The sequence below is a fragment of the Nyctereutes procyonoides genome, unplaced genomic scaffold (genome assembly GCF_905146905.1).
Source record: "Nyctereutes procyonoides isolate TBG_1078 unplaced genomic scaffold, NYPRO_anot_genome, whole genome shotgun sequence".
Classification (NCBI taxonomy): domain Eukaryota; kingdom Metazoa; phylum Chordata; class Mammalia; order Carnivora; family Canidae; genus Nyctereutes; species Nyctereutes procyonoides.
This window is the reverse complement of record NW_026575048.1, coordinates 8,625,647-8,697,735: the sequence shown is the minus strand read 5'-3', so window position 1 is coordinate 8,697,735 and position 72,089 is coordinate 8,625,647.

The following is a 72,089-nucleotide window of genomic DNA, read 5'->3' as shown; positions in this document are numbered from 1 at the left end:
AACATCTCATTCTCTCTCTCTCTCTCTCTCTCTCTCTCTCTATATATATATATATATATATATATATAATATTATTATTCTAATATTATTAATATATTCTAATATCATTAATAATTATTAAAAACATTATTCTCACACACATATATATACACACACACATATATATATATTTACATCACATGAACATAACTGGCTTATTACACCAAGCAACAGATTGAAAAAATGTACAAAGTTAATAATCAGTTCCCCATTCACTTTTATTTCATGCCTCTGTTTGACTGCTGTTAAACTCCCAAAACTGGGATTCCTGGGGAGAAGAATTTCTGTATTTTTAGATTCAGTAGACAGTTCAAGATTAATTTTCAAAAACTTAGCCATATACCCTCTCACCAGTCCAGAGTGTTCAGCCCTATGCATCCTTTCTGTATTTTTGTTAGTCTGAAGGTTGAAGGATATCATATGATTTCTTTAATTGTATTTTTCTGACTGCAAGAGAGAAGGAATACCACATTTTATGTTTATTGGCTGCTTTTATTTTCTCTTCTAAAGATTATTTATATGTATAAATATTTTGCCCAATTTTTTGTTTGTCTCTTTTATGAGCTTGCAGGAACCTTGGGTATATTAAAACATTTTTTTTCTGTCACCTATGCTGTATCATCTTTTCACTTTTTTAATAATTTGTCATAAAATTTATACAATGTTTCCCTTTTATTTTTTAAAGATTTATTTATTTATTTGAGAGAGAGCAAGCAGGAGTTGGAAGAGGGGCAGAGGGAAAGAATCTCAAGCAGACTCCCCACTAAGCACAGAGCCCAACATGGAGTTCCATCCCAGGACCCTGAAATCACCACCTGAGCTGAAATCACAAGTCACATGCTTAACAGACTGAGCCACCCAGACACACACCCCAACCCTGTCATTTTTTTTTCCTTTTTAAAATATAGGCTTTTTTTCCCTAATCTTTAACAAGCATTTCAGTGAATACAAATTTGGATACTTCCATAAGAATTCAGGGGTACCATTTCCAAAGTTTCCAAGGGTATCTGTGAAGCCAACACAAGGAGCAAGTTCTCAAGGACAATAAAGACTTTGCATAAGTATCTTATTCAAACATAGAGTTAAAAAAAAAAGAAAGAAAGAAAAAGAAACATTGAGTCAACCTAATCCTCTGGTTCACTGATTTCTATAACTTGGGAGCTCTGGGGAGCTGGGCCTGCAGAGCGCTAGTTCAAGAGCATTGAGTAGCTCATGGTCAAAGTTAGGGTCACCCAACTCTGTCATTCCACAAACTGCATCCTCTTTGCACCAACAAACATAACAGACAGAAATGAACCTGCCTTTCCTTTAAAATGTCACGTGGGATGCCTGGCTCAGCTGTTGAGTATCTGTCTTTGGCTCAGGGCATGATCCCGGGGTTCTAGGATCGAGTCCCACATCAGACTCCTTGCAGGGAGCCTGCTTTTCCCTCTGCCTATTTCTCTCTCTCTCTCTCTCTCTCTCTCTCTCTCTCTCTCTCTCTCTCTCTCTCTTTGTCTCTCATGAATAAATAAATAAAATCTTAAAAAATTAATGTCACCTTACAAATCACAATAATAAGTTATTTTATGGTATGTTGTAGGAAACCAATCTGAATGATGACATACTTTTGTATTGCATTTGTAAATTGCTTTTGTAAAAGATTCATTTAACCGATATTCCAGAATATAGTAGTGCATGTCATCATCTCCAGTTCTGAAAATTAGATGCTGAGATTCAGAGGTATGGAAGTGACATCCTCCAAATAGAAAAATGGCAGTTGGATTAGGAACCAGTCACAGGCTGCTTTTCAGATACTTAAAATTCTATAAATTAAAAGAAAAGGAATAACTAAATATATTCTACTTAAAATATAAATATTTTTAAAATACACAATTCTGAAAGCAGTGTCTGGTTGACGGTTCAGGTTGGGGCACTTCCTTTGGAATGCTTTCTTTCTCCCAAGTAGATTTTACTTCTGCATTTATGACTCACTCCAGTAAGAGTCTTCTGAGTGTCTGATTGCAGACGTCAAAGGTATCAACAGATTTGGTTAACAGATACTTTAACTGGAGTGAAATTAGTTTCCACAATGAATGTGGTAACATTTTCTCCTTAGATTTTCTGTTTTACCTGAAGTGTCGTTCCTCTCCTTACCTGACAAATGTTCATTGAAGATAGAGCCCCAGGCTCTTAAAATAATAAGTTATTAAGGGAGAGAAGAAAATATTCAAAGTGTAATAGTTTATTGTTGAGCTCTTAGTTGGAATTTGTTTCCAAGAGACCACAAATGAATGAAACATGAAGTCAAGGAAAGCATGCCTTTAGGGTGCATGTAAGCAGAGGACATATGGAACTTGGACTCTGCAGTTGAGCGGCTGCATATGCACTTTGAACTCGGATGAATATGGCAGAGATGACAACAGAACTGCCACCCTTTATAAGTGTGTTACTGTGTTCCAGACTCTATGCTTTATGTGGACCATCTCATTGAATATTCAATGTGGCTTCATGGGGCCATTGGAGAGCCCTTGTGAGGATCAAGAGCAGTGCAACTCAAAGTGACCATTACAGGGCCATCTATACAATGCCGGACCTGTGAACCAGAGATGGACCTCGATGGACATCATAGTAGTGCAGACATGAGGGCAGGATGGGAGAGGTGCTAACTGAGGAGGCTGTTAGAGCAAAAGTCATAGGGAATTGGAATCTACCATGGAAATGTGATCTGTACCTAACCATAGCGAAAACTTGTTAGTTTCAGCTGAAGATAATTTTTTTTTAAAAAATGAAGTTGTGGTAAGAAACTCATTATACAAGATACAATCATTTTGGAAAGAAAAGTATTATTTAACACATTCCCCATGTGATATGGCTCCAGATTGTAAAATGACTTTTCTGTATTGGAGTTCACTCAAATCTCATCTTGGGTACAATGTGCTTACAGATCTAATTCTAAAAATATCCTTTTGTATTTTGGAACTTATAACTAGTCTGCTAAGTGGGAGGAAAAAGGAGTTTCAAGTTTCTCATTCTTTTATCACTCCTAAGTGAATTGCTACAAGGTACATCATTTATTATCTCTATTATGCCAACCATATAACATTTTTGAAGGGCTCGGGGAAATTACTTGAGTGTAGAATTGCTCAGGGTCACACTCAATGAAACAGTCTTTCCATGCATCTGTTGAAAGAGTGGACGTTTCACTTCTGAACAGATATTCCTACATTTTTGAAGACTTTTTTTGATTGATATGTTTCATATAAGATCCTGGATCTATTGCAAGATTATGGAAAACCTCACCAGAATCAAAGCCATAGCACAATTAAATGGTCTTTTATGAAACCAAACCATATGGAGCTTTTGGTGAACTCTGGGTGCTGCTTTTTTTTTTTTTCAGGATATTCTTTGTGCATTTCATACTGGTTTGAGGGGAAGTACAAATCCAGAGTGTGGCATAAAGGTGCTATTCAATTAAAGCAAAAAAAAAAAAAGTCCTCTTGTCTTTCAAAATGCTTTATTTTGGAGAAAAGATGAAACAAATCCAATCCAACCACTTGGAAAACAAGTATGTACCAGAACATGCAGTTAGAGGAAGGTTGGTATCAACTGGTTGTCTTTAGTGGAACTATTTTATGTAGTGAAGTATTTTCTAACAAGAGAGTGATTTTTTTTTCAAGTCTGGGATTGACAGCAGGAAAGAGGCGATTCTTGTCATCTGATCTCCAACTTTTCCTCTATCCAAGTTTTAAGAAAAGTTTTCAAAGAGAACTGTCTCCCTAATCTCTGAAGAGATTGGATTGCTATTCTGTGCTCTCCAACACATGTGGCTGCTTAAATTTAAATTCAAATTAATGTAAGTCAAATAAAATTTAAATATTCAATTCCTCAGTCATACGAGGCAGATTTGAAGTGCTAGCCAGTCACATGTATCTAGGGGCTACCACGTTGCACAGTATAGATATACAAAACGCCCTTTGATATGGAAAATTTCATTAGACAATGTTGGTGATTAAGCATCTTGTAAGCACCAACTGTTCTAATGGGGCTCACTTGACTCTATTTTTATGACACTGAAACAAAAATTAAAAGACAAATGATTTAAATTAGTTAGATTTAATTCTTCAATGATCCTCTAATAACCTAAATTTCTATTAATAATTATTCAGTAGAATTTCTCAATCAGGACAACCACATTATACAGCAGCTTATAAAGACAAAGTTTTCTTGTGTAAAGTCATAAATATTAAGGCGTGTTTATTACAGAAATTAGCCTATCCTAAAGAATAAAGAAATTGGAATCGCAACAAAAACTAAAGTATGTGGCATCGACTTAGCAATCAAGTAGTAAGTAGCAAAAAAAACAAATATCAGAAAACTAAAGAGCCTTATTTGTTAGAAAGATCACTTTATTAAATTGTTTACATCGATCATTTGGAAGGCAGAATAATAGTCTCTTGGACTTACAGTGCCAGGAAAGAAACACAAAAACAGGTCAGTTGCTGTAGATTGGATGTCACTGACGGCACATAGACATGAGAAGAAAAACTTGAGATTGGGTGAAAATTGTCTGGTTTGAAAGAGAATGAAAGGAGATAAAATTTGGGAACTTGAATGTCAGTAAAAAGTGTCCTTCTAGACTCAAAACAGTAAAAGTTTGATGGATATTTTGCACATCAAACATCTATTAGAACTCAGCCCCATGTTAAAAATCAGATTGTGTGGTTTCCACTCAAGCTCCTTGTCCCAGATAGACTCCAGACAGGTACATTCTGGTAAGAGAAAGACATTTGTGGGTCAGAAGCAAAGAAATGTTATGTATTTGAAAACGATATCTACAAACTAACTTTATCTGTGGCTATCGCCCTCGTGAGACAACTGTAAAGATGATGTGTCACCTACCAAGTCTCTAGACAAACTGCCAAAACCTTGAGTGTGAACAATCCATCAGCCAGTCAATCAGTCAACACTGAATAAAAGCCTTTGACTATTTGAGAGTTCGAATAACCTCAGGCCTATTACACCAGCAGAAGGAGAGCTATGAAACTTGGCCAGACTCCAAAGACATGACCACAGAGAAGAAAACAGTCAAGGGAGAAGCACCCATGGGCGGAACAAAATGCCATGGTGATAAAAGGACAAGATGGTTGTCCCAGAGAACAGAATCAGAATCTGCTGAAGGAACTTCCTGTTTCCATGATAGCACACCCTCATAAGGCCTGTCTAGTAGAATTTCATACTGGCTGTGGATCAGGAACGGGTGTGCTCACATTTTTCCTCTTTATAAGTACCAGCTGTTGTAGCTCAGCCTTGATCAACTATTGTATTTTGGTTTGGGTTGGGCAGATATCTCTTCCTTAGTTCAGAGGTTGCCAGGCCAGAAGATGCCATGGTGGGACCTGTACGGAGAAGATAACTGTGTACCACCCAGAAATCTTCGACTTTGCATTGGATACAGTGACAGGATGGGACTTCATGTCTCAGTTCAGAAGGGCTGAGTGTGAAGAAAAATGAAAGGGGGATTTATTGAACAAGGGGTGAACAGTGGCCCAGACTTCTAGCACTCGCAGTATCCATGTGCTGTCGTCTCTGACCATCCAGCAGGGCTATAGAGCCCACTTTCCCTTGCACTTAGGCATGACAATATGGACGAGTCCTGGCAGTGGCATATGGGATGTGATGCATGGGGGGCCCATGAAATACCTTCCCTTCTCTCTTTCTTTACCAGCTAGCTGAATAAAGCAAACACTCTAGAAAAGGCTCAAGCTAAAACCTCCTGGGTCTCAGGGCCTTCTGCCCTTCAGTATGATGTAAGGGAGATATAAACTTTTACTACATTAAACTGTTAAAACTTGGGGGTTGTTTTTACAGCAGTTAGCCTACTCTGATCAATGTGCCAAGAAATGCTGCTTCTAGTCCACTAAAAATAGGATTCTTCTGTTACACAAGGAGCCGCATGGATCATTTGGTGATATGGGTAGAAAACAGAGGACATTTTCCCATAGTTTCTAGGGCCAGTCTTCAGCAAAAGGGGAAGTGGGTAGGGATGTTCTTACCCCTTTTATTCATTCACTCAGGGTAGAAACTGTAGATCCACAACCAACATATTGGGTTTTTAAATTTAATTTGGGGGGGCAATGAAAAATAAACTTAATTCCAATTTTATAAGAAGACTGAAGTCAAGCAAGCATGATTTCCAAATGAAAAGGCTTTAAGTAATATCAATGAAGATACTATGTGCTCACCAACCCATGTTAGAACGTAACTCTTTAACTGACATTGGCTTTTATTGAGAACATGGTCAGTCTATTAACCCTCACTCTTCTTGGAGGAAGAAAAAAAAGTGTCACATGGCAGTGTCATGGGTCTCAGGCCCTACCTATTAAGGGGATTGTCCCAAGGGATTCTTGGATATAATGATCTGTGAATGTCCCATGGCAGCTGAGTCAAGCATTTTGTTAGGAAACTGGAGAAATGGCTCAGGTAATCACAACAGCACACTCTCTGCCTCTCTTTGACCCCATTCCATCACTGGTATTGACTAGACATGTTAACAGCACAGCTGCACTCCAGGTCACGTGGGACATTGGTGAAAAGTATGTGATTTGAAAGTAGCCATTTGTTCCCCTGGGAAGTCATAGCTTTTCATCCTGGAAAAGAAACTCTTTTTAAATGATTCTCAAAAAACAGGTAAGGGAAGGCAAGAAAAGTATGACAGGGCACCTTGACAGAATGTGGCAAGCTGTACTGTGTCGCTGTCATCACTGCAGTTGACAGGGCACTATATGGACAGAAGGTGCTCACGGTGACACCACACATGGCACATGGTGGGCTGAGACTGACATTAAGGAAGGGGGTTATTCTCCCCTCCCCCAAACACCAGTAGTAGCTACAATGGGAATCTGGATAGCACAACAACAGACAAAGATATATTATTGGACAACACAACAAAACAGTTTTATACAGTGAAGCAGTGGCCGAAACAGAAATTGTGGCTGCCCAAGTACTGAGGAGTGTTCTCTGCGTTCAGTCCTCTCTTTGTGTGGCTGGTGGAGACAAGAGTGAAAACCCTCTTTTGGCTGAATAAGTCCATAAGTTTCTTGGCAAATTTAGGAAAGAAATTTCTCAAGTAAGAAGCATTCGACTCCCTCATTTGGCACATGAGACCATGAACAGGATTTATTTAAAAAAAAAAATTAACCATCTTACTTAAATCCCACATGAGTGAACTTGGTCATACCTGGCATACAGACATAACTGGCGATATACAGATTACGAGGTATTATATTGATGAGTTTTACATATATGATCTGAATCTTCTCTGTTAACAAGACAACTGAGGCTCAGAAGAGTTAAGAATTTTGAGCCAAACTCACACACAGCAGGCAGCTAGGTGGAAATCTAGCCTTCCCACTTTGGAGGCCTTCCCATGATCCTCTGCTCATGAATCTACTGCCTCTCCCTGAGCCTCTGACCTGCAAAGCTGCTCAGCACGTGTGTCATCTCATCATCAGGGCACTTAGTAACACCACCATCTTACCTTGGGATCATATATTGCTCTGCGTTGCGTTCATACCTTCTGTTGCATGGCACAGAGATATGCCCTTTTCCCCGAATATCCCAGGACCCAGAGCAATGGGGTGGCCATAGCTCCCATTAGACAAAGGATATTTAATGTAACACTACTATTTACAAACTAAAAGTTCTTCATGTGATGGCAGGACTCAAGATACTCGAAAAAAAATTCAGACTTCTTGTATTTCTAGGTAATATGATGGATTAGACACCATGGATGCTCCCCATGCAAAAGCAAAAGCAAATTAAGCTGATGAAAAACAATATCTAGGGGATCCCTGTGTGGCTCAACAGTTTAGCACCTCCCTTTGGCCCAGGGAAGGGATCCTGGAGGCCCAGGATCGAGTCCCGCATTGGGCTCCTTGCATGGAGCCTGCTTCTCCCTCTGCCTGTGTCTCTGCCTCTCTCTTTCTGTGTGTCTCTCATGAATAAATAAATTAATTAATTAATTAATTAATTAATTAATCTTTAAAAAAAGAAAAGAAAAACAATATCTAAAACAAAGTTTTCAAAGGACTCATGAAATTGGCAAGAAAGTAAAGACCCTACAGAGGTGAAAAGCATAATGAAAGAAGCAGTCTGGGTAAGTCAGCAAGCGCTAAAATTTTCTCTTGCATAAAAGCATCATTTTGTATTCTTTTATGAGATGGTCAGCCAGTGCAGCCATAAAAGGGACAGAAGAAAGTTTATTATTGGACTCACAGGTCCTGGAGACAGGAGGCTCAGCATACCTCTCAGGGCCATATGGGGAAGACACCAGGGTGGTCAGGAGGCAGAAGACAGGAGTGAGGAGAAGGTTTAGGAGAGAGCCTATAGCACAATTTCCATAGGAAGGGCAAGGCAGGACAGGGTGAACAGTTAGATTGGTGAGAGAGAAAAATCCTGAAAATCTGCAACACAACACACTCCTTCAAAAGTACTGCTTATCTACTGCTTTCCTTATGGAGCATTGTTTTTTTTTTTTTTTATTTCAAGTATTGTATTTTTAAGTTTTAGAAGTTCTCTATTTTTTGTCTTCCATTTCTCAACTTGCAATATGTACTTTTTTCCTTTAAATCTTTGAGCATATTAAAAAAAAACTGCTTTAAAGCTCCTGTCTGCCAATTCCATCATTTCTATCATTGTTGAATATTTTTATGGTTGAAAATTTCTCATATTAACATTTGACATATTACATATTAACATTTTTCTCCTCTTTTTACATCGAGTATATTTTATACGACCATAGTAGTTTGGGGTTGGACACTGATCCTTGTAAATATGACATTATTGATGATTAAAATTCATTTTTTAAAAACAGTCTTGGATAGTGTTCTGATGATACTTGTGTTTGTCTTGACACTTTCAGAGCTCTGGAAAGCTTTACTGGGCAGTCTGGATCACCCTCTGCTCCAGGACTAGTCTAGATTCAGTACAAAGCCAAGGCTCTTCAGGGTCTTTACTGAATCAGGCGTGTTCACTAAGGTTGTCCCACTGGAGTCAGAGCGCTGTGCTTCCAGGTCCAAGTGGGCTCACATGGATATCTGAATATTCACCAACAAACTCAAGAAGAATCTTTATAGATTTCTGGAGCTCCTTCTTTATTTACCTTCCTCTCCTCTGATTCTCTGTCCTGGAAATTATGGCTGCCTCAAACTCCCTGCTTCTCAATCTCACAGGGAGTCACAGGGTCACGCAGAAGGACCAACAGATCCAAGCAACACTTTCAAGACTCACCTCCTCTAGAAGACATTTCCCAATAAACCCAACCCTGTGCCAATCCCTCCCAAAGGAAAAAAATAATCTTCTTGGTTCAGAGATTGCTCTGATCTGCTCAGCTTCACCATTACTGCACCATGCTTCCATATCTCCAAAAGAACTTCTAGGCAGAAAGCCAGAGTAATCCTATGCATGACCCATGTGTTTCTCTCCTCTCAGGGTAAGAGTCCCAAGCTGCTTGTTGCCCATGTCTAAAACACGTTTCATAAATGTTACAGTGGTTATTGTCCAGGTATAGATAGACTCACAAGTTATTGGACTACCTACTTAAAATGAGTGAATTCTACTGTATGCAGGTTATATCTCCATAAAATTGATTCTTAAACAACTGTGAAGATGATGATGTAATACTCTGACACCTGTCACTCCAAGTGCTGAGAATTATTGTAAAGGTATAGTTACTAAGACATGGTGGATAAGTGGAACAAGATAGAAAAACCCTGAAACACACCCACTATATGTTGAAATTTCAATCATAACACTATGACAATTAAGTTAGGAATGAATATGACAGTGAATAGTGGTGGGACAACTGGGTATCCACCTCAGAAAAGCAAATCACATTCCTACTTCACATCATGTTCAATATATGTTGACTAAAGATTTGAATATGAAATGCAAAAAAAAAGACATAAAACTCTTAGAAGATAACACAGATGAGTATCTTTGTGGTTTGAAGTTAGGGAAGAATTTCAAATATAGAAAAAAAATACAAACAGGAAACATATTGGTCTGTTTGGCTACATTAAGATTGTAAATCTTATATTCTTTGAAAAACACCATATAGAAAGTAAATGACAGGTTAAAAACTGTGAAATTACAACACAGGTTAAACACTGTAGAAGCACCTGGGTGGCTCAGTAGGTTAAGCATCAGTCTTTGGCTCCCATCATGATCCCAGAGTCTTGGAATTGAGCCTTGCATTGGGCTCCCTGCTCAGCAGAGAGTCAGCTTCTCCCTCTGCTCCTCACCCTGCTTATGATCTCTCTCTCAAATAAATAAAATGTCAAAAGAAATTAAATTTAAAAATAATGTAAAAACTGTAACACAAAACCAAAACCATTAGTATCAAGACTAGCTAAGGGCAGCCCCAGTGGCTCAGTGGTTTAGCGCCGCCTTCAGCCTGGGGCGTGATCCTGGAGACCCGAGATCGAGTCCCACGTTGGGCTCCCTGTATGGAGCCTGCTTCTCCCTCTGCCTGTGTCTCTCTGCCTCTCTCTCATGAATAAATAAACAAAATCTTAAAAAAAATAGATATAAATTCCACAAATTGATAAGAAAAGATAAGAATTGATAACAAGAAGAATAAAACTACTCCAGCAGAATAATAAGAACTTGAATAAGAACTTCGAAGGTGAGACTATGGGGGGGTGGGGAATAAGCATATGAAAATATTCAGTCGTAGGTAATTGGGGAAACACTTAAAACCCAATGAAAAACCACTTTCCCCTTACAAATTTGTCAAAAATTTAAAGTACTGTGAATGTCAAGTGCCGGCAGTGATGTGGACAACAGGAACTCTCTTATGTCACTGGCAGGAGCATGAATTGTTACATCCATTTTGAAAAACAATGACATCTTCAAGCAAAACTCAAGACCCACAGCTCCAAGAACCTCTCTACGCCCAGACACACTTACCTAAAGGAGCTCTCACACCTGGGCACCCAGAAACATAGAAAGCATAATTGTAGTTTTCATGTTAGCAAATAACTAGATAATTACCAGGATAAGTAGAGCCTGATATAGTCATGTAATGGGATAATACACTCATAAGAGTTAAAATGACCATTTAAAAACAACTAAATAACAAAGAAGCCATAAAAAAAAAACAGAGCAATGTAGTAGTTGAAATGCCATAAACATCTAGCAACTGGTACTCTAATAACAATATTTGAGAAGAGTCCTGGGGACACTCTGATGTGCCAAGCAGTAACCTTCTCTTGTCTGGGTCATGGGAAAGCCTAGAAGTTTCCTGATCTTCCAGAGTAGTTGGGACCAAAAGCAGCTTAGGATAGTGACTATTTACTAAGTGGCTGGAAAATATGTGAATATTTTACAAACAGGCACACAAGTGCTTAACAACTGCATATTGGCCATAGATACATCCATCAGTGAATAAGCTTCAAGGGAAGGTCATCCCATGATGATAGACATGGATATCACGGTGGGGGTTATCTGAGGTCTGGGGTGCAGAGCTGGCATGCATAGGGCAGGGCTCTCAGAGACCTTCATTTTTTTTAAGATTTTATTTATTCATGAGAGACACATAGAGCCAGAGACACAGGCAGAGAGAGAAGCAGGTTCCCTGATGTGGGACTTGGTCCCAGGACCCCAGGATCACAACCTGAGCTGAAGGCAGATGCTCAACCACTGAGCCACCCAGGCACCCTCTTGGGGACCTTTCCAAGGACTGAGGATGTTCCCACATGTGAAACATGCATACAAGGTTTGTATTACTGTGGATCTTCTGTCATAAAACCATGTACTTATAATAATCCATTACTTAATGCAATCAATAAAAATTGGTGAAAAAAAGCTTGAAAGTGATAAAAGTCATTTCAGATCAAGGAAAATGTTCTTTTGGCTGTAGGGACAGAGGTCACCTCCAGATGAGACAGCATAATTGTTGAAAGGAGAACATATTAAAAAAAGATGGTTTCTGATCATGGCCATGCAACTTTGTGACAGTCCCTTAATCATTGAACTTCCAAGCAGGAATACTAATACGTAACAAATAGCTTCTGTGGCAGTGGTTCCTCAAAGATTGAAAACCTTTGACCAAAGCTATAAATGTCCGTATATCTATGTGCAGGGTAGCGGTCTTATTGGTTTTGGATTTCTCTCTCTCTCTCTCTTTTTTTTTTTTAAGATTTTATGTATTTATTCAAGAGAGACACAGAGAGGCGGACACAGGCAGAGGGAGAAGCAGGCTCCCTGCTGGAAGCCCAATGTGGGACTCGATCCGGGGACTCTGGGATCATGACCTGAGCCAAAGGCAGATGCTCAACGACTGAGCCACCCTGATGTCCCTGTTCTGAATTTTTCTACTACAAATCTGAGATTTGTTTGAAGATTAAAAGGTAGAAGCACCACCGTGTTTTCCAAGCCTGCACAGCAGCCCCACGCTAACATCTCATTTGAGAAACGTGAAAGAATATAAAATGTATTCCAGAAATGCAGACTGGCTTCCTGGCAGGTATCCTCCCTGCCCCACTCCAGTGGCGAAGCCCTGTATCACATGGCGGCGAATGTCTCTTATGCACACTGTTTTTCTCTTTCTTCTCTAATTTCTATACCACATGGAAGAAGTTGGCACATCTTTGAAATCGACTGAGTCAAGAAATACACTCCTCAGTCAGAAAGATAACTCCATTCTAGGCAATTTTTCTTATTTTCAGAAGACAGAGACTGAAAATAATATGTCCGCAATTATTAACAGTAAATTGCCAGAATATGGGACTCATTTGACAAAGTCTAAAGTGGTAAGACATGTAAAGCTCTGCTCAATGGTTTGGCTACTTTTTTTTTTTTCTTTTTTCTTTTATTTTATTTTCTTTTCTTTTTTTTTTTTTTTGGCCAGCTGATCCATTTTTTTTGCAAGATATCTCATCTAGAATGCTATCCTATCTTTACAATGTCAAAGATAAGAACTTATTTTTACTTTCTTTCTTAAGTACTTCTTAAAATCTAGCAATAGTTTCTGAGTGAAGCAGGATGTTTCAACCCCACCAATTCTAAATCTGAGTTCATTCTGACCTGAGTCAGCAGTCAACATGCCGGGTGGCTTTGGCTAATCTTACATTGTTCTGAATACGCCTATTTTTGACTCCCAGGCAATCTTGCAACCTAGAACTTTGCTTGTTTTCCTCTTAGGAGAAGTCAGCATATGAAAAAATCAACCAACAGTAATAACTGAGTGAAAAGTTTATCCAAGTTGCATGTTACCCATGCAAGTGGAATCCGGAGCAGATAAGCTACAATCTGGAAACTGCTATCTGGAATCTCAAGACTACTCCAGAAGGGAATGAGCATCTGTGCAGCACCACTTCAGGCAAGAACCATTCCAGGATGAATTAAATGCCTGAAAGTTGAAAAATTCATTTCAGTGAAGGGAAAGAGTTTTGACAATGCAGCAATCTTAAGAATGGCTCTTGATATTTTCATGGATTAGCTAGGACACAAATATAAATTGTCAGTGTTTTTATCCGGTAGATTACATCAGGAGTAAGAAGAATAATGTCAAAATAAAAGAGACAAAAACTCTATATGGTAAACTTCATTGGTTATTTAAACTGATAGAACATTCCTAGTGGAATTTGAACTTATATAATTTACATAGGAAAATTGAAATTGACAGCCATAACCCCCATATAAAAATGCATATAGCAACAGTGGTAATCTCTAATATTTTCTAGAGGTCAAAACCATCAGTAAGTTAATATTTAGGGTAAAATATACATGGGCCATGATGGACTACAAGTGAAATATTTTCAAGAAAAGAAAAATTAAAATGGAAAATATTGGAAATAGTTCAACTCTTGATCTGCATGGAACACTGATCGAGAATTCAACAGGCTTAATGGAACTTGTTCTAGAATATACCATCTTTTTTTTTAAGATTTTATTTATTTGACAAAGAGAGAGAGCACAAACAGAGGGATTAGAAGAGGAAGAAGCAGGAAGGATGAGATACAGGGCTCAATCCCAGGATCCTGAGAACATGACCTGAGCTGTCAGGTCATGTCAGAACATGACCTGAGCATCAGGCAGATGCTTAACTGATGAAGCCACCCAAGTGCCTCTAGGATCTACTGTCTTAATCAAAATTCAATGATGTTTCAAACAATCCCTGCATATTACAAAAGACATTGGATAGTTTTGTTTAAAATGTTTTGTTCAAACATCCTAGACAGTCAAAGCACAGATTCTAACAAGCTCCACATCAAAGTGGCAGCATCAGAAAAGTGGTAGAAAGACATTCTGTACCAATTTCTGAGATTTCTTCCAATCCAAAGTTAACCCCTCCACTAAATTAACTTGCTCTCCTTTCTGAGTTTCCTGCATTTTGTATATATAATTTTCTGGCTAAAATATTATTGCCTTTCTGAGTTCCTCCCATTCTGTACCCTCAATTCAGTTTGTCAACATAGTCAGAAAATCTCAGTCACCACTCTCCTCTCTGTTTCTCTTTGGTTACTTTTTAAAACACAATCTCCTCAAAAATTTTTTAAAACACAGTCTCAACAATTTTTGACTTCTGGGTTTGGTTGTTAAGAGGGTTACAGATACTAGACCAGACTTCCCACCATAAAAATACAGCACAGTTTTGAAATGACCGTTTTCAGGCATTGGATAACAAGCAGTGTAAGACCATGATCCCTTAGAGAACAGACACCTGAGGGGAGCCCCACCTCGCCCAGCCCTCTGTTCAGGGACAATTTCCTGATTTCAGCCTAAGCAGATAGAGATCAAGTGAGCATTAATGGTCCTGGAGAGCTCAGGAGTTGCACAGCATTGTTCAAAGCTACTGAAATGGCTGGATGAAATCTCTAGGTAGGGTATCAGGTAGGGGGCAATGGTCAGAAGGGATACCCCAGGAGAGATAAGTCCTTTGGTGGGTGCTTTGCAGGCCCAGGGCTGAAGGAGGGAGGAGTATGCTCAGGCTGAGGCTGGATGAGGGCCAGCAGAGGGCAGTTGCTAAGAGGCCAGGAGAGGGTAAGGTATTACATGGCACACGGTGCTGGCACATGTTGAAATTCAGGTCCAGCCACAGTGGTCAAGATCTTTTTAACATCCGGCAGTCAATGAAATATCAGAAAGTCAAGCCTTATGAGTAAGGAGCACAGACTAAAAGAGTAGGGAATGGCCATTTTTGGAGAGCGTATGATAACACAATATTTTTATAATAATATTGCAATACCATATTATTCACAATAACACAGTATGTGCAACCTGTAGCCTTCAATATTTTGTTGAACCAAACCTTCCTGCAAATACATCCCTCTGTGGGATAGCCGTGACAAGCTGGCTTTCCTCCAGCTGGTGGTCTCTGACCATTTATTTTGCTTGTGGCATTGGAACATGAACAAGAGAAGAGAGCACTTTTGTTGGGAGGAAAGCCTGAGGAAAAAAACAAAAAAAAAAAAAAAACCAAAAAAAAAAAACTTCTATTTCCATTTGAAATGAAACTGTAGTTTTAAGAGACATTTGTGCATTACTGCCCTACTGTCAATCATATCAAAATTTGGCATGGTGAACACATTTAGTCTGATGTCTGGATTTATTTCTAGAAGTTGATATTAACCCCTGCTTCACAAAACAGATAACCTTATCGGTCTATTCTGAATATTGGGATCACCGGAATCTCACAGAAGGGGCTTGCTACTTACTGATACACAAGTAAATATAGTTTACCTTTAACCAGGGCACTTCACTCACATACTCACCAAGCATCATCTAGTAGGAGACGCTGACTCTGGCACTGGGTTCCTGCCAGTGCAGAGACACACTCTGGCACTGGGTCCAGTCTTATAAAGAATCTATAGGTCAATATTTCTTTGTGTTCCAAAAGCAAAACATCTCGACCCATTGGATATTTAATTCTTGTCAAAAGCCAGGCCCATTAGAGAATGAGCATTTTAGCATTTGCTCTACTGCAATGAGAATGGTATCTTTCCCTTATACCATAAGGTCATTTACCTCTGGTCATCTAGCTTGGTAGTTTTTAAAAAGATTTATTTATTTATTTGAGAGAGAGCATGTGCACACATGGAGTGAGGGGCAGAGGGAGAGAGAAAGACTCTAAGTCAACTCCGCACTGAGCTCAGAGCCTGATGAAGGGCTCAATCTCATGACCTTGAGATCACGACCTGAGCTGAAACCAAGGGTCAGACACTTAACTGACTGAGCCCCACCCCCCGCCCCGCCCCCAGGCTCCTCCCAACTAGTCTGGGATTTAATCTTCAGTCCTACTGACTCCAAAGCCAGTACTCTTTTTACTAAATCATATTGGAAAATAGAGACTAGCCTGCGAGAATAAAATGTTAGGTAAACCCTGGACATGCTTAGTGCCAAGCCTTGTAAGAAGTCAGGGGCAATGGGAGTGGGGAGATACAGTCAAGACTCTATCTTAAATCTGTCTGGTTCTTTAAAAACTAGGCTTTTCCAAAATAAATGCAGGCATGCAGCTTATTGTCCATTTCTCTTGCTCTGTTCTTTTTTTCCCCCTTAGAACTGAAATGGTGCAGAAAAAAATGCCTGCTGTGTTCTAATCTAAAGCAGCAAAACACAGCTGTTGTTCAGCTAGCACATGTATATATAATATTTAATTTTGTGGTGTTGATAAGCAGCATCTATTTATTTTTAAGTCAGAATAAGTTCAGTAACGGGTACCATTATCTGAGGAGTATGATGTTGAAATGAATTAATTATTAAATTCATGTTTTGAGGATAACTTTGGTTTTGTCTTTGCCCCCGTCTCATACACCACCTCCCCACAGTCGGGCAGCGAGCCTTCAGTCTCTGCCTGCAAAGCGAGAACATTTCTTGGAGACCACATGAACAAGGACCTTCCCTGCTTTCTTCTCCTCCTGACCTCTAAACCCAACGAACCACAAAACTGCAGATTCTGGCTCGGCATGGTCGTCTGTTCTTCCTTTCCATGTCTATAGCCATTTCTGGAATCCAGAGGTCAGTGGGGCTCAGGGCTGGAGCCCTGAATGCCACGGCGTTGGCAGGGTTCCACAGCCCAGGTCTGAACACAGAACAGTCTTCCCCGGCTCCCAAGTCCGTACCTGCCCTCTCTCCAGCAATGTGGCCACCCTACTTTGTCTCACACCAAAGCCAAGTGCCTCAGTTTGGTATTCCAGGCTCAGATCCCTGAATCCCCCCTCTTCTTCCCCCTGGAGAATCCCCAGTCTCAACTTACAGCCAATGACCTTGGAAACAAAGGGACTCAATGTTGAACAAATACTCAACACCACTGAGCTCAGTTCCTTAGCTTATAAATCAAGGGGGCTGAACGTGGCGATCTTGCCTTCTTGTTGACTCGTTATGATTCCTCTCAGGTCAGTTTCTCAGCTAAGCTAAAATACAATACAATTCACAAAAATATAGGTACAATTCACATAGCTATTTTAGCTATGCTGCCTAAGGTATATTAAAATATAGGTACAGCAAAATATAAGTACCACTGATCACTAATGGTAAGTGTGAGTATATTGCCTTGATGCTTTTACTATCATTTTTGAAAGTGGAAAAAATTTAAATACATACACAAGTAGAGAAATAGTGTGGTCAGCTCCTTGTGTTTGCACCCAGTTTTGGCATGATCAGTCTTATTCCATCAAAGTCCACCACTTCCATTTGTCTCTGATTATTCGAAAGCAAATCCCAGTAAAGAGCATGTTACCGTATCACCTAAACAAAATTAATCATATATGTGTGTGTATCTATACACACACTCACACATGTCTAAAAGAGAAAATTTCTTAGAAACTTCACCAAAATAATATCAGTATTACTTAAATAACTCCTTAATATTATCAGCTATCTTGTCTTGCCCAGCTGTCCTCTTGAAGTATTTTTTAATGATGCATCGAATGGAAATGTGCTTGCACAGTAATGTGTGAATAGCACTCAAACCAGATCTCTACCACACTAGAAACCTCGGTTAATTCAGCGACCTTGCACTATCAATAAGAAAACCTTCGAGTCTGTAGTCCTCCAAAGTCCCACTGCTGATAAGCAAAGGCCCCAGAGCTGCAGAAAAGGTAGTAGGGGTCCAGGGTTAATTCATTAAAAGGTGTCCATGGTTGATTTTGTTTTATTTTGTTCTGTTTTTTCATGTTTTTGTTGTTTTTTTGGAGGGGAGCTTTGGTTTGCTGCTTTCTTTACAAGAAAGAAAATAATATTTGAACATATAGGGCCAAGACCAACAAAAAAGAAATGATTCTAACTGGAATGAGATCATTTCAGGAGGTCCACTTGGTGCTGAAATTCTTTTACTTTAATAAATATAGTGTTCATGGAGGAAAGAAGCCAGTCCAAATTAGGGAAAAGAATGAATTGGAGAATGATTTACAAAACAAGAATCACAGATGGGCTCTCTCAGGGGCTGAATCAAGCCTGTGAAGTATTTTATCTGACTCGTCATTTGATTCTTTCAAAAACTCATAGGAGAAATACTCCTTTGTTTCCTGTACCAGGCATAGCTCTGAGTGCTACAAATACTGCAGTGAAGAAAAATAAAAGAGCTTACCCTCAGGGAACTTACCTTCTTAGAATTTGAGTGCCTGAGGTAGGCCAGTACTCCTTTGTGCTTTCTTTTATTTTTTTTTTTTTTTGTGGTTTGTTTTGTTTTGTTATTTAGATTTTATTTTATTTTTTTTTTGAGCCACCCAGGTGCCTCTGGTTTATTTTATTCTTTTTTTTTAATAAATTAATTTTTATTGGTGTTCAATTTACCAACATACAGAATAACACCCAGTGCTCATCCCGTCAAGTGTCCCCCTCCGTGCCCGTCACCCATTCACCCCCACCCCCCGCCCTCCTCCCCTTCCACCACCCCTAGTTCATTTCCCAGAGTTAGAAGTCTTTATGTTCTGTGTCCCTTTCTTTATTCATGAGAGACACAGGGGCAGAGACACTGGCAGAGCTAGAAGCAGGCTCCCTGAGGGGAGCCCAATGCAGGACTCCATCCCAAGACTTCAGGGCCAGGCCCTGAGCTGAAGGCAGACCCTCAACCACTGAGCCACCAAGCATCTCATATTCTTTGTTTCAATAGAATAGAAAGACCTTTTAGGGAAAGTCTGCCTTCCTCCTCTGGGCTTGGGGCCACACCATCCCTTCTGGTTTTTGACCCTGGCCACCAGACCACCAGATTCATGGACATACAGGTTGTCATTGTTGGTTTGGTTCTTGTTTTAAGTATTTGAGTTTGTGACACTTCTGTTAAGTATATCTCTTGTGCCTTCAACTAGACATAATTAGTACTTTAACCCTTCAAAGGTCCTTTGTCACCTTACGGAGGAATTTTCCTATCCACCGTGTACAGACTGAGCCTTTAATCTATGAAGGTCCTGGGCCAGAAGCCAGGACTGCAGAGCAGTAAGTCCTGGCCCACAGTGTCCTGGAGCTCTGGGTCTGGTAGTGAAAGGGACCCATAAACATCACACTAATGTCGTGTGACAACTACTACATTAGATGTGCCGGAAGAGAAGGGGCAGACAGGGAGTCCATTCTTCTTAGCACAGGGAGCCAAAGAGTAAAGGAAAGATACAGAAAATACACACGTCCTCCAGGGCCATGAAAGAGATCGATCTTAAATGTCCTGATATTATGGTTATAGATTTCTTATTGATAACTTAAAACTTTGCTTCAGAAAGGGTTATCTCTCAGCAAATCCCAAATACACCAAGTCCTCTCTTTTTCCATAAAGTAGTGCAAAAAAAAAAAAAAAAGGTCTAGGTCTACTTTACTTCAGATAATCACAGTTATAGGTTAACAAGACCTACATTTAATGTATTTTTTTCTTCAAGCCATTAACGTCATTCATGTCAAATGATTTTTTTTTCAAAAAGATAAGGACCATCATAAGCATGATGGAAGTATTCCAATACTGATCAATTTAATTAGAGCCAAGTTATAAGTTGTCCCGGTAGGGATGGAATAAATGTCGGCTGTGGCTTTACTCCAGCAAACATAAAAAAATCCTCACAGGGAAGTTAACATAAAATTTCACAGCTGAATTAATACCTGATGTCATAAGCTCCCATGTCCAGTGTCCAGATGAGACAGCTCTTGCAGCATCCATCAGAGCTGGAGATATCTGGGAATATTCCAGAGCTTCTGCCTTAATGCCGTTCTCCCCAGGCAACCTCTGCAGTGTTCAATCAGACTTAACACAAGGTCCCTCCTCCTGCCTACTAGCCAAACACCCTAACCATGGTTCATTCTCCTCTGCACCCCCTGGAAAAAGAGAATTGGACAGCAGCTTTCCCTTATCTCCCCCTAGGGATACTTTGCATATCTAAACCAGCTTTTTGGTTATCTAAAACCAGCAGACCCCAAATACACCAGCAGACCCCAAATACACACAGATAGATATATTTTTGCATATCTAAAACCGGTTGTTGGGGATCCCTGGGTAGCTCAGGGGGATCCCTGGGTGGCTCAGCTGTTTAGCACCTGCCTTGGGCTCAGGGTGTGATCCTGGAGTCCCAGGATAGAGTCCCACATCGGGCTCCCTGCATGGAGCCTGCTTCCCCCTCTGCCTGTGTCTCTGCTTCTCTCTCTCTCTCTCTCTGAACCTCTCATGAATAAATAAATAGAAATCTTTAAAAAAATAAAATAAAAAATAAAATAAAACCAGTTGTTTTCAGTGGCTTTATGATACTAAACATTTGGATATAAGGGATCGAGCTTCAGTCTTAACTACTTCTATTAGATGGATCTTAGTACCCTTTCAACTCCTGGAGCATGTTCCTCACTATGACCCTATCTCCCTAAAGCTAACTGGGAATCTTCAGTTTCGTATCTAACGTAACTGTCACGTTGCTTCTCTAGCACCTGCCGCCATTCCTAAGGGTTCTGTTTTGAAATAGGAAATTAAATTAGTTCCTTTATTCTAATAATGGCTTCATGAATATTTGAACCATCCAGGTGTAAACTCACACTAATCAGGAAATTAGATAATTTGACCAAGAGAGGTATTTGTTCATTGCTTTTAAAGAGGTGTTGCTAGTTGTTTCAAATGGCTGTAGACAAATATCTAAACTGGAAACTTCATTTCTCCATCTACCAACACTCACTCACCCCAGTTTCTATGATTCTGTTTCCGTAGTGATCAGATATCTCCTCCTTTCTAGCTCTGCCATCATGGACGTAGAATATAACTTTTCTTGCTTTATCTCTATACAGATGCCACCAAACAAGCCTCCTTGGCTTCATGCCCCTTACTGAAACTAGAGCAATCTTTCTCAAATCCAGATCCAGCTATGTCATTCCTCTCTCAGCAGACTTGTTTCTGTGTAGGATTATCTGCTGTTCCATATTTACTTACATTTCATACTCACCTCCCAAAGACATCCATGATTAAACCCCAGGGATGCCAACCTACATATGTCCTCCAAACCTACTTGAGAATTTTGTGCATCCATTCCTTCCAAGGCCCCCTCTCCAGGATTCTTTCCAGGATCTTTTCTCTCCACTCTCCTACTGATTTGGCCAGCCCTCTCCAACCTGGGACAACCGCGCTAAGTCACATTTCCATTTTATTCTCACACTACAAAGCGAGAGCTCCCCCTTCAGACCCCAACCTAGCTCCAGGCTCCTGGGAACATCCCTATAGTTTCTTGGGAATAAGCATCCCATGGTTCTCCACTCAGCTGCATTTCTGGCCACCATGTGCTCCTTTTACTGCAGCGGTGCCCTGACAGGACAAGAGAACCAAAAATATCACAGACAGTAATAGGCAACTCTTCAAAGATCTGACAACTTTCAATGCCCACAGACTCAAGTCTACCTTCTGTCTGTCACAAATAGGGCTGTCTCTGAGGTGCTGACCTGCCTCCACATCCTGGATCAAGGGGTTTAGCCTACTGTGAAGGTTCTCAGCGACTCATCTGGTCTCAGAGAAGAAGGGTCTCCTTTCTCTGCTCTAACGTCAGCCTCCTCCATCTTAATTTTTTATTCCCAAATGCATCTCACCTAGGATGATTGGAAGTGGGAAGATCACCTGCTTTCCGGGGAATCCTCTTCTCACCCCCAAGGGTGTGGTCCTAAATGGTAGAGCCAAAGGAAAACAAAATTACACCAGAGCACAATGGCTGAACACCAGTACATTCTGTATTCTTCTCCCTTAAATTCTGTGAGTGGGATCTCAACAGTAGGCAGCAAAGGTCTGGTTCTGTCCTTCTCCATGGTCTCCAGCTAGGAGTTAGTGCTGAGCAAGGGTGCACACAGTTCTCTGTGCCCTATGGCTCTGAGCTCCGGGTCTCCAGTCCATGCCTAGCCCAAAACATGGTGAAGCTACTCACTCTGAGACCGAATCACAACTGGCTTGAATCCCAATGTGCACACTGAGGAGCTAGGCAGTCAGTTTACAAATCCTTTGTGTTTGCAGGGGTAACCACATCTCTGCAAACTTTTTTGCCTCTTCTGGAATAATGTTCCTTTTTCATGTATTCAGGGAACCTGAATTGAGTTTCCTTTCCCCAAGAACAACAGGTGGCCTTTGCTCTACATTTGTGGAATAGACAGATTCGAGGTGCTCAAAATAAAATCCTCTTCCTGAGGCTGTGAGCACTCTGGCTTTTGAATATTCTCCAACACTCCCCTCCTGCAGCTTGGCTATCCATAGACTTTAGTACATGGGTATCCCCTGAAAAAGATCAAGTAGCTAAGTGATTCCTTCCAACAGGGCCTTTTGCACATGCTGTTCCTTCTGCCTGGGACACTATTCTTGCCCATCCCACCACTTATTCCTGAATCTAGCAAACCCTACCCTTTACTATCCCTCCAGGAAAACTTTCTGAGACCTCTCATCCCAAACAAGCACCTCTTATGCAAATGTGTGTTTCTCCTCCCTAACACATCCAATATTTGCCTTTCCTAACAGACTCCTGAGCTCCAGCAGAGCAGGAATGACACCTTTCTTATTTGTTCTCTCTAGAGCCTGGCCCAAACAAATGTACTTAACCAATTCTTTTGAATAAAATGATTTTCCCCAACCAATGGGTTATTCATTCCCAGAAGTAAATTCTGTATTTCTGAGTAGATGAAAAGTATATATAATATATATAAGCTATATATACATACATATATATATGTATATATATATATATATACATGTTTGAAGCTTTGAGGTGGCAGGATTTCATTTTCTCTAACTGTATATATTTTACATGATATTTAAATGTAAAATACGGGGTTCCCTGCAGCCCCAGAGCATTCTGTTTCCCTTAATCCAGGGATTTATTCTCTCTCTCAGCCTCCAGCCAAAAGTGACACAGATTCTTTAGGAAGTTTTCTGTCCTTTTGGCTGCCTCCTCATCTCCTGGATTCCTATTTCACTGTCAAAGCTGTCTGCATTTAAACCCATCTCCAGGGGGACCCATGTAGCTCACTGTTTGAGCTTCTGCCTTTGGCTCAGGTCATGATCCTGGGGTTCTGGGATCGAGTCCCACATCGGCTCCCCGCAGGGAGCCTGCTTCTCTCTCTGCCTATGTCTCTACATCTCTCTGTGTGTCTCTCATGAATAAATATATAAAATCTTAAAAAAAAAAAAAAAACACACACACTCCAGTGTCACCTCCTGCATGAAGTCCCCCTGGTTCTACTCAAGCACACGTACCCCCATCCTACTTTGAATCCTGTGGCATTTTCTTTAAAGATGCCATCACATTCTACCACATGTGATTGTCAGCTGGGTAATTGTCCTAACTTTCTTCCCTTGTTCCATTAGCTTGTAAAATTGTACTGTTGCACTTTAGACAGAAGACCATGGCTAGCTTCAAAGGGGCATGATGTAATGAAAAAGACAATAGCTCTGGAGTAAGACCAATACAACTTTGTCTGAAACAGATATGCCTTATGATCTTTAAAAACACTGTGAGCCTACACAGAGCTGGACTTCCTCACCCATTAATTCCAACTATTATTACCTACCTCACAGGGCAGTGAAGGTAAAATTCAGCCTAAACACAAACTCACTTCTCCTCCCCCTGTTGTTAATCTCAGGAGACAGAAGGGGAAAGTCAAGAAAATTGCTTCCATTTCCCTGTTGCTGTATGGGATGTCTATGACTTCACTTTTCCCAACTATTTCTCTACATTGGAGGTAAAGACATTCTGTTCCCATATTGCCATTTCTATTTCCATAAGCAAAAATTCTTGCTGAGCAAGGAGGTTGCCATCAGTGCTTATAGGCAGAGCACATCACTGCTACTAGTATAGAATAGTAACTCCCCAAATTTGAGCACACAGGCCATATAGCACCCTGCTCTTCATGGTGAACTTGACACTGTGTTGTAAATAAGTGGTGCTTGAAATGGATTCTGTGGCCAGGGCTTCCTATGATTTCTCCATGGAGCATTCTTTCTCTAATTCAGTAAGTCCAGTCTGTTGAAAAAATCCACTAGGTTTTGTTTGGAAGATGACAAATGATTAAGTTACAATTTGTGATTATCAGATCAGAAATTCTGTGTTCTGATCAGAAATTCTGTGCAGTTTCTTTTTTCTTCTAATATATATTTTTTCTGATCCAAACACATAGAAAATTTGTCTTTTTATTTCCTGGATGGAAATGATATATAATTCCTTATGCCTCTTTGTTCAATCTCCAGGCTCTTCGTATCTAATCTATCATGCACAAAAAAAGCTGTTTCTGGACACTTTACTCAGCCTTTTCGGTTCTCTCTGCCCGGAATTCCATTCCAGCATCAACACAAATTCATCTTTGCCATGAATAGATACCTAATTTTTGTCTTGGCCATGTTAAATTATATTTGAATCAATGCAATTATACATGAATGATTAAAATAAACTATCTTCAGATATATGTGCATCTATTCCCATAAAATTGTATGCATGTCTTACTGAACGTAGTTCCATGTTATCATAAATATTTTTGAACCCAGCTTACCTTCCTCACATTATTTTTTTAAAAAACTGTATTAAAGATTAAAACAAAATAACTATTGAGTGCCCACAATCCCCCCAAAATACTTATCAAGCAATTTCTAAGAGGTCACTTAGCAGCTATTCAATGCATATTTTTAAATGAATGAATGTATAGTTGTGCTATCCCAGAGGGTAGTCACTTGCCACATTGGGGTTATTTAAGTGTAAATTAACTGAAATTAAATAAAATTAAAAATTTAGCTCTTGGCCACTCTAGTCCCATTTCAAGGACTCAAACATCACAAAAGTCCACCAGCTACAGTATTGGATAGTGCAGCTCTGGAACATTTGCTTGAGAACAGAAAGTTCTATCCAAAGTGCAGGGTCCAATGAATGAATGAATGAATGAATGAATGAAATATACAATTCATCAAGAGGCTCCCAAGCAAGGTCTTCTCCACCTCTCTGACTTCTCGCACGGACTAGACTGTGTAATATGAACGTTTTGCCTAATTTGGAGATCGGCTTCCCAGCGAAAGCTTCACAGCTTGGATTATTTAAAAAGAGCTTGGGAGAGCAGTGAACACATCCTGCAGGCACTGCTGCTGTCTTTCCACAGACCCGGCAGCCACATTATGACAGGAGTGCTTTCCAGCTCCAATTTGTCTAATTCTCGTGTGTTATATTAACAAAGGATGCCTGGCCAGAACATGTCAGTCATCCCCACAAAGAGTTATTTCTGTCTCCTCTCTTCTTCCAGAACTGCAAAGATTGATCTGAGGCAGATAGTCTTTTTTGTGTATTCCTGCATACAAGCTGGCAGCAGCTGTTCTCAAATGCAACATCGATACATGTTTTATGAGTCACTTCTTTTTGTAATGTGTGAAGCTAATCATCTTGATTATGACACAAAAAAGCATTTGCCTTGAAAGCTCAAGTGCTGTGTTCATCACTCAATTGTGCTGTTAGTGTGGCATTCCTTGAAATGTCCGTTGTGTTAAATCTCAATTTTGTAATTCAGCTCCACAATCCAGGGGGTATGAACGTGAGTGCCTTTCACGTTGGGCTTGCGTCTCAGCCTGAGTCATCTAGAAAACAAAACCTAAGGCTTTATTTGGGAGATGTAAACCCAGGGTAGAGAATGAAGGGATGTGAATGCAAAGAAATCGGCGAGCCCAGATGACACCTTCATGCTTCTGCCTCACCCCAAACCTTGAAGATACAGTAGGCAGATCCATGCATGTGTTCACCGGGCACACAGGACTTTTCCAGGAAGCCTGCAATAAAAATATGTACTTTGGTGTAGAGTAAAGGGAAAAGAAGGAGGGGATTTGTCAACCTACCTCCTTCCCATCCTCATTTCCATCGACCTGTTCATCCCATAGAGAGTTAATACCTCCAGAGTTCAACAGCAGCTTGGGATACTGGATCTCAATGCTACATAGGCTGCTTCATTAACAACTGGAAGTAGATGAGCATCTCACTGTAGATGGGCTAGGAGTACAGGGAACGAGAGCCAGGCAGGCTCAGGGCTTCCAGCCATGTCAGGCACATCCTCAAAGGCAGTGCCCATGAGTGAAGTCTGGGAGGCCAGTGGCACTTTAGAAGAAAGGAGGCAGACGAGTTAGGGAATCCGAAGAGGCACCTAATTTCTTGGTCCAATACAGCTTTTCTCCTCACATGCCTACAGGATTCAACTATAAGACAGTGGAGAATTCCATAAACCAACTCTCACCTGAATTTCTTTTACCCAAAAAAGTCAGAAATGTCTCCTCACTCCAAATCAAAGTATCCCCATGTGATTTGAGAGAACATGGTAATCACAGAGATTCTCTTAAACTGAATTCGAAGTGTTGGTTTCTGTGAGAGTTGGAAAGAGTGATCCTCCCTGGGATGTTTTGAGTGTCCTGGCCCTCTAGGCCAGTAAGCCTGACGCAGTTCCACTAAAAGACAGCAGTGATGGCTATGGGAAAGAAGAGGTATCGCTGAACTATCAGAGACAGAGGCTGAGGTAATTTCAGCTGTCCGCTCCTGCCCCATTCTTGGAGATCATCTCTGGTCTTCCCAGCAAAGAAGAGTAGTTCAGAAGAAGAAAAACCCCTGCTTTGATCTATATTTGAATCCCAGATGCATTTCTAGTAGCTTGTGACCTTCAGGCAATTACCTCTGGGAGACTCACTTTTCCTCCATAAAGTAATAATAATTATATGCATCTCAGAATGAGGCTAAAAAGATTACTATTCAATGTCTTTAGGGTTCCAGACGCATAGTAGTTTTGGTGCCCGGACTCTGAGTTGACCCAGAAGATCTACTCCTAGTTTTCATGCTCTGGCATAACTCACTCCTTATGACTTTGGGTGAGACACAGGACTTGCTTCTAACCCACAGATTACAACAAAGTTGACAGGATTTCACTTCCTTAGTAACATTACATAAAATTATAAGGATTGTCATGCCGAGAGACACTTCCCTGTTGGCTGTGAAGCGACAGGCTACCATGTTGTGAGCTGTGCTAAGGAGAGAGGCAAGGAATGGAGGGAAAACTCTGTCAGGCAGCCAATAAGAAACTGAGGCCCTCATCCAGCAGCCTGCAAGGACTTAAAGTCCGCCAACAACCATGTGAGCTTGGAAGTGGATCCTTTCTCAGTCGAGCCCCAGAGGAGAACTCAGCCCTGGCTGACTGCTATTTAAAGCTTTACAGAGGACCCACCTGACCCATGCCCAAACTCCTGGCCCACAGAATCTGAGATAATAAATGTATGCGGTTTTAAGTTTCTAAGTTTGTGTCGTTATTTTTACATAGTAGTAGATACATAAAACAAGAGTTTGTCCACAGACCCTAGCTTCCTTGCCTTGGACTATCCTATCACATCACCGGGGTGGTGAATGTGAACAATGCCACTGAGACCATTTGTTCAGGATTCCTCTCTTTAAACACAGCAATGGAAGACTTTGAAGTTTTACAGGACCCCAAAAAGTCTATTCATGTGTGTATGTTTGCGCGTGCATGTTTGGGGAAGAAGGCAAAGACATTCAGCAGTATTTATAAAATGCACTGTGAACAGGAGCCACTGGTCTTATACTGAGTTATCACTTGTACAAGCGCCAGTAGCTCATCTCGAGGCTACAAATAAAGCCAGCAAGGTGTGCCTCTTCTCTATGCCCATGCTCCGCCAGCCTGTACCACTTTGTCGTTAGCATTTTTGCTTTGGCAGATCCTTGGTCTTGCTCGCTGCCCAGTTTCCTTTGCAAGGTTATACACAGATTTCTTCCATCTCTAAAGATGTTCTACTCCCACTACTGTTCTGCAAGCCTACCATGGGTCTGGACTTCTTGTGCATTCTCCTCCAAATGCCTTCTGCTTGACTACCATGGTGGGCGGACATTCCCAGCCTCCTCATACCCTGATGGGAAGAAGGTTAGAGTTCTATATGAATGCTTTCCCCCCCCTTCTCACAGACCCTTCTTCCTGTGGTAGTTCACAGTGCCCCTGCCCCCTTGTATCTCACTTTCAAGTATCTCTTGATCAATAAGAGTTGAAGAGAAATGTTCCTTTTGCTGCCAATATCTCCTCCCTGGTGTAAAGAATCATGGCACGCTCACTAGACAGGGTTTATGCCGATGCTTCAGAGATTTAAGACAGGATGATGTTTTCCAAGTTATAATTTTCATTGTGTAGAACAAAACAATTTCATTGGTTTCAGGTTACTATGTCTTCCTAAAAACAGAGTGAGAATCAAAGTTTTAAGATTTTGTTTCCCACACCAGAAATGATAACATTCATCATAGTTACCATTAATTAAGGGCCTCACAAGGTGCCTTGAATGAGCTGAACATTCAGCATGTCATACTGCATTTGATTCCTCCTGAACCTTACGAGGCATGTTCTGTAGAATCCCATTTTATAGATAAGGAGGATATTTGGATTTTGGGGAGCCTCAACTGGTAAATAGCAGAATTGCTTCAAGTTGGCTTCGATCTCAAGCTCTTGCTTGGCAGGAAAGGAGATTGGACCTCAAAAAAGAGGCACTGAAGCTCACACAACCTGAATCCTCAATAAATCCCAGAATTGTTTATGTGACTCTTGCAATGCAGATATACCGTTTTTTTCATCATGCACAAAAACAGTCTCAAAATTAAAACCTATGTTTTAATGAGCTATTTCAAAATATTTACTGATACTTGCTGATTTTTCAGAATTTACTGATATTTCAAGATATTTACTGAAAATTAGTTTTGGTGAATCTTCTAGATTGATATGCAGCCTACACAAATAAAGAAGATAACTATCCCCCAAATTTTTATGATCAACTCCTCTTGCAATACACAAAGTACCTATGGCCCCATCTTGACAATAATATCAAGCCTGTATCTCTTGTTCTTTTCTTCATTCTCAGCCATTCTTCAAAAAATTTTGGACCCTTGGAAGGTAAGAATCAATAATAAAAAAATGTTCAATCCCTTAAACTAGTATATTATATTATATTATATTATATTATATTATATTATATTATATTATACTAGTTCACTAAATTTTGCTAAAAATACTAAAACTGGACATCTGGTTTTATAGAAAACTTCAAAACTTCCATCAAGCTCTGGTATTACAAGACCCCTCTTGCCACTTGCAATTTGTATTATAAGAGCAAAAGGCACATACATCCCCAACCCATTGACTCATTTGTTGAAAGTAGCAAGGTGCGATTTGCAAGCGGAAGGGGGCCTAGGTGAATGGACTGGCCAATGTCATAAAACTTCACAAACTCTATAATGTCTGTCCTGTGACTCCTGAGAATAACACCCAGTGCTGATTGCTATCATGGGGACAGACAAGAATCCTGATCTTCAGTGCTTTTGAGGACAAAAGAATAACAATGCACCTTCATTTTGCTGCAAGAAGGTCATAGAAGTCCACCAAATGATTCAGCCCCACTCAAGATGGGAATGTCCCTTTATGAAAGCCAACAGAACCAAACGTTGTTCTGAATAAGAGGTGCTCCGAGCCCACACAGGGACACCTTAAGGTACTGAGTGGCAGTAAAACAAACTGTACTGCAGTGAAATGAGAAGGTCGCACAGCTGTGCCAAAGCCAAGGCACAGCTGTCAGAGGCCTGCAAGGGCACCTGCCTGAGTGTGCATTCCGTGAGCTAGGATGAGGTGGAAGAGAACACCCGTATGGGAAGGGACAGTAGAGGCATCTAGCCACAACCATGCTCTACTTTTCCCTCGGTGAAGAAAGCACAGCACCAAGAAGACAATTTCCAAGGTCATACACCCAGTTAAAGGCACAGTCAGATACAGAAAAATAGGCCCCTGCCCTTGAGATTAGAATTGTGATGCCCCAGATCAGGAAGCAGAGAGAAGCTAGAGTTCAACACTAATTAAATGACTGTGGCCATCAAGATAGTGATCAGTTTGTTTTAAAACCTAGCGATCCCTCTACTGGTTGAAAAAGAAAAAAATTTAAGTGTGTTACTGATTTATTAGGGAAGAGGGCAGGTGTTAGTTCGAGAACCATAAAGGTGATTACTATTCCACAGACAGTGTCAGAAACCCTGCATGGCCCAAAGGCCTGGCTTGCAGCTCACTGCTCCCTGCGTCCTTGCTGACAGAGCAGTGAGTTCTGAAGGCCTGGAGGTTCCCTGGAGGAGACTCATAAAGGCACAAACCTGCTCTAAGGAAATGCAGTGACTTTGCCCATCACATCTTCAGCTTCCAGGATAATAAGCATGAACTTCAGGGCAAGTTCTCTTTACAGGGGGCTAATGAGTCCTTACAAGGCCTCTGAGCAACCATTCCTACATGCCGAGCAGAGCTAAGCAAGGAAGGAGAGGAAATGGAACTTTCCTGAGGTTTTCCAGGCACTCGGTTATATATATGCCTTTATGGGAAATGCTTCTCCGGGTGGAAAGGATGCCAAGGTTTCATGCCGGACATCGTTTCCTGTTTTCTATTAGCTTTTATTTTGCGTTTGCTTGGATTTTGTTTTGCAGTGTGCTTTGTCTTTCGGGCCTAAAGCAGACAGGCTTGGTAATTACACTGCAGTAACCACTTACAGATTTCAAGGCTCTGTCCCAGGCAGTGGTATTTTGTGTGGTCTTGACAACAACCATGTGAAGTAGGACTTTCCCCATTTTCAGATGAGGAAATTGTCATTCAGAAAGTTTCCACGAGGGGCTCAAGGTCTATCATCTACCTGGCCAACACGCTGTGCTCTGGTGTAGGCCTCTGACTCTCAGTCCAGACCCTTGGCTCTGTATGGAGATGCTGTGTGTTGGGCTGAGAGTCAGGGGCCCCCACCCGCCTGTTGACCCATCGCTCCTTTAAAGATGTGAGTTCGCCTGTTTCCATGTCCCGTTCTTCCTTGCCAATTCTTCCAGCATTTCACATTCCATCTGTTTCTGGTTTTCTCCCTGCGACAGTCGAGCCATGTGTCCGACTTAATTAACTGACCGTGGTCTTCACCCAATGTGCCATCCATCAATCGGCGAAGAGGTGTTGAGGGCCCACCACAGACAAGGCCCAGAGCAGGAAGAGAGAAGACAAAAGTAAAAACAATTGTTCTGGATTCATGGGGAAACACTCCTTTACTCGCAGACAGAATAGACCGCATCGCCTCTGCTCTGGCTAAGGGGATGCCCAGAGTTGGTGGAAGGACAGGAACATGGGAGCCAAAGCAGCATTCATGGGGACGTCAGTTCAGACATTGGGTGAGAACCAGCCCGGGATGGGAGACCTCCTGTGGAGCAGGTCCAACTGCCAAGTTTATCTCATGCCTGACACTTGTCACAGCCAGTCGCTCGCAGTGACTCAGAGCTGCGGTGCACTCTCAGTGCAGAGTGTTTCTCTGCCCCCTTGGCCTTCAATGTCCTTAGAGTTTATATTCCTGAATAACCCTTTGATTCTTTTTTTTTTTTCATGAGAGATACAGAGAGAGAGAGAGAGAGAAGAGAGAGAGAGAGAGAGAGAGAGAGAGAGAGAGAGAGAGAGGCTCCACACAGGGAGCCCAATGTGGGATTCGATCCAAGGCTCTAGGATCATGCCCCAGGCCGAAGGCAAGCACTAAACCACTGAGCCACCCAGGGATCCCCAACCCTTTGATTCTTAACAACATGCCTGTCATTCCCTCTTGAACACCAAGGACCAGGTTAGATGCTGTTCCTTCATGTCTCGACACCTTCCTATGCCTACTTTTGCTGGAACATAGGCTCGTTATGAGGTGTCTCTCTTTCCCACCATTGAAATAATCACAGTTCACTGAAAAATGGATATGCTCACAAAAACGTAAGTAAAATAAAACGGACGCTGTTATGTACACAAACAGATTTGAGTTGTTAATATATCACAAGGATTTTTAATCTATATTTAGTAAGGGATCAAAACTTTCTTATTTGGCACTAAAATTATATGTGCTGATAAAATAAGTTAGAAAACTCTTCTTCTTTTATATTCTCTGCATCATCTGGTATGGCGTGGGAATCACCTCTTCTCTGAAACTTCAGTGAAACCTACCTGGAAATCTCATGAACCTGGAATCTCTTGGTAAGAAAACCTTTGATTTAATAATGGTTAAGGGCTTACTCAGATGTCTTTTCTTTTTAAAAAGAGATGTATGTTTTTTTTTTTTCTAGAAGAATACCAACTTCATCTAAATTTCTAAATTCATTTCCAGAATATTTTCTTATGAATTTTAAATGTTTACCGTTTCTGTTCTTCTACCCTTTGTTTTGTTTTTAATGTTGTCTATTGATGACATTTCTCATTGTATTCCTAATGTTGCTAAAGGCGTGTACATTTTATTAGTTTGTACAATGAACTTTAATTGTGTTGATAAACTGTATTTTCTCAATTTTTGAACACAGAAAAGCAAATACACCGTACTTTATGAAACTATTAACTAGGGGAAACTCACAGAAGCAGTTTAGGTGCAGTCCTAGACAGGGATCAGGGCTCTCCAAAAGGTCAAATCCATTAGTGTGCGTGTGTATGTGTGTGTGTGTATAGAGAGAGAGTGAGAGAGATTTTAAGGAAATGGCTCACATGATTACAAGGCTGCCAAGTCCAAAATTTGCAGGGTGGGCTGGCAGGTTGGAGACTCAGGAAAGAACCAATGTTGCAGTGCAGGCAAAATTCTTTCTTGCTCAGGGAAAGTCAGTCTGTATTCTGGAATTTCTATTCAGGCCTTCTACTGATTAGACAAGGCCCATCCACATAAGGGACAGCAGTCAGCTTTACTCAGAGTCCAATGATTGAACTGTTAATCTCATCCACAGTACTTTCACATGAATGACCATAATGATGCTTGACCAAATATGCAGGCACCCAGACTCAGCCAAGTTGACACATAAAATTTACCTTCCCAGGAACCCATTCTCAGTTACACTCTGGACAGCGCACAGGAATCTGATCTGTTATGACTGGATGTCAGTCTGCAAGGAAGGGCCCTCCACCTCTTGAGTTCTAAGGCTTTTAAACTGCATGACTAGGGAAGCAGGCCCCTTCCCCAGCATTAGCAGGGGCTGCCACCCAACAGCAGTATGACCAAGCAGAATTTTAGCTCCTAATGCCATTTTGCCACCTTGAGTATTTATCAGTCAGAAAAGCCCTTGCCTTGGGGCACCTGGGTGGCTCAGTTGGTTAAGCAGCTGACTCGATTTCAGCTCAGGTCATGATCTCAGGGTCCTGGGGTCAAGCTCCACATCCGGTTCTACCCTCAGTGGGAGTCTGCTTGAGGATTTTCTCTCTCCCTCCCTTCCTCTGCTCTCCCCCCCCACCAAATAAATAAATAAACTTAAGAAAGAAAGAGAGAAAAAAAGAGAGAGAGAGAAAGAGAGAGAGAGAAATAAGAAAAAGAAAGAGAAAGAAAGAAAGAAGAAAGAAAGAAAGGAAAGAAAGAAAGAAAGAAAGAAAGAAAGAAAGAAGAAATAAATGAAAGAAAAGAAGAAAGAAAGAAAGAAGAAAGAAAGACAGAAAGAAAGAAAGAAAGAAAGAAAGAAAGAAAGAAAGAAAGAAGAAAGAAAGAAAGAAGAAAGAAAGAAAGAAAGAAAGAGAAAGAAAAGCTCTAGCCTTCCTTCTAGTATCAATAGAGGCCTGGGGTCTCCTACCACACTGTTTTCTTGAATCAACGTTTATAATTATTTCTCCCTTTCAGACTTACTTTGTTTTGATGGTAATTTTTTTATTCCCTCATTTATTTTGATGTAAAATTTTTTTTCTTCTCTAGTATTTGGGAAACTGTAAACATAATTCTAGTTTCACACTCATTATTCTTTTTTTTTTATGATAGTCACACAGAGAGAGAGAGAGAGGCAGAGACATAGGGAGGGAGAAGCAGGCTCCATGCACTGGGAGCCCAACATGGGATTCGATCCTGGGTCTCCAGGATCGCGCCCTGGGCGGAAGGCAGGCGCCAAACCGCTGCGCCACCCAGGGATCCCCACACTCATTATTCTTAATTTTTAAATGCCCACCTTTATTTACACTTTTTAAAAAATGTCTAAAGTACATGAGATTTCTGTCCTCTTCTAGAACTCAGGTATTTTCTTGTGTTTTAATGGTCACTGAACATCATAAATTTATCACTGTTGTCTAGAATTTTAATTTTACATTTTTGATATGAGATAGTTACTTTTATAACCAAAGCTTCTGACGTGATTTACTGATTTCAACTCCACTTATTCTTGATCCTTTCACCTTGGTTCATTTGTCATTGGTCTAAAGGACATCTTTTAGAAATATCTTTTTTTTTAAGATTTTATTTATTAAAAAAAAAGATTTTATTTATTTATTCATGAGAGACATAGAGAGAGAGGCAGAGACACAGTCAGAGGGAGAAGCAGGCTCCCTGCAGGGAGCCTGATGCAGGATTTGATTCCGGGACCCCAGGATCATGCCTTGGCCTTGGGCCAAAGGCAGATGCTCAACCGCTGAACCACCCAGGCATCCCTAGAAATATCTTTAATGAGGACTGTGCCTAGTAAAATTTTGAAGTCCTCGTATGTATGAAACTATAATTATTTTGTTCTCAATATTGAGCGATACTTTCACAGGGAATAAAATTCTGACTTAATGCTATTTTTTCTTTCACTTTTTTAAAGATAATTTATTTCTCTTCTAGCTTCTTTTATTGCTAATGATAATGTTACCCAAGTGAGCCAAGGTCCCAGAAAAAGCCTTCAGTATGTCTCAAACTTGAATTTCTAATCAGATACTGGGCGCTCTTGGTGAAGGGAAACTGAACTGAGGTCCTCAGACTGCACCCCCACTCCCACCCAGGAATCACTGTCCTTCCACTCTCACTGATCCTCAGCCCCTCCAACTTTTAAGAGCCAGACCCAAGGACTAACACCTCTCAGGCGAGCCTGTCTTCTATGTGAACGGAGGAAGAAGTGATGGTCAAAGGAGCAGGTAAGAGAGAGGCTGCGGGCACCCTGAAGCAATGGTGTGTGTATTAAAAGAATAACATTTTTTTCCTACTTCTTCTGTTAATGGTGTTTGTTGTTTTGTTTTCAAATTCATTTGAGCCTGGTAATAATTTTGCTATGTACATATGTGATTTTATTAATCCCACATTTGATCCCAATCTTATGAGAAGATTCTCTTTTGCTCCATAGAGGCAAGGATCATATAGACTGTTTTACATGATATGCTCAGTGCCCAGCAAAGTGCCTGGCAAGTATTGGGTATACCCTAAATCAATTCATTAAATAAAATTGAACTGAATGACCTCAGGAAGTGAGTTGTGACACAAATAATAAAAGAATTGCTTTGAAACAGAACCTTGAAGGATATTTAAGGGAATGGAGTAGAGTTTTAGAAAAATTAAAAGGCAAAATGAGCATAAGTAATGGAGGGATTAGTAAGGAAAAGCCCCTGATTGGGCCCAAATAAAATTCCCAGCCTGGATACTATTAAAAATGCCAAGACACTTTCAATATGTGAGCACAGGAAACAATCAGATGCTAACACCATGATGCATAGAGAAAGACCATTACAATATTTGGAGGACTTTTTAAAACAAGATAGTCTTATCAATAGATTGTGATCATATTGGAATAGTTATATCTATTTCTATTTAGTGAGAGTGAGATTTTTAAAAAGGAATACATCTTGTGTTTTCCTTTTTCTAAGCAATTTAGAAAAGTTTTCAAAGTTCCATGTCCCATTGCGTCAGTCTCCAAACTAGTAAAATATTTTCTTTTAAGATTTATGTCTTTATTTGCAGGGGAAGGGACAGAAGGAGGGGTGAGAGAGGACCTCAAGCAGACTCCCCACTAAGCATAGGCCTCAATCTCATGACCCTGAGATCAAGACTTGAGCTGAAATCAGGAGTCAGATGCTTAGCTAATAAGCCACCCAGGAGCCTCACCAAACTAGTAAGATAGGATTACAGTTGTCTTCCTTATTCAGCCATTAGTGTTTTTTTCTGTTTATCTCAAGTTGGCAGTGACTGGATGTCTGTGGTTCTAGCCCCCTTTTTAAGTGTGTTATCAATGATTCAATATGACTATTGCTTGCCTTTGATGACTCTTTACACTTAAGAGTAAATGGCTCCACTTGGACAAATTCAAGTATAATATAAATAACTAATTTATAAATAAATATGTAAATTTCTTTTTTTAAAGGATTATTTATTATTATTTTTTTCATGAAAAACACACAGAAAGAGAGGCAGAGACACAGGCAGAGGGAGAAGCAGGCTCCTTGCAGGGAGCCTGATGTGGGACTCAATCCCGGAACTCCAGGATCATGCCCTTGGCTGAAGGCGGAGCTAAACCCCTGAGCCACCCAGGCTTCCCTGTAAATTTCTATATTAAATATTAACTGATATATACAGACAATATAGAAATGAGCAAGGTGAAGTTGGGGGAAGGGCCCTTGTAAACCCAAAAGTTTTAGGAAATAATTCCAGATAAGTAATTGAAAATATTTCTTCTGGGGGCACTTGGGTGGCTCAGTGGTTGAGTGTTTGCCTTTGGCTCAGGTCGTTATCTCCTCCCTTGAGGAGCCTGCTTCTGCCTCTGCCTATGTCTCTGCCTATCTCTCTGTGTCTCTCATGAATAAATACATAAAATAAAATCTTTAAAAAATAAATTATTTTGTTTGTCTTATCCTGCATACTTTTCTGTGAACTAGGGGACCTAGTAAACAAGACAAATAGAATTCCTGCCTCCAAGGAACTAACATTCCAGTGAAATAGGCTAATTAGACAATATTAGAAGAGGGGAGCCTGGGTGGCTTAGTTGGTTAAGACTTTGGCTCCGGTCAGGATCCTGAGGTCCTAGAATAGAGCCCTGAGTCGGGTTCCCTCCTCAGCAGGGAGTCTGCTTCTCACTCTGCCTCTCCCCTACTCATGCTCTCTATCATTCTGCTCTCTCTCCAATAAATAAACAAAATCTTTTAAAAAATAAAAATAAATTAAAAAAAAACTTTTTAAAAAGAAAATATTGAAAGACAAAATATTAGAAGGCAGTCATTATTGCTCCCACCTATTAAAAAATCCTGTTTCTCTTCTTCATGGGAATAGCAGAGGAAGGACTTTGTGGCCCAGTGTGGACAAGATCATACAGCCCATACATGAGAAGGCAGGAAGTGCAAAAATTCTACCTAAATAAATAGAAGGGGAGCTAGTATCCAAGATAGCATGACTGTTCAACTGAGTTGACAGAGGGAATTCTTGAACCCAGATAAGTCTTGGAATTCACCCTGAAATTAAGAAATCAGCACATGGAGCTCCCACATATCTTGTTATCAATCTTTAGTAACCTTATGTTGCCTACCCACTTGATATTACTTATAGTATACTTTCTATTATTTAAAAATCTTCATATCATTCTAAGACAACAAAATTCGGGTTTTATGTGTAGTATTCGTAGAACTAAAATAAAGGGGAATTGGTACCCTAACATAAATCTACCCCATGAGACAAATAACTAGGTAATTTATGGAATGTCATGTGGATTGAGATGTTACTCATATGCAATACTAGAACTTTTATTCTACAATCAAAGCAGATTAAAAACTTTGAAAAAAATCAGCAACTAGACACGCACATAAATAAAGGCTGTTCTCTCCATTGTGATGGCCTTGATAGAATTTATTTTAATAATCTAGAAATGTATGGTTCTTTAGAGTGATCTGAACCTCTTTTTCATTCATATTCTTAGTTGGTACAAAAAAACTGCTCTCAGGAAAATCATGAAAGTATTCATACTTTTTTTATTTCATTAATTCTAATATAAGTGATGATTGAACTTTCTGTAGATTAAATGAAAATATGAGATAAAATGAATATAAAAAATGGATTCTGAGACAGACTATTTTTCATTAATATTTAATTGGTTGCAAATTTTCCTATCTCAAAAAGTTTCTGCTCTCTGCTTCATTAAATAAGTTCTGTCATTATTCAGTGTAATTATAGCTTTGGGAAAATTTCCCAATAAAAGCTTAGAAGGGAAAAAAAGGAAGCATAACAATTAATGATAAAAGCTTAGTTAATAGTTCTCAGTTTCCAGACTTTCTCAGAGTTCTGATCAGCACGAATTTCTGTGACCTGTATGGGTGGGTTAGATGAATGTTCATAATTGATTCAGACAAGAGGGAGGGTGTCAGGAAAGCAAACAGATTTTTCTCCACTTAATAATTTCCCTGTATGTTTGAGCATTTCCTGAATTCTAGAGTTCACTCAGCTATTTAATATATACTGCGTATATGGAAAACATCTGCAGATTCTCTGCTCTTGCCAATTCCCCAAATGTTTGCTCAAAGTCCCAATACGAGGCATTCTAGATCCATTTGAGAATCACTCACTTTTGGTCCATTTAGATCCAATTTTGTTTAAGCATTTGAATTCCTGACATTATTGCTTCCTGTCTGTATGGCTCCCAACTGTGGATCAATGATTTGAATTCTATTATGCATAAGGCCTAATGTGTTTTCAAAGGCCAATTTGTCCTCTCCACCTTTTAAAATGTGTCTTTCTTCTGTATTTTTTTATATATTGAGTGCAAGGATATGACCTAAAGATGTACCAGCTCATGCAAACATCTTCCTACAGCTCGTGCATATGCCCCATGAGATGCCACCATCAATATTAGATTTCCCACTTTAGGAATTGATTCAAACCTCTATTACATTATCTAGCATATGGGAAGAATTTAATACCATTTTGTTAAACAAATGCTTCTCACTAGTTTGGGCAAAGTATGCAGGTCAAATTCTTGACCATTTCTGACTTTGGTTTTGAGATAAATCCAGGTAATTTCTTTGCAATTTCCATTGAACTACAAAGACAGAGCACAGGGCACTTTGCATTCTTGATAAAAATTACTTCAACTCCACAGAAAAATTCTGAAGTAGGTAGCCCTGGGATCATTTTAAAGATGAAGAAGTCAGGGATGCCTGAGTGACCCAGTGGCTGAGCGTCTGTCCATCTTCTGCTCAGGTCATGATCCGGGGTTCCTGGGATCTAGTCCTGTATCAGGCTTCTGCCACTCTTTGTGTGTCTCTTATGAAATAAATAAATAAAATCTTCAAAAATAAATAAAAAATAAAGATGAAGAAGTTAAGACTTAACAAAGGTTACTTTTCCACACATCTTGTCCCAGCAAAGTAAAACACTAAATGAAGACTTCCGTCCCCTACCTCAGACTGCATTCCATCCTGAACAGAAATCCTCCAAATGTTGTAACAACCTCTTGCTTGATGTAGGTGTAGTAAGGCTCTGTTAGAGAAGGGGACTTCTCTCAAATCAGTCTCAGGCCATTAATAGAGAAAAATGCCAAAAGGCTCAACTACCAAATAATTAAAACTTTCCATTCTTGTCAGCTACCAAGCTTCTAAAAATATCCCACCACGAGTCTCTCCTTTCGCTTAAGATCCTGAAAACTCCTAGTAGAGGTGAAAAATTGGGATCTGTAGGAAGGAGTGAATTAAGTGATTACCCCCTAGCGCTCAAAGTAGATCTAAATAAGCACAGTTGGAGGACTGGCTTAGCCCATTTACCTGCCCACTGCACAGATGTCAGCTGAACCTGGTCTCCATTTCCAACATCATATATGATGTACCTGAACATATAACAGGAAAAAATGAGGGGCTTCTATATAAATTATCAATGATAAAAAATACAGTGTGATTATTCTCTAAACAGATCAAATTTTGCTCACCACCTATTTTTAGAAATAAAGCTGTATTGAAATACAGCTACTCACATTACTTAACACTGTTTTCTATGGCTGCTTTCACTGTGCAATAGCAGAGTTGAATCATTGCAACTGAAATCACGTGGCCTTCAAAGTCTAAAATATTTATCATCCGGCCCTTTGTGGAAAGCATTTGCCTATCTCTGTCCTAGGCTAAGAGCTTTATATTACAGCAACATCAAATTCTCAACTCTTTTCAGAATCCCCATGTAATTCCAAGTCTTTTACAAGCATTTCCCTCTACTTACATATCATTTAAGATTGGGTTCAGTTATAATTAACAAATCCCATAGTAATATACGCAGTTAAAAGATAGAGGTTTGGGGATCCCTGGGTGGCACAGCGATTTAGCGCCTGCCTTTGGCCCAGGGCATGATCCTGGAGACCCGGGATCGAATCCCACGTCGGGCTCCTGGTGCATGGAGCCTGCTTCTCCCTCTGCTTATGTCTCTGCCTCTCTCTCTGTGTGTGTGTGTGACTATCATAAATAAATAAAAATTTAAAAAAAAGATAGAGGTTTATCTCTCTCACATAAAATCTGAGGTAAGTCCACGTCATTCACTCTGTTCCAAAAGGTCTTATGGGGCTTTAGGCATTTTTTTACTTTCCACTCTACTGTCCATGGATAGGATTGAAGATGGTGGCCAGGACTCTAGCTGTCACTTCCAATAGAATAGAAGAATAAAGAAAGAAATAAAAGGAAAAAAGGAAAAGAAAAAAAAAGGGAAAAAAGCATACAACTGATTTTAAGTCTCATAAAATTGTAGACTTGTGTGTGCAAGACATGAACTTCTATTAATGCTGAGCCATGTAGATTTTAGGGTTTATTACATTTTCCACAGTGCATTATGATATTACAATATTGAGATATTGTGTTCATACTAATGACGAGGCTATGTCGATTTCAATCTCTATACCTTTAATATCTTCAGTATTACCTGGCACCATGGTAGGTGCTGAATACACACGAGGTGAATTATTACTGAGCATCAGAGCCATGCACAATTACACTGAGAATACAGAGGAAATAGTATTTAATTCAAACTGAGAACATCATATTTGTCTTCCAATCCAGGGCCATACATGTTATACTACTATATGAAGCACAAATATTCCATTGGATAAATTTCTAGTTAATCTCTCATGGAACTTTTTGTTCTGTCCCATGATGTACCTTCAAATAATGTTGTCTGTGCTGCCTTGATAGACACCTCATATATTTAAGAGGAGGCCTTGGACTCTGGGAGAATTTATGAAGAGTGACCTTAAGGAGCAAGATCGACTTACAAGCAATGTCGGGCTCTCGTTCAGACCCCAAAATGGGGATCGTATGGAGAACAGAAAGGCTTTCTTCAAGCTGTCATTTTAAAATATCCACACTCTATTCCTGTGACAGCCAGAGCCTTTCCCACCAACATGGAAACTCAGGGTGTTGATAATTCTTAATGACAAGGTGAGTTTCCAAACAGAGCTTTTTCTTCATAAACGGGAGAACGTTAGATGAAAACTTGGCATGCCCTGCCACCCCCCTCACTTTTTGCTATCCCTGCTCTTCTAGAAAAACTTGTCTGTCCTTGCACTTAACCTGAGCAGGTACTAACATTATCCTTCGTACATGGCACTAGGCTTATGTGCATTTTTTTAAAGACGGTCTCTCCTCCTAGAATTTATGCATCCTAAGGATTGACAATTCTTTCTTATTTATATGCTCTTAATCTTCCCCAAGCTCTTGCACAGTTCCTCATATATAGTGGCAAATGCAAGACTTGGTTTGAAGACAAAAGGAACTAGTTGGCCTTAAGTTAACAGGAAAACGGGAGGAAAAAACTATATCTAGCAATGGGTTTGGAAGAAAAACTAAAATAAAGACAAAAAAACTTGAGAAAAAAAGCCCACCTGGGAGTTGTAATATTGTGAAAAAACTTCTGGGCTGGAGGCAGGAGGCTTGGATGCTGGTTCCAGCTCGGCCACCGACCATGTGACCTTAGGCATGCCAGCTGACCTCTCTGTGTCTCAGGGTCCTCATTCTTATAGTGAGGGTGTTAGAAGAAATTAATTCTGCGGGCCTCTCATGACCCACAACCCCATTCTAGAGAAAAAAAAAGAGCCACGATTTAAAATAAGACAGGGCTATCTACCAGTGACATGGCTTCTGTTTTATATCAGTAATTGTTTTTGTTTTGCTTTGTTTTGTGTATCAGAGGAGATGACTGTGAGCCTCCTGAAATAAAGCAGACCATCAACGAGTTGTCCTCCCAGACGAGTTTCCTCCCAGAGGAAAGTGGGTGTCTGTAATTCCAGACTTGATGTTTCAGTGGCCATGAAGATAATAGGGCAGATAGAGCCTAGGGAGAGGAGGAACAGTGTTCATCCCACTACTGAGGCACAACCAAAACCTTTTTTCTCCTGTAATATTCTTCCTGGCAAACAAAACATCTTGGTAAGGGAACACTGGCATAGTGCTGCTACTCCTGCCCTGGGTTTGTGGAGGCAATAGAACTTGTTTGAGAAATCCTTCACCTTCCAAGAGCGTAGGAAGGAAAGCTTGCCCCACTTGGTGAGGATCCCACACAACTAGAAGGAACATGTTACTGTCAGTTCCATGGCAGCAGGACCCATGTCCCTTCCAGCTGAGCCATAGTCATTGCTGGAGAGGCCCAATGTGGCGCAGAGGCTCAGGGACTGTGTGACTTACAGGAGAAACTGAGGGACAGAGACATTGCCATAGCATGAACTCACAACTCCAGGTTGGATGTTTCTGTCATGTGGCAGAGAGCAGGAAGGCTGGGGTGCAGTGTCAGACCACAGGGCTCTGCCCATTGGGGAAGTCCTTTCCAGATCCCATGAGCCTGAGTTTATGAAAAATCCAGGCAAGGAAGAGCACATGGTGTTGGGTTTTGGACCATTCCCCTTGGCCACCCTACTGCAGCCACCCAGTTGGTCCTGCCTTCTGACCCTCAAAGACGATGGATGTGCCCCTGCCTTGGGGCCTTGCCTCTGCTGTTTCTTCCCTCGGAGATGCCTGCCCACAGATTCCACTTGCTAATTCCTCCACCAACTTTGAGACTTTGTGTAAATCACACCTTCCACGTGAGGCCCCTCCAGGACCCTACTGTGAAGTAGCACAGCCCGCCCTGGTCCCTGGCCAACCCCACCCCTGCTCTTCTTGATCCAGACCCACTTTTTTTTGACATAGAACTTAACCACTCTCTAATGTGCCATATAATTTGGTTCAGAGTGTCTGGAATGGTCAACCGCCTTCCCAGATGGGTGATTCCTGAGAGCAGAAATCCTCACTTTGCTCACAAATATGCCCCAAGTGCCCAGAACTGTGAGTGGTACAAAGCAGGCCCTGGCTTGGTGTGTGTTGAATGACTGATTCAATGCGCTTCTCAGGAGCCTCCGCAGGTTTTAATTTGCTTTTGAAAACACAAGACCAATTTGAGAACACCTGCCGGCAGAGCAGAGGACTGGGTCATGCAGCACACACAGCATCAGACAAACCCACGGTGCTCCATGCACTTCTCACAATGGATTCCACGGAAAAAAGAAAACTAACGTTCATGTAGCGATGTGGCCTGAGGAGTTCTTTGCAGACAACCCTCTGAGGTCAGGAGTATTTCTGTATTTTACAGACTGAGTAACTAAAGCCCAGAGGGTCTCATCCACCCACCCACAGTAAGCCTAAAGCACTGTTTTAAATGATTGACAGGTTTGTATTAAATGCTTTAATCCTACATCCACCCTGCAGCAGGTCACATTAGAACCCCTATTTCGGGGGCATCTGGGGAGCTCAGTCAGTTAAGCGTCCACCCTGGTTTCTGTTCAGGTCATGATCTCAGGGCCATGAAATCGAGCCCCATGTTGGGCTCTGTGCTCAGCTGGGAATGTGCTTCAGATTCTCTCCCTCCCTCTGCCCTTTCCCCCCACACTCCCCCTCCTCAAATAAAAAGATACAATCTTAAAAAAAATAATAAGAAGAAAATGATAGAATCTTGTTTCATAGATGAGGAGGCTGAGGCATGGGTTATCATGGACACAAGGTGTCAAGCTGTCCCTTCCAGACCCCTGCTGGTCCCTATGCCACACAGTCCGTCTAATTACTCTGCCAGGATCTTTCTTGGGACTTCCTCCAAAAAGTATCTTCATACTGAAAAATCTAGAAAAAGATTTCCAACATTTTTAGTTTTCACATTGTCCTTTTTTTTCTGTTTAACTTTGACATTTACCCAAAGTTCTCATTTTGATATGTAATCTGATCATTCAGAGGATTCATATTCACATGTTCATCCTGCCTTTTTTGCCATTTCCATTTGGGGAGATATGCAGGTCTGTTGGTGACACGTTAAATGTGGCTGTGACCGCCGTGTGGTGAGTGAGCAATAGGAAAGGTCAAAGGCCACAAGAGCTCCCCTCATCATCAAGGGCAGAGCTGGCTTGGCAGCTCTGCTGCTGCTCGGGAATAAGCAGCAGTAGAGCAGATCAAAAAGAAAGGACTGTTTCCTTCTACTAAAAAGGTGTTCACCTACCTCTCACCACCACTGGGGCTAGTCAATGCCTGGCCTCGCCACAGTGCCGAGCAGAGCTAGCCTAGAACACTCTCTGTTTATTAAGTGTGATCAGTTGGACCAGCCTCTCTGAGGAGCGGTTTGGGTCATTCTGTGCTCAGAATGAGTAAGAGAGGTAAGATGAAAGACAAAGGATGAGATCATTGGGGTCTAGCAACCCGATGGGGCCTCCAGACCAGTGCTTCTCAAACCACTTGTATAAAGGGCAATTTTGTTTTTCCTCAATATTCAGAAGACCAAAATTTGTGAAATGTATTCCAAATAAATTACAAAAAGCGAGAGAGAGAGAGAGAGATGAAAAGAAGTACAAAATAAAAAGCTCAATTTAAAATAAAATAAAATAAAATAAAATAAAATAAAATAAATAATAAAAGCTCAATTTATACAATTACTAGATTACATTAGATTAATATTTAATTAATACTTTGGATTAGATTAGTATCATTGGATTATAAAATTACTCTGTAAGGTTGCTATTAAAAGTTTCTAAGTGCTTACTCTCATTTTCATATTTCTCACATTGCAGACGAGTAGCAAGTAGACCCACAGACCACACTTTGGGTGGCTAGGCTCTAGACCAGGCTGGGTAGCCCAAGACCTGCCATGGGTGGCAGTGAAGAGAGGGTCCGTGAAAGATAAATTCGGTCTGAGGAATAAATACAGAACCAGAGTGAAAGAGCCCCAAAAGTGATAACTCGGCCCAGTGACAGTGGCAGTAGCAAGAGAGAAGCCGATCCAAGCCCTGCAAAGTGACATACAAATGAGCAGAGGACAAAGAGAAGAAAGATGGGATGTTGGTGGGAGCATGGCAGTGTGCCCCCAACAGCTGATCACTATTTTAGCATCCAGTCATCTAATTTATCACTCATAAGCTATCAGTTTAACATTCGATTGGAACATGGTTATTAGTTGCTCATTAGACGGTGAGCTCCATGAGAACAGGAGTAGGATCTTCTTCCCTCCGTGTCTCCAGTGGCAGGTCAGGGTACTCGTGACATGTGGCTACATGTGTAATCCTAGTTTAACCCACTGTAATATGAGTAGGAATCTAGGAGAGTAGGACATTCATTTTGGGGAAACTAGTCAACATTATAACTGACTTGATGACTCCAACCAGTATTTCCCAGAAGGTCTCCACATGCAGTTCCCAGTGAATTCATCTAAGGGATCACTTTCCACCACAGTTGACCATCTGCTGATGCCTTAGTCCCAACATTGCTCCTCCTCATGCCACCTCCAACCATTCCTAGTAAATTTGCAGGAACTCTTAGAGTAGCTAGAAAATGTTGTTTTCCTCCAGAAATTACAACTTTTGTAGCTCTTTCGATTAGTCTTATTCTCTGCAGGAGAATGAAGAACACTTTTCCCCAGGGATTTCGCCAGTAGATGCTTGAGAGCTATCAACTATGTGCAGTCTCGATTTGCCAGAATTGGGGAAAGAATCCAAGGTTTTCAGCCCTGTCCCATTATTGGGTTCATTAGCTATCTCCTCTCAGCAGCCTGTGAAGAGTGGGCAGCCTGCCTTCTGTCTTCTGTTTTATCCCAGAAACCTGACTTCCAGCCACAAATCCTTTCAGTCATGCATTTCAACAAACCTAAAAGTTTTTGTCATAAAAGAGCTCCTGCATGACCTGTCTGATAGGCAAGAAGTCCAAGGTGAGCAGATAAAGTTTCACAGCATATAAACTCTCCTGAATACAATTGGTTAAGAGAACTGATACTCATGTGACAAGGAATCTTCTCAAAGGAACTGTCCTCAGTGTAATCACTATGCCCGGTTATGTGCATTGTCCATTGTCTATTCATTTGAAAACCTTCTCTCTGAAGACGTCTGCTTAATAACAACCAAGTGCTGATTACTTGACGAATCATCAGGAGGTCACATCTTGATCTTGGCAAGCTATGGGATAGAAAAAAATGAATTCAAAGAAGTTTTAGGGCAGTTGTTGTCAACTGAGAGTGATATTGTCTCCCTCCCATCCCCATCTCACCCCCACCCCACCCCTGCTGCCACCCAACACCTCTACCCTCTGGAGACATTGAGCAATATCTGGAATTATTTTTTATTTTCATGGCTGGGCGGGGGGGGGATAATGCTACTGGCATCTAAAAGGTAGCAGCCATGGCCACAGATGCTAACAACCTGTCATGCACAAGACAGCCCCCACAACAAAGAGTTATCTACTCTGTATTGTCAATGGTACCAAATCTGAGAATCCCTGCTCTGGGGTCATACCCCTGATGAGCAAGCATGTAATAATTATTATTTAGATTTGATTGATACTTTCATTTGGTAGACCAGTTCTCTGCATTTTTCCTGGAGATAAATGTGTGTGTAGTTGCAGGATTTGCATGATAAGTAGAAAAATAGCATGACCTTGGGAAATAAACATTGAGGCAATCGACTTTTAGAACAAGTGTGCAATTGTTTTACCTTTGTGGGCACATTTTTGTCTTTGGCAATCACTGTTAGACTGGGAGCCACCATTCCTATTCCTCCTCACCCACCCGCCAGCAGAGGTTTCTGCCCTGCAACGCGATCCTGGTGAAAGTTCACAATTCTCCCATTCTAAGAACTTTCAAGAATGGCATCTGTGTGCAGATGGCAGCATCACAGCTGACTGGGTTTGTTGGAGGGGCAATTATTGCTAACTGAAGGGTGGCATGTGTCTGTTCCTCCTCTGAACATCTATTCCAGGCTGTTAACGTGCAGATGAAGTCCCTGGTGGCAGGGTGGAGGGGGTCTTGATAAAATGCAGATACTGATTCAGTAGGTCCTGGGTATAGATTCAGCATTTCTACCCAGACCTCAGATGATGCCGTAGCTTCCTGTCCAAGGCCCACACCTTGAGTAGTGAGTATCTGGAGTGCTGTCCCTGAGCATCCTGCTCATGCTCCTGTTTCAACCTTGTCCATGTTATTTAGACACATGGCTTACCTCCCTAAGGAATCTGGAAAGACCATATGGAATTGTGGGAAAGGTATGCATTTCAGAACCTGAAAAGCACGTATTTAATTCTGGATCTTCTTCATAATGATTTTGTGACCCTGGACAAAGTAGCCAGTCTTCCTGATATCAGTTTTCTCATCTTAATATGGATATAATCATTATTTCACAAGACTGTTGGCAAGAATTAAATGGAATTACAGGATCTCAACCCCTCATCCAAAATACTCAGGGCCAGATGTATTATGAAATCCAGAATATTTTTAGATTTCAAAAAAGTAATATGATACATATGAATGTATTATGCTGCCCCTCTGAGGCAGCAACCCGTAATCAAATTCTAATAGTTATGCAGCAAAATATACAGATACTATACCAAACAGGAAGACTAAGGAGTCTAAATCGCTAATGTTCACCTCAGGTGTTGCTGCCAAATATGTTCGGGTCCGATATGAGTTGCAAAAAAATCTTTCAATTTTCAGACTGTTGGATTTTGAAACCATAGATAAAGAGACTGTGGACCTCCACCTGGCTTGTGAGTACAGTCCTCTTTCTGTTCAAAGAGTGTGAACGCACTTCTTTCTTCCTACATGTTGTAGGCTGTGAAGACAAAGCCTCTGAGATGGAGACTAGACACGGAGCAGTGCCAGCCCCAGGGTCGGAGAGAACCAAGTCAAGGGGAAAGTCCATTAACTAGAGCCAGGCAGGATTCATGGTCAAAGTCACCCCAGTACCTGGAGTATCTCCGTATGGAATCCTGATGGCATCCTTTAAACCACACCCACACCCCACACTCACCCCCTCACCCCCTCACACTTATACTCTCTACACTTACACAGTCACACACACACAGTCACATACACACACACACACACACACACTCCCACACATACATGTACACACATGTTCCCATTCACACACATTCCTGGTCAGGACCTGCAATTAAATCCCAAACTTAGGGTCTGGCGGGTGGGGGGGGGTGGAAGCAAGAAGCCAGATAAGTTCTGAGGAAACACACCCCAATTCCCCCTTAGCTTATAACACTGGGTGAGAATCTCTCCTTCGAGGGCACATGACTACATTTCTTGAAAATATACTCCGGAACATGGGCACTACACAGAAGGGCAAGTTATTTCCGATCTTGTAGTTTATGTGGACAGTTAGATGTTTACAGGTACAGCATCTCTCTATCTTTTTTTTTTTCGGATGATCTTATAACCACAGCAATTTGTGCAAGATTTGGAGATGACGACTTTGCATAGCATTGCAAACAAAAAAACATGGGATCACTGTCAAGCCCAGGATATGCCATTTCTTTCATCTTTTAAGACCCAGGCTTCATCACCCTACTCAGAGCTAAGTGTGAGAAAGATGTGGGAGTACCTCCATCCTGTGTGGCCCAGGCACGGCCCTGCAAGACATATAAGATGGGGGGGGGGGCTTTGACACACCCTGAAGAGCTGGCTGAGGCATCATGATGTGATCTGAGAGCCAGTTCTCAACCTGGAGTGCAGGTGAAAATAGGACCCTTGAGATTATGGTCAAGATGACTGGAAGACTGTCCTCGCAGAAGCAGCGTGGGTGCCACGGTTGTGAGCTTGATCTCTGCAGCCAGCCCGCCTGACTTCAGTGCGTAACTCCACTTCTTGCTGATGATGTGACTCTTCCAGCAATCTGAGCTCGCATTTCTTCACATGTGAGAGAAGGATAATAGGGCTTACTGCATAAGATCGCTGTGAACATTGCATGAATCAATAGGCATAAGGTCTGAGAAGAGCACATAGCAGGTCCCTCTGTGTGCATTGTTAGTTTTTTAATCCAGCTCCTGTTTTTCAACTGAGTTGACTGGCAAGTCGGATCTGCTGACGGAGGTCCCCTGCAGGACAGCAGCTCTTCCAGGCCCAGACGGGACCTCTTCCAGGGGGAGGGTCCATCCTTCCCTCTGCTCCAGAGCTCAGAGGAAGTCCTCAGAGGATGAATTATCTACCGAGACCCAGGCACTGTGTGAAACTCTTGACATATTTTCTCTCACGAGTGAGACATCAATTATTCCCATTTCATAGGTGAGAAAACATGCTCAGTGAATTCAAGGGACTTGCCTAAACCCACACAACTGGTACAGTGGTGAAGCCACATTTAGAAGCTGGGTCTACATAGTTTCCAATCCAGATTCTCTCCACCAAGTCAGTCTCCATAGTTTCACACAACCGGTGAAATCCATGCCTGGAAAGTTTGAACACACACATAGGACTGTAATCTATCATTTTAGGAGAAGAGGGGCAAGCAAGAGAAGAGCTTGACCTCAAACCAGCCAACCAACCAACTGTAACTACAAATAACGACCAAAAGGCAAATGGCCTGTTATTCTCATCGTGTCATCAGATCTACAGCATGTCAATGGCAAAAAAAAAAAAAAAAAAAAAAGTGGATGGGGTGGAATGGCAAAATATGGGACAGACACTGAAACCAGATCCATCCAGCTCTCTGGATAAGTCACTACTCATTCCTGTGCGGTCCACAGACCCCAGCTGAGCTGACCCCCACGGACACAGACGAAGCCAGTGAGCAACAGACTGCAGGCCACTTTGATGATTGCTCAGACTCCCACAAGGCCCTGGAACCCACTGAGCCAAAGAAGGAAAATGCTCTTCCTTTCAACAGCTAGAAAATTCTTCGGGGGGGTGGGGGTTGGGGCTGGGGAAGAATGACAGAGGCCTGTGTGGTCCAGCAGGTTTCCCTGGCTGCCTGAGGAAGGAGAGATGCTAGCCCCCCACTGCCACTGCTCATCTAAGTGATGGGGAGAGCGTGCAATTTCCCCCATGGGTCCACAGCCGCTTCTCCTGCCAGTTGGACCACAAAGCAGAAGCAGCACCACTCAGAGAAAATGCTTCCAGACAAGTAACCTATAGCCTGCATCAGGCCCTTGGCCCAGAAACCAGAACTCTGGCCAACGATGAATGGGATACCTCTCGGTAGAGCTCCAAGTTGGACGGATGTATTGCAAATATGACCATGATTTTTCTGCAGAAAAAAGACGCATTCAGGGTCACTCTAAAATAGTCTTTGCAAAGACATCTGCTCCAGTTACAGCATGGCTAAACCAAATAAGTAGGTGGTGCTTCTGGTTTCCTGTCAAGCTGATCAAAGGGTGTTTGTGTGTAGAATAATACGTTTTAGTAATGAATGTCCAGCATGTCTGCGAATATTAAATTAGAGGCGGAACAGGTGGGGCCGGGGTGACGAGGGAGGGCACGTGGCAGAGCTAATGGCCTTTCTGTGGCTGCTGCAGGCGCTGGAGGTGGCTGTGGGGACCTAATGAATCTGATAGCATCTCTGAGTCCAGGCTGGGCGATGACTCACGAGCCCCGAGACTCATTAGCTCAGGGTCACCTAGGGACTGGGAGCTTCCTTTCAGAAAAGAGGCACAGACGTCTGACACCCTTCTTGCATTTCAATAACTCTCTTTAAACAAGGAGAAACCAGTTCTACAAGACCAGGAATATTCTCCGAAGAAAAGCTCTATGGCAGTGAATTAGGAACAGTTTTATTGATTTTTGATAAGATTTGGGGAGCTCAAAAATTCCGGGGGTTAAGTGGATGATTGGAGTGCATCCATTTCATTCGTTGTTTTGCTCTGAAATGCTGGCTGCTGCGGCCCCCACATTTCCTCTGTGCACATGTACGCACACGGGACCTGAGCATCTGCACGCAAGCCTGCACACCCTGGCCGTGCCGTGTCATGGTCCACCTCGGTGACATCAATACCCAATTGCATTTGTAAAGCAAAATGTCATATTTGGATTAAAAGCATCAGTCAGAAAATCGTGTTAATAATAAAAGACAAAGTTCTCCTTTTGAGCATGACTCTCCTCCCCTTGCCGTGGGTATCTATTTGAGTCAGTTGACATCTGAGTCCCCCTTCCTTCAAACACCTTGTCCCTTGGCTTTGATGACATCATTCATGTCTTGTTCCCCTCCTGCCTCTCTGACCTCTTCCCTCCTCTGTCTCTGCATGCCTGATAAGCTGGTGATCCCTTGGATTTCTTCTCCCCACTCTCTGCCCTACTTCTTCTGTGACTTTGGGATCTCATTCACTCCAGAGGCTGTGTTCTCCAACTGTGAACTAATGACACTCATGCCTGTGCTCCAGACCCCTCCCTCTCTCAAGCTCCAGCCCCACGGAGCCAGCAGCCTGTGCTCAGCTCTTTGGGGTACCCTACCATATGTCCATCCCTTTGCCTCTACTCCTGCTGCCATTTTGCATCCCCATCATCCCTCAGGTCATGTAATGCACAAAACCAGGAATGATTCTACACCACACTGTCTCCCTCATATGCCTCAAATACTGTGACCCTGGTCACTGGTCTCCCTGCCCCTGACCTCACTCCATTCCACACTTCTCTTTCTACTTTAAAAAGTACAAATCTGATCACATTAGGTCCTACTCAACACTCTTTGGGGTCTTCCAGGCACCTGGGGAGTCATTTCCAAATACTTTTGTCTGTCATACAAGGCACTAGAATTCTGTTCCCTGAATCAGTTATCAAAGCACCTCCTCTTTCATGTCAACATGGAGCTCCAATGAAGCACAATCACATGATTATTGCAAGTTGCCCTGCTGTTTCACTGTTTTCTGCTTTTCTTGAAGCTGAAATACCACCACCCTCCAACTTCAAACCCCCACTCTTTTTCATAACCCTAGGAAGTTCCGTCTCCTGTCACAGTTCCTCCCAAACTGTACTACATGCATGTATGTCCTTGGCTTTGCGTCCTCTGGATGCAGGATCTTGACAAACTACTTCACTTCTCTTTGCCTCACTTTCCCTACCTGTAAAATGGGGAGAGAAATATCTACCTCCCACGACTGTGCTCAGGATTAAATGAGTTGCTATATGGAAAGCTCTTACAACAAACAGCACAGGCCGGAGTGACCGGCACATAGCAGGTTCTCAAAATATGGGAGATTAAAGAAGTGGAACAAATGGGTCATGGTGTGACTCATGAGTTCCTACCAGGCATGGCTTGTCTGTCTGAGATTACTTTTCTTTTTTCACCAAGCACTACATTTGAAATATTTTTATATTAAAAAAATGTTCCTTCTTTTTTATTTGTTACCGTAGATTCTTTCACTGTAAAGTTTTCCCTTTCACTGAAACCTAAATTTAAAATCCTATTAGGATATAGAAATCAGAATAGTACTAACCTTGGGGGGATGCTCACTGACAAAGGAAGAGTTCGAGAAGGGGACTCGGGATGGTGGAAATGCCCTTCACCTTCTTGGCTGGGTGGTGGCTTCACAGGTACAGCATATGTAAAAGCCCACCCAGCTGTATGCCTGAGATATTTGGGCACCCAGCTATGCAAGCTGTCACCTGCATGAAAACAGAAGAATAAATACCACGGGAATATACTGCAGTTGGTGACAGTCACTCTGAAAATGCTAACCTATTAGTTTTTCACTGAGAAGGTGATCCTGTAACATTTTGAAATGTGAATTTTGCACTTCCTGCAATCCAGGAAGGCAAGAGAGAGAAAAAGAAACCAGAGAACACCATCTTTCCCAGTATTCTTTCTACACATATCATCACTAACATGTGAGAGGAAAAAAAGAAATTTAAATGAGCCAAGAAAGAGCTGGGTCTGTTGTGCCTGACACACCCTGATATCTAGAATGCTGGAGAGATTAGTTCTCCAGGAAAGGAAGGGGAATATAGGTCATAAAAGAAGGTTATGTAAAGAAAGCCATGTAAAGGGAAAGAGCATGTTAAAAAAAAGCCCGTTCCCCCATAGAAGGAATTTCCATGAAGATGAAATTCAACCTATGTTTGGGTCACTCTTCTTGTTCTGGATATTCCTTATCCCAGTAAGTACTAGATACTCAGTACTTGGCTTTGATGGCCTCCCATCCAAGTGGCTGGCACAGCCTCCCTCTGTTCCTTAAGCCCCTGGAGCTGGAAAACAAGGACATAAACACTAGGGATCTGAACTCTGAAAGGATGAAAACCCCAAACATCGTTGGCTCCCCTCCTCTCCCTGAAAACCTGGGAGTGATGGTGCCAGTCTGACCACAGTGGTGAGTACCTCCCACATTGTATGAAGAACAAACCAATCTTGCTCTCTCCAGGGACCTTGGACCCATTCCTGCCCACATGCATCTGGAGAGTAGCCTTAAATGCAAAATGATGTCTGTGAAGTGATGCATACAACATACTCCTTATTGTATCAAGGCCACCCCTTAGGGTTTGCTGTAGAGTGAAGGAAATGCCCTTCTACCTAAAAAAAAGCAAAGGTATTAGACATATTTTCTTCTACGGGCAAATGAACGTGTATGGTAACTTGCCTTCTTATCTGTCTGTCTGGTAGAGCAGTATTCTGGATTATTATTAATACATTTTCTATTGTTTTTCTGAGTACTTAGCCTCCACCGTGGTCGCTCAAATACCCACCTTCCAAAGGGGAGATTAGAACTTCTCACAAAGGAGTGTCTGTGTTTGTCCCACAGTAATAAAGACTTAGCACTACACCAAAACCTATGTTCTGTTATGTTCATAGCAGCTTTCTGAATAATGGTTTCTGGAAGTTAAGGAGGAAACAGGAGAGGAAGGCAGTTGGAGGTAGCTGTCGAAGGGCCACATGAGGGATCCTGGTGTTGACACAAGTCCTCTTTTTTGGAGCATTTCTGTGTCAATACCAAGACCCAGGTCGTAATACTGGACTCTCATCCTCCAAGATGGCACTACTGCCCAGGGGTAGAGAATGGGTACAGAATAAACCGCAAGATCTCTCTGTATTAGCTCCTACCATCGTATGTGAATCTACAGTTATCTCAAAAAAAAATGTTTAGTTAATTAAGAAACTAAAAAGAAGAAGAAGAAGAAGAAGAAGAAGAAGAAGAAGAAGAAGAAGAAGAAGAAGAAGAAGAAGAAGAGATTCTCTGATATGCAAGTGTGGCTCATGGTGTTCCTAGAAGGGGGGGATGTATGGTGAGTCAGGAGAGGTCCACCCATCAAGCAGCACCTCTTGGGATTTGCTGCAGAGGGAAGGAACCACCATCCCCACCGGAAGGAGTAAAGGCACAAGGCTGCTGCTTCTTGAGAGGAGGAGGATCTGGCCGGAGATGGTGGGAAGGACATAGAGAGAGAGAAGGAAGAGACTGCCCATGTCAGGTTGAGATGGTCTACACTCTCTCTTCTCTGTACTTTTTCTTAGGGAGGGATAATGAATATGTCAGCATAAGGGGTCCCTTGCCCCCAGGCTCCTTTTAGGGTTCTGGGAGGTCTCAGCCACCTGAGCAGAGCTGCATCAGCTTTGAAGCTGGCTGTGACCAGGGAACGGGGAATCCTGAGCTTGCCCATCCTGAGCCACCTTATTGGGTTCCATGGATGCAGATTGCTGCAGATAATGCCAGCATGACAAGTAGCTACTAGGAGGGTAGAGACGACACCCCCCCCCCAGGGACCAAAACCCCAACTCAAGAAGCCCATAACTCCCTTCTGCCAAACACACAGACACTCCTCAGTGAGGAGGAGTTGGGAAGGGGAAGGGGAGCTCCCCGGGTGGTAAGCACACTGATGTGCCCTGATTCTAGGAGAAGGCGCAGAGCCTCTGCACTCCCTCCTGGACTTCACGCTGATGTATTCTTTATAAGAGACCTGCCATCCTAAGTTTAGTGCTTTCCTGAGCTCTGTGAGTTGTTCTATCGAATTATTGAACATGAGAGGTTCATGGGAACTCCCAAATTTATAGCTGGTCGGTCAGAAATGCAGGTGGCCGGTGCGGGGAGGAACCCCCAAAGTACAGCTGACTTTTGAAATAAAGGCAGACCCATGGAGGTCTGAGCCTTTAACTCACGGAGTCTGATGCTGACTCCAGGGTTGGCATCAAAACTGAACCGCTGTATACAGAATGGACCCCCCTGCTTCATTCTAAATCACTGTATACCCAGGTGGCAAAACAGAACAGGCCTCCCTCCTGAGTTCTAGCTCTATCCACAGTCTTCTCCGCAGGTCAGAATTCCCTCCTCTGTGTCCTGCTGGACCCTGACTTTCTCCCTAGTTTCTCAAATATAGTTGGCAATTCACTTGTTTACAGCAACATCCCTCCCACAAGGCTGAGGCTGCTCTTGGGGCAGATTCAGGTTTTGTGCAACATGCAGCCCTTAGGATGTAAAGCAGGGCCCTCTTTACATATGTGTCTTTCATTAGCCACATGACCACATAACATGAACACCTTCTGGGCCCCACCCCCGCTGGGCCTTGGAAGAGGCCAGGAGTGCAGGAGGCGCCCTGAAGCCTAGCCTTAGCTTCCCAGGCAAACCCACTCTGGCATCTAATTCCTCCTTGGCATGTGGCTCCCAGTAGACATTCAGACCCCCTAGTGAGGGAGGAGAGATTAAGTGGTACAGCACAGACAGACAGGAGCAAGAGTAAGGCATTTCTTAACCTTACATTTAAAAGATGATTTGATTCCTCTTATTTAGATGACAAGGGCCCTTTTCTCCCCCTTGGAGGCTGACCGCGCTTGCTATTTTTGCCTCCGTCCCTGCAGTGGGATTTGGAGGGATCTGGAGGCTGTGATTACCAGGTCTAGTGAATTATAGAAGCTGGTGAATTTGGTCATCTGCTATTTGCAACCAGATTAGAAAAATCCCCCAGAGGAGCTCCTGTTTTCATTTCAATGTTAAATCACAAAAGAACTGAAGAAACAGAGCTCAAATGCAAATTTAGGGCACATTTTAAGTATGAGGGATTTAAAGCCTTTGTCTCAGAGCCAAAAGCTTGCTCTCCGTGGAGAATCCAAGTCATTAGGCTGCCCTGGCATTTTCTAGGGTTTATAACATGGTGGTTGTCAGCTTGTTCGCAGTCATCCGGCATCAAGGAGCGTGTTAGGTGGCACTTCATACTTGTCATGCCACAGTGAATTCTAGAATGTTGAGCACCTCTTCAATTCACGTCCCCTTCCTCTCACTGCTGTCACTGCCTGGGGAAGGCCCTCTAAGCGGATGAGAAGTGGGCAAAAGAGCACTGCATGAGGGGTCACAGTGACCTGACCCTACTTCACATAGCCCCTCTCCCATCTGTGTGCCTGAACACCTGTGATGATGTCATCAATCGTGTCATTCCTCCAGGCCTCAGTTTATCCCTTAGACCCTGGTATTCGATAGCATCTGCAATCTTGGCGTCTCCCCACACTCGTGGCATCACTTCGAGTTTGTTGTGTAGAAAACAGGAACCTCAGATCTTCATCTCAGGCTGGTGAAGAGGGACCCCTGCACAGTTATTTAGAATCCCTAGCCTGGCTTCTATCTCCGGCTCTGAGCTAAGACCCTACTGCCAAGGAGATAAACACAGCAGGGTGTGTCTCAGACCCAGGAAATTGATGCCACTCACCAGGCACCTGAGAACAACTGGAATGTTCCATGGCATGCTGTTCCAATGCAATTAGCAGTTGGAAACCGTACAGAGATAAACTGGAGAGGGCCAGACAATAAAATAGAGATCATCTGTAAGACCTAGGAACATCTCGTGGGGGAAGCATAAGGCCCATTTTGCCTCTGGGGGTCTAGGAACTCTCCGTTGAATAACTAAAACGTTCTTGACTAAATTGTCAACCCTAGAAGGAAACAAGCTCCTTGGGCAGCCTTGCCCACGTCCGCCTTGCGTGCCCCTGAATCTCTTCCCCCGGCACAGAATTGATGAAATGGTCATCTGTGCCAAGGTCACGGAGAGTTCAGATCAGCCTGCAGGTCTCTCCTTCACAGCAATAAGGGCTGGATGGCTTTCAGTTAGGTTCACGAGACTGTGAAGTCAGCCGGGATCCCTATCATCTGATTAAAAGTAATCACATTCCACTTTAAGAGAACCTGAGTGTTTGGGGGTAGGGAAAATTCTAAGGATTTTTTTTTTTAATGATGACCTCAATTCAGGAGGCAGCAAAAGAAACTAATGCTTTCCCAAGCACCAGCACTGACGAGGTACCGTGCTGGCTGCTTCTGCTGTGTTACATCCAATGATTCTGACATCAAGTCTGAAAGGCAGAAGAAGCATTGCGTTCGGTTTCAAAATAAGGAGACGGTCACTCCAAGAGCTTAGACTTACCTGAACCTACCCAAGTGATGAGCCACAGTCTACTAATCTTGGGTCTGTTTGACTCCAAATTTCACCCCCTGTGGCTTCTGCTGGGTTCCAGTTGACAAGGTGACCAAAGCTGAGACCCAAACCCGCTTCCTTTCCTCTGGTCCTTCATGCCTTTGGACACAACTCATTTTCCCAGCACTCTTATTTTTCTTGGGGGGGGGGGAGGATATGCTGCTACTAATGCGTTAATATACTGTTGGCTGTTTGTCCACCCACCTTGTGTTTTTGGAATATGCTCCTCGAAGGAGAGTGGTCACAGTTTTCACATATTCCTCACAAAATCTCTCCTCGGGTTCAGGTTTCTCACTGCCATGCTTCTGTTCACACAGGTCCTTCTGTCTGTCTAGCTGTCTCCTCTCCTCCTCCAGGTAGACTCCTCCTTCGAGGCTCAGGTTAATGCTCCTTCCTCCAGGAAGTCGGACCTGCATGCTCAGCAGATGGCAGCTCTGTTCCTCTGACCTTTGACGTCTGCTCCTTGCACAGCACTCACCACACCGCCTGAGTCCTGGTGGGTCCCTGTGAACTGGGAGCCCCTTCTAGTCTCCTGCCCTTTCCTGTATCTCTCACAGCTTCTGGGAGGTCCCGCTTGAGATAACCCGGCAAGCAAGGGTTGTGCATTCAGAAAGACACCCCCCCCCCCCGCCCCTTGCCTCAGCTGGTTCACTTTGTGCAAGACACTTAGCCTTTCTGGGTCTCTCCCTGAGTGTCCCCAAGTGCCAGCCCTCAGAGCTACTTTGCCATTTGTATGTACAAACGTGTATGCAATGACCACTCACTCCTTGCAGCCCTCGAGGCTGGAATACAGTAGGCCACTGAATTATAATCCTCTAAGACATACAATGAGGCCTTGTCTCTGCAAACAAGGGCCCTGTTTGCGCCTCGCCAGTTGGTCTCTGCTGCCCCCTGGGCCACCGGCTGAGGCAGTGAGAGGTGCCGTTCAGTGGACTGGTGCAGGCTGGACCCTCACTGGCACTGGCACCCAGGGTTGAGTATTTGGGAAAGTGACTTTCTACTGAACAGGACCTGCTAGAGGACCGGGACACACTCACCAAACTCATGGATGGTTGAAACCAAACAAGTGCCTGGTACAAACTGCACACCCTCCATTGAGGAATGGGACCTCTAGGCTGGGGTTCTCCATGCAAACCCTCTGCCTGGTCTTTTCCTGATAGGAGCATTTCAGTGGGGAACTAAACATCAGGGGGTCTGGGGGGAGCCCACAGCTGCAGCAAAGGGCTCTGGGAGATCCCATGAGTCAACATCAAACAGGGATAACACACTACAAGGAGAGAGAGACGACTTCTATTGATTCCATAGGCCACGTGCCCTAGTTGACATCCAGAGCCTGCAGCCAGGCTGACCACTTGCGTAACATGCCCTGTCATCCTGCAAACACTGCCGTCCTCTGAGTACCGTTGACTTCAGACGTATTTTACTTCCTCAGACAAGAGATATCCCTACTTCTCATTTTAAATAACAATAAGTAACAAAGGACTAATAGTCACATAGTGATTTCCTAGTCACGAAGCGCCTCCTTACGCATTATTGCCTTGAACCTTTGTAGGAGAACCTGCAGTGAGCAGGGAATGTCATTTCTGCTTAACGATGATGAGATTAAAGCGCGGGGCTCATGTGGCCTCCCGGGGGGCCTTCAGTCCAAAGCCACTCATTCAGGATGACAGAATCGGAATTCGAATCCAGTTCCTCTGACTGCAGATACCGTGTTCTTTCCATCAGTAACATCTGTAAGACAGTGCTCTGAGTTCAGGGTGTTTCCCTAGCTCTCCAAAGCACCCTGGGGAGCAGAGTCCTGCCTGATTCCCTATAGAAACTCCAGGAAGCAAGGGCTCCAGCCTCCCACTGCTCTCTGTCCCTAGTTCCCTCACACAGGAGTCAGTCGATGATTATATTATAACTCCAAGAGTGAAAGGTACACACGGATTACACTACCTGTCCCAAATCACACAGCTAATGGGTGCGAAAGCTAGGAATTGAGCCCTGGTTTCTTGATGGAAGCCTAATTATTTTCCTGATCCACATTCTGCTTTATAAACCATTTTATAAACCGCAAGACCCTTTATCTTCATTATAACCAGCAGCACTTATTCTTACAAAAGCCTCAAGGGAAGGAAGTCAGGAAACTAAAACAAAAGGTTTTTTTTTTTATTTTAATTCCAGTGTAGTTAGCATAGAGGGTTATATTAGTTTCAGGTGTACAAGATAATGATTCAATATTTCTGTACATTACTCAATGCTCTTCACGGTGGGTATACTGTTATTCCCATCACCTAGTCTCCCATCCACCCTTCCTCCTCCCCTCTGGTAACCACCAATTTGTTCTCTATAGTTAAGAGTTTGGTTTTTTGTCTTTCTCTTTTTTCTTTGTTTTGTTTCTCAAATTCTACATATGAGTGAAATCGTATGATATTCGTCTTTCTCTGACTGACTTATTTCACTTAGTTAGCATTGTACTGTCTAGCTCCATCCATGTCATTGCAAATGACAAGATCTCATTCTTTTTCGTGTGTGTGTGTGTGTGTGTGTGTGTGTGTGTGTGTGTGTGTATCATGGACATGGACATTTGGGATGCTTCTATGCTTTGGCTGTTGTAGATAATGCTGCAATAAACATCAGGATGCATATATCTTTTCAAATTAGCGTTCTCAAATTCTTCGGGTAAATATCCAGTAGTGACATTCCTGGGTCATATCGTAATTCTATTTTTAACTTTTTGAAGACCCTCCTTACTGTTTTTCACAGTGACTGCACCAGTTTGCATTCCCAGCAACAGTGCATGAGGGTTCTTTTGTCTCCACATCCTCTCCAACACTTGTTGTGTCTTGTGTTCTTTATCTCAGCTGTTCTGACAGGTATGAGGTGATATTTCATCGCAATTTTGATTTGCATTTCCCTGAAGATGAGTGATGTTGAGCATCTTTTCATGTGTCTGTTGTCCATCCGTATGTCTTCTTCGGAGAAATGTCTGTTCATTAAACAAAGTGTTTTCTTATGCACCATATCTACTCATTCCAAAATCATTCCAAAGGGACGTAGTGTCCTCTTTATACAAAGAAGTAAATCGAGTCTAAATCCATAGTATAACTCGGCCAGCACCACAGTAGGGGAACACACATCTATCCATCAGGATTCCCGATTACCATAATAGTTATCACAGCTACTCCTCCAAACACAGAGAGAGGAGTGGTGACGAGGATCCTGGGACAGTACTCATCTGCGAGTGGCTTCGTTTCTTTCATTTCAAGAATAGATGTGAACACAGGGTGCCTGGGTGGCTCAGTGGTTGAGTGTCTGCCTTCGGCTCAGGGCATGATCCTGGGGTCCTGGGATTGAGTCCCACATCAAACTCCTTGTGGGGAGTCTGCTTCTCCCTCTGCCTGTGTCTCAGCCTCTCTCTCCTCTCTCTCTGTGTCTTTCATGAATAAATAAATAAAATCTTTAAAATAAAAGAATAAATGTGAACAGATTGAGTCGTAGGACTAGTCATGACTAAGCCATTGGAGAAGTCTGACTAGTGGGTAGTTATGAAAGGGCTGACATGTAGTAAAGTTTAGGGGTCCTGTGATAACTCAAGGGAATGGGAAATCCCAAAGACGTGCAATAGTTAGGGAAGGCTTTGCAGAGACCATGGAATTCAAAGTCATTTTAAGGGAATAGTAAAAGTCTCCAGCTTTTACCACTCACTGCCTGTGATATGAACAGATAACCTAGCCTCCCTGTTTCCCACCAAGATGGGAATAAGGGTCTGCCTCACATGGGACAGTGTGTGGAGGAAATGAGAGATTCCTAGAGTGTGCTTAGCTTAGTAGCTGCCACTCCATAAGCACTCAATAAATGCTTTCTATAAGAAAAACAATGGTACCACATAACCAGTATCCAGGATAAGAAGCCAAGCCCCTTTCTCCTGACCCTATTTCAAAAACAAGCTGATGGGTGTCCTCTTGAGTGAATCCTTTCCTGACCACCCCACAAAGGAAGAGCCTCCTTCTCCAAGACGCACAAACCTCTGTTAGTACCAGGTTCTCCTCTGACACCTGCATGCAGGCCTTCCTGCCCCCATCTGAGACCCTCCTTCTTGGCAGAGGGTGTTTTCACAGATCTCTCTGCCCTCAGTGTCAGCACAGAGTTGGGCACATTTTAGGTCCTATACAAATGATGAGAAAATATGTTAGAGATTCAGAGGAGAGGAAGAAAACGGAAGCTGATTTTGCAGCACTCACAGTGTAAATTTTAGATGATCTACATGATTTATTCCGTAAATATTCACCAAACACCTGCCAACCTGCTATACAGGGTGCTCAGATTTTGGAGCTAAAACTTTATTTGCTTCCTTGAAAAAGATTCCTGGTCTAGTGGAAAGTCCGAGAGCTTGTTCTTGCACCTCTGAAATCCCTTCAAGCACACAGTTCACCAATGGCACCAGGCTGGCAGCAGAACAAAACGTGACATTTGTCATGAGAGAGGAGAGCACAGCATGCCACGCAGGCAGTGAGAAGGCCCCGCGACTTACTGGCAGGACCTGGCCAAGGGCAGAGCAACAGACTCAGCAGAAGACACATTGGAACTGAGAGGGAGGAATGAAGGTAGGTTGGCCACCAAAGGAAGAAAAAGAGCCTGAAATGGAAAAGAGAACTAGACAGAGCCTGGGTGTGGCGGCTCCCATGCTCTCTGCCAAGCTTGGACGTCATCTCCATGAGCATCTGGTGCTTATGCCAGCATGGCATCTAGCTTAGCTTTCCACCATGTCTAGTGTTGTCTTTCTTCCCTTCCCTCAGGACTGGAAGTTCTATGAGAATTTTATTCACTGATAAATCCCAAGTTCCTGTGACCAAACCTGGCACATAGGATGTGTCCAATAAAGTTTGCTGAATGAAGGCATATTAACTGCTTAGTAGAGTGTCCACTGTTTAAATGTCAACAACAGGGGTGCCTGGGTGGCTTAGTCAGTTAAGTGTCTGCCTATGGCTCAGGTCATGATCCTGGGATCCTGGGATGGAGCCTCACATCGGGCTTTCCGCTCATCGGGGAGTCTGCTTCTCCCTCTGCCCCTCCCCCTGCTCATACTCTCCTTCTCTCTCAAATAAATAAGTAAAATCTTTTAAAAAGTAAAAATAAATGTCAGCTATTACTTGCTATTCTTTCAACTAGAAGCTGTCATTTATGCTCTTAAAAATGCATACTGGGCCTGCTTTTGGAAGAGAAGTAAACCTGTAGACATGCCTACAGTAGTTCCCCCTCCAAGGTTTTGATTTGCATGGTTTCAAGAGATGTCTAAAAATATTAAATGAAAAATTCTAGAAATAAACAATTCATAAGTTTTAAGTGCGTGCACCATTCTGAGTAGCATGATGAAATCTCACACTGTCCAGCTCCATCCCGCGCCGACGTGAATCATCCCCGTGTCCAGCGCACCCACACTGCCTATGTCACCCGCCGTGAGTCACTTAGGCTCTTGGTTGTCAGATCGGATGTCCCAGCATTGCAGTGCTTGTGTGAAGTAATCTTTCCTTTATTTAATAGTGGCCCCGAAGCATGAGAATAGCAATGCTGGCAACTCGGAAGTGCCAAAAAGAAGCCATAATGTGCTTCCTTTATGTGAAAAAGTGGAAGTTCTTGACTTAATATGTAAAGAAAAACTATTGTATGCTAGGGTTGCTAAGATCTACAGTGACTTTTATTACAGTATATTGTTATAATTATTCTAGTTTATCATAAGTCATTATTGTTAATCTCTCACGGTGCCTATTTTATACATTAAATTTATCATACATATGTATGTATAGGAAAAACACAGTTTGCGTGGATCGTATACAGGACTATCTGTGATTTCAGGTGCCCACAGTGGGTCTTGGAACATATGTCCTGCTGATAGGAGGGGACTTCTGTCTTATGATTTTATCCACTTCTGATTTCCCTTTCAGTAATTTCCATGAATTCTCTCCCCTTTTTCCTGCCCCCACCACCCCCGCTCATCTCTTCTGCAGCAAGAACAAACCCTTTTACAAGTTCATTCTGACACGAGAGCCCAGCACAAGGGCATGTGGGGATAAGGAATGCATAGGGCGTCAACAGAAATATTTATCCCGAGTTTCCTGCATGTCAGGCTATGACAGCTTGCCTTCTGTCTCAAAACTATGTTCATGTCAATAAATCTGCTAAACTCCTCCACCAACCTGCTCGCTCTTCCCACGGCAGAGAAGCTGTGAAGAATGGTTGTTCTGTCTTTAAAAAAAAAAAAGAAAGAAAGAAATAGTACTACTCCCCAGGGGCATTTTTGAAATGCACTTTGGTAGAAACATATGTCTTTGAGAACGTTGTACAATTGTACCTGAGCTCAGAAAGTTAGATGCTGACCCAAAGTGCTGTAATAGCTGTAATCGTACAGGAGGTGGGAGACAGGGTGTGTGTGTGTGAGGTGTGTGGTATGTGGAGCGTGTGTGTTCAGCTTGTGCATGGCGCGACACCTTCCCTTTGCGTTAGTCACTGTGTAATGATAGATCCAGTCATGTCCCAAAATTTTTGGCTCAGGTTGGAGGTTCCGCCATCCTGATGAGGCTTTCATATTTTCTGAAGATGTATGTGGTCTGATGGAATAAACCACAGGCTCTGGAAACACATAGACTTGACGTCAGATTCCAGCCCCATCCATACCTGTGTGACATCAGACATGTGATTTAATCTTTTGGAGCTTCGAGTTTCACATCCACAGACGAGAGGGTATAACTCTTAGAAGATTGTTTTTTTTTTTTAGAAGATTGTTATAAGGGTTAAATGAAATTATATATATATAATATATATAATTATGTATGTATGTATGTATATATATACATTACATATTATATATATATATGAAGCTAGCTTCAGTACCCAACACCCAGTAGGTAGTTCGCAGAATAGGCTGAGGACAATCGTCGGCCACATATGAGGTGCTCCCCATACTGCTGTGTGTGGAGGCAACAATACATGCATTATGTTACCTCATGGGTGGGGATTAAGAGTTAGGGTCCTGAGGGCTCCCACCCTAACAGGACAAGACATGAGGCTAGAAGCACTCCCTTCTCCCAACAACAGCTGATGATGGGGCCCCCTCAAGAGGAGACCCCATTCCAGCCGTTGCTTCCAGGAGCCCACATCCTGACGCCCTCCTCTCAGCAGCTCTTAAACTGGACTTGAAGCAGCCCCTTCCCTTTCTGAGCCTCATTTTCCCAAATTATAGGAAATATCTGAATTAGAGTGAGGGGTTTTTGAACCATGGGGCAGGATCTCCATGGTGAGTGGGGGTTGGGCATGCATGCAGCTGGAAAGGAAGTTCCAAAGGAAGGCAGTTCTGAAACCTCATTGTTTTCAACATATGCAACACCGAGCTCACCTGTTTGGGGTGCTGTGCTCCTGTCTGCCAGATTTAAAGGTAACAAAGGATGCCATCTAAAACTAAAATGGAAACAAAACAAAAACAAACGGGAGTCCAACTTCCATCATGTCACCATCACTTTTCCAAAAAGTATCAGTGAGGTTAAGCAAACCTGCCCCAAACAACATTTCAGTCCTCTGGAAAGCAACCAAAGTCAGACAACAAACGGAAGAGCATTTATTTAGAAAAATAACCATATTTCTTGCAAGAGCAGCAGGAATCTACGGTGCTGCTGCCCAGAGTTTCTGCCATCCTCACCCTCCACTCTGCCAATGGTTCCACCAGGTCAATGCAGGCAGTGACAATAAGAAACTCCATGGCCACTCCCAAAGGGCCTCCCTGGATTTGGGATATTGTCAATTCAGGTGGCAAGGAAACAAGAAGAGCAGGTGGCTGTGGGCATCTTGGAGCAAGCAACAGACCATCACCTAGTCCAGCAATCAACTGGCAAGATAGCAAAGGCTTGCACAGAGAATTGCAGGAAATAAGGTAGCCACGATGGGCCTTGACAAGATGTCACATATCCTGAGTTGCCCACATGTCTGCACATGTGCGGCAGAGACAGGAGCAGGCCCGAGGCATCCATACATTTCTAACCTTCAGAGCCTGTGTGCTCACTTGTGCAGAGGAGATGTGAGAGGTGAGGAAGCCCGACCAAAAGAAAAGTCAGAACAGATTTGAAAATGTACTCCCCAGCCCAGATACAGCACACACATAAACATCCATAGGATAAACCATCTGCTGGGCCACAGAACAAGTCTCTGTTAATTTAAAATGATGAAAACCATACAAAGTCCATACTCTGACAATGATGGAATTAGAAATTGACCAAAGAAAGATATCTAGAAAAATCTCCAATATTTAAAAATTAACATGATACTAGAAAAACCCATGGGTCAAGAAGAAATTATAAAGGTAATTGAGATAAATTTTCAAAGAAATAAAAAGTTTAAAACAACTTATAAGGGATGCAGGTAAAGCATTCCTTAGAGATAGATTATAGGATTAACAATAATAATAAACTAAGATTCCATTTTCATAAAGATAAAGATGAGCAAATTAAACACAAAGCAAATAGAAGGAAAATTAAAGTGGAAATCACTGAAATAAAAAATGGAATATAGAGAAAACAGCACTTCTATTTTTGACAAGATCAATGAGGTTGGTAGGCTCTTAGCTAGACTAACATACAAAATAAAAGAGGAAAGTGAATGAAGAAAGTGAAGAAAAACTAGGGACATGGAAAGATATATCAGAAAGGAAGAAGTAAAGCTTTCTTTTTTCCTATTTGACACAATCCCATATGTAAAAAGTTTTAAGGAATCCACAACAAAACTTCTAGAGTTAATAAAGGAGTTTAGCAAGATTCCAGTATGCACTAGCAATAAAATAGTGGAAGTAAAATTAAGAAAATAATGTGATTCACAATGGCATCAAGAATAAAATATTAGAAACAATACTAACAAAACCAGTGCATGATTTATACTCTGAAAAGTACAAAATATTGGTAAGAGAAAGTAGAGAAGAAGGGTGCCTGGGTGGCTCAGTGGGTTAAGGATCTGTCTTCAGCCCAGGCTATGATCCTGGGGTCCTGGAATCGAACCCCAAGCTGGGTTCCCTTCTCAATGGGGAGCCTGCTTCTCCCTCTGCATCTCCCTCCACTCACTCATTCTCTCTCTCAACTAAATAAATGAATGAAATCTTAAAAAAAAAAAAAGAAAAGAAAGAAGAATTAAATAAGTAGAAAGACAGTCCATATCCATGATTTGAAGAGTAAACATTGGAGAACTGGAACTTCTCTCTAAATTGATCTACAGACTCAACATAATCTCTATCAATATTTTAGAGACTTATCAGTAGAAACTGACAAGAAACTGACCCAAGTTGTATGTAAATGCTATGAAGTGCCAGAACAATTTTGAAAATAAAAAGTTGGAGATTGGGATGCCTGGGTGGCCTGTGGTTGAGCATCTGCCTTCAGCTCAGAGCATGATCCCTGCATCAGGCTCCCCGCAGGAAGCCTGCTTCTCCCCCTGCCTATCTCTCTGCCTCTCTCTCTCTCTGTGTCTCACAGAGATAAACAAATAAAATCTTAAAAAAAAAGAAGTTGGAGATCACCACCAAATTTCAAAACTCTCTATACTATTACACTCATCAAGACAGTGCAGTGTTGAAGGATGGATAGGTGTATTGATCAGTGAAATGAAAATTGAATGTCTAGAAACGAACGCTTGTGTTGATGATCAATTGATTTTCAACAAATCAACTAAGTGGTAAAAGGATGTTTTTTTTTTTTTTCAACAAATGATGCCAGGAAGATTGGAGCAACATATTCAAACAAAACAAAACAAAAGCCTAAGACTATTCTTTCATACCATGCACAAATTTGACTTCAAATGGGTCATATGCTAAATATAAGAGCTAAAGCTACAAAACTTCTAGAAGAACACATGGGAGAAAATCTTTATGCCACTGGGTTAGGCAAAGAGGACTTGGACATGAGCGCAAATGTGTAAGCCATAACAAAAAAAATCTGTAAGAAAAAAATGATAAATTGGACTCCATTAAAATGAAAACTGTCTGCACTTCAAACAACATCAAGAAAATGAAAAAAAAACACGCTGTAAATTGAAAAAATATTTGTGAATCATGTGTCTAATGAAGGACTTGTATTCAGAACATATAAAAACTTTTTAAACTCTGTATTAGGATACTAAACAACCCAAATAAAAACTGGCCACAAGACCTGAACACTTGAACAGACATCTCAATGAAGAAAGCATAGAAATGATAATAAGGACATGGAAAGATATCTATCTTTAGTAATTGGGAGAGCTCCACAACCATTAGAATGGCTATAAAAAAAGTGGGGTCAGACAGTATCAAGTGTTGACAGGGACATGGTATAAATGGAACCCCACACATTGCCACTGGGAATATAAAATGGCACAGCCACTTTGGCAAACAGTTTGGAAGTTTCTTAAAATGTTAAACAGACCCAGCACCTCAATCATGAGGCCAAGCAACTCTATACCTAGGAATCTACCGAAGAGAAATGAAAATATACATCTGCACAAAGACTTGTGTGTGAACATCTATAGTATCATTATTCGAAATGGCCAAACCTGGACACAATCCAGGTGTCCATCAAAAAAAATATATAGTGCAGTATGTTCATTGATATAAAGCAACCAAACACTGATAATGTGTTGTAACATGAATAAACCTCAAAATTATTACGCAAAGTGTAAAGAAGTCAGAACAAAAGACTACATATTATGCATTTAAATCAAATATCCAGAGAAGACTAACTTATAATCACCAGAAGCAAATTAGTTTTTGCCTGGAGCTGGGAGTGAGGATTTACTGCAAGCAGGCTCAGGAGAATTTTTAGGAGGGTGATGGAAATGTTCTAAAACTGGACTTTGGTGATGGTTGTACCACCCTATAAATTTTCTGAAACACTGAATTGTACACTTACAGTAGGTGAATTTTATGGAATGCTAATTTAAATAAAGCTTTTTAAAAAGCACATTTGATGCTGTAGGAATGCAAAAAACAAAACTGAAAAGCCTTCCAATTCCACATTGCTGAACCTGAGATTTTTAATGCTACATGCGACTGAGACTGAATCTCAATTCTATCCAGTCAGTACCCTGAGATCTGGGACTTTCCAATTCTGGGAAAAATCCTGTGCTAAGTGTTCCCTGAATTTCTGGGTTCCATTTGCGAGGCAGCACTCACCTCCTTTTGCAGCTCATAATTTATACATGTCAGACACTATCTCTTGCATGTGTCTCTTACCCGCTGCCAGGTACAAGCTGAGCCCATCCTCAGACTGACCCTCACAATAACTCTTTTATAGTCTAATAATGCTTTCAGTTGCATTTTTAAGCAGGAAGCCCTGATTTCAAGGGAGTTATCTATTTTCTGTTATAAAAATTTACCAATTAAATTGAGTGCATTTGACCCAATTTAAAAGAGAAGAAAATGCTCTGGTATTTTCAGATAAGGCACTTTTTTTTTTTCTTGGCAATAGCAGGGCCACATTCTCCATTTCCCAAATCCCTCCAGGCAATGAAACACGTTAGCAAAAGAGCTAATTTAGAACCAAGTTTGAATTTGGGCTGACAACGGCTCCTTGAACGTGGATTCTTTAAGAATCTGAAGCTTGGTGGAGGACCGGGGACCCTGTGTCTACTTCCCACTCCAATTTGCTGGGCAGTTCTCTGTTCTGGAGCATGGTGTCCTCTGGGAATGGGTTCATCCTTAAGGCATGTGGGGACTGTAACTACAGAGCCTGAATCTGTCATATATTCTGAGATTCTGACATATAACGCCTGTAGCAGAAAGCTTCAGGAAGACGCCCATGTGCAGCTTTGGTCGAGATCCTCATGCTAATTTGAAAGCCTTTTAAACATGTAAAGGACATTGTCTTCTTTTCAAATGTGTGTCCTTGCACGGTGGCCAAGAACAGATACTGTGCTCCAGTTCAAGTCAAAGTAACTAGAGTCCAAAATAAAAATGACTCCATTTAAATCATCATCAGCATGTCACATCTGCCCTCATCCTCCTTATGTCATCAGAGGTGTAAGTCTTCACGAGAACCCACCTGACCTCAGCACACTTTCCATAATTCCTCAAATTCCCCAGCTTGTCTTGCTTATCCAGTCTGTTCTCTTCGTTGCTGCCAGAATAATCTTTCAAAAATTTAACCTCTTCCCTACTCATTATTCATTGTGAGATCTCTCTGCCTCTGGAGTAAGTCTAGTCACCCAAGCCTGGCACCCACCTCATCACCCACGTTTTGACAGAAGCCTCACTCTTAGGCTCAAGGCTCCTCGTGCAAGTGATAGTCTAGGGTCAAATGGCTTGTCTGTTCCCAAACAAGCCACTCGTGTCTGTGGGACAGTGCCTGGCTCTCAGTGGCATCCTATGTCTGCTGCTCTCACTCAAAATGCTTAGGCTCTCTTTAAGGCCCAGCAGCTGTGAGACCTCCCTGAAAACTTTGCAGATTCCTCTCCAGCCAGAAATCCGTCCCTTCTTTCTCTCTGTCCTGTGGAATCTCACAGATCCACCACTCAAAACATTTCTGCTCCAACATGATGCAGTTGTTCACAGGTCACCGTCCTGGAAAGACCACCTGCTCCTCCAGTTCTGGCTCTTTTTCGTGTTTATTTGGTGCCACTCATTTAATAGAACAGCAAGAATGGGAAGGAATTACGAACAACTCCTGAAGATCGAGAGATAAAGAAAGACTTAGGATCTCTCTCCGCCTTTCACGTGGAGGAAGTGATAGGAGTTGAGACAGGAAATGAAGGTGGAATAAGCATATATGGAGGGAGAAGGCTTTGGGGACAGAAGGTGGAGGAGTTGATCTGTGACACGCGGTGTACACAATGCCTGGGCCTTGGCCTGTGTGGTTCTCAGGTGGACGGTGGCGGAAGTGTCTAAAGTGCCAGAGAGAGGCCAGGCTTGGATGCGAAAACTCTCAAACATCGTCAGCTTTTGATGGGATCTGAGGCCAGGGATGTTGACAAGATCATCATTTGGAAGTTTACTGAGAGCAAGGCTAGCAAACGACAAAACTCGGAATAATCAAAGATGTAAACAGTAGACAGAAGACTTTAAAGAGTAGAAAAAATGCAGTGAAGGCCCAAAATGGGAAGTTCCAAGCGATGCTTCTGAAGGTAGTAAAGGAGAAAGTTGTCCTCTGATTCACCCTTTCCAGAAGTGATTCTGCAGAGTTCTGTCTCATGTGGGAGAGGCACACGTGCTTGTGTTTGGGCTTTTGGGAGTCTTACTGCTTTTTATACAGCCTTTCCCCCTGTCGGATTTCAGTTCGGTTTTTACCCACACCTTCAGAAAGACTTGATATCCCCAATTCATAAGCCTTCTTGAGGCTCTGAAATGCAAACTCTTTTTCCTTTTCCCACTTCTTCCATAGGATGAAGCTTTTCTCAAATCTGTTAAATTCAGTTATCACTTGTCTATCAGCTTTCCAGATTCCAAGAGTCTTTGCTCTATGCTCCTTCTCCACGGTGTTGCTTCTCGTGGTTAATGCCAGTTTCACAGGGTTGCAGGGCAAAGCTGAGGTAAACGTTTATATTCAAAATGTCACCCATAAAAGGAAATCCAGAGTTATTTTTCTTCTGCTTTCACAAGGCCATTTGGCCCATCTCAAACACTGAGTTTTTTCCTAGGATCACAGAGCTTGTAGTTCTGCGATGACTATAGAAACTCCTGAAGGTAGGGTCAGTCACACCGTCTCGACTAGTTATTTTCAGGCAAGCACTTTACTAATTAATGTTACAGATTCTCAATAAACACTTACTGATCGGTATGAGTAATTCCTTCCAATAAACCAAGATGTTCTTACCAAATCCCCCAGAGACACATCCATATTCAGATTTTAAGACAATAACACTCCTACTGCTATTCATACTAGTGATGGCTTTGGGACAATTGCTGCTTTCCAGGCTCTGAGGTAGGTGATTTCCATCCATCATTTCATTTAATACCTAAAATGATGCTACTAAATCATTACTGACTCTTCTTAGCAGATGAGAGAAGAAGGGATAAATAACTGGTTTAAGATCACACCATTAATCGGTGTCCAAAAAGATACCAAGAACCCATTTGTCCTCACTTAAATCATTAGGTTATAAATTAGCACCCAGAAAAGATGAACTTCCTTGTACTATGGGAGCGCCATGTTTATTTAATGACACGCTACATCCATGAGAGAGATAAGACCATTCCCCAAAGCCAGGTCTCACCTGAAGGCCAGGTCACAGCTGGGGACAGTCCTCAGTCTGGTCACTTGGAAGAACTAGC